The sequence below is a fragment of the Falco punctatus genome, assembly GCF_963210335.1.
Source record: "Falco punctatus genome assembly, chromosome: 9".
NCBI lineage: Eukaryota > Metazoa > Chordata > Aves > Falconiformes > Falconidae > Falco > Falco punctatus.
This window is the reverse complement of record NC_137589.1, coordinates 50,427,418-50,498,048: the sequence shown is the minus strand read 5'-3', so window position 1 is coordinate 50,498,048 and position 70,631 is coordinate 50,427,418. Positions and strand designations below refer to the sequence as shown.

Below are 70,631 nucleotides of genomic sequence, written 5' to 3'. Positions count from 1 at the left end.
CCTCTTTCAAAGAAGAGTTTCATGTTAAAAAAGAAATCATGAGATTACAGATTTGGCGGATAACATTAACCAGAGTTAAGACATGAAGGTCTGGGGGGGGGTGACCTGGGGTTTTTTTCCCCTCTGTGCCAGTGAAAGCAAAGACCAAGGCGCTTAGTGTATGACCCGCATCCTGCTGAGGACACCTATCCCCCCACCTGCAGGGTGTAGCTCCAGCACAGGGACTTGGAGGCACAGGGCTGTGAGCAACCCTGGACACATGCTCAGCTGGGGCTGGTCCTGCAGCTTCAGTGACGCAGCGCCAGGCAGGGCCCCAAGGCACGGAGCAGCACCAGCCAGCTCCCCAAGGACAGCCGGAGGAAAGCTGATGGGGATTGTTCACCCAGGCAGCGCATTTCCCGGGAGGCATGGCTGGAGGAACACAGACCTGTCCTCTGCCCCACAGAACCTGAAGGAAGATGGAGAGGTGGACCTGCCCGCTCTCCCTGGGGCTGAGGCACTAGAGACTGAGCACATGCTTTCACCATGTGCACAACAGAGAAATGGGTGTGGGGATGTGTGTTATTATTATTATTATTTACAGCGGTCCTTGCAAATTTCCACTGAGATAAAGGCTACAACAAAAACCAGAGAGATGATAACCCTTCAGACCTTGGAAAACCAGCCCATGACTCAAGATACTGCCAGGGCTGCGTGCCAAACCTGTGGCACCTCTGCAGACATCTGGTTTTAAGAAGCTAAACATCCAACCCTTGCTTACCTTCAGCCACATTTACAGGGCCTGGTGAGCTCCTTCACTAATTGCTAGTGACTTGTTCACAGCCTAAGAAATCAAAAAGGTAAGAAATAACCAAAGCAGAAGCAAAGCAGATGGTCACAGAATCCATCCACGCCAGAGCTGGATTAGTATTGAGGGCTCATGCCTTGCAGGTTTAGTTTCCAGTGCCAATTTCCACTTTTCAAGCTTTATAACATCCCTCTTGCGCTGCCTTTCTGCATCTAGTCCTGAACTCCATCAACCTCAGCAGTGACCCAAGCTTCCTGAAGCTGATGCCATCATGAAAAAGCAGTGAAAAAGCCACCCAAGAAAACCTGATAGAGATGAGTGAGGGAGAACAGCTTTGACCAGCTTCAGGATACTTTATTGCTTCAGGAACATTGCAAAATATGAGCAACTTTGGCCTGGAACGAAGAGGCAGGGAGTAAGGAAATCACATGTACACATGGAAACTTGACAACCTGTAAAGACACTATCTCTCCCTCAGCAGTGGGGAAAAAACGAACTCAGAAAACAAACACGAATTATTTTCTTGGCTGGGAGAAGCCGAAACGACTCTCCAACAGCCCTCCCAGAACAGTTCGTAACACTGTATTAAACGAGTGACGCAAACCTGCTATTACACTGGCAGCGCTTAGAAGTAAACATGAGGATGCTGGCTGGGGTCTGAAGGGAACAGAGGGACGGTCCGCTCCCTGTCATCTCTTTTGGACACCAATTACTAGTTCAAAATCTTCCCAGAAGAAAACTGAGCCTACCAAAGAGAGCATGAAGTGTCTCTTAACATCGTAGCGTTCGTGCCTTTGACTGGGGCTACTGAAGGATGCCAGAGCCAGGACCACCTGCTCTCCTGTCCCCCAGTCAGAGCCTCTGGATGCAGGGGTATAACAGCCCCCAGCACCTGTTGCCAGCCCATTTCTACCAAGAGGCCTTCTGTCAGGCACAGAACAATGTTTTCAAGGAACCAAGTACTTGGTCAGTCCAATCTGACTCTTAGGGAGCTTGGACTGAGTTCAAATTTCTGGCCATGGAGTTCAGGCTGCCCGAGAAAGCTAACCAAAAGAGCCGTCACCTTCTGTGACACAATAAGAAAACCCTTTTTAGACAGCAAATTGCCTTTCATTTCTCGTAGATGCCATCAAGTGATCAGCAGAGGTTGTGATCAGCAGCCATCAAGAGATCTGGTCAGAGGCCAGAGTGATGGATGATGCCCAGCATTCCCCCATCAGTTCCAGGAGGAGACTGGTTTTCCCTCAAGTGTTCTGTTAAAACTGGATGGAAGTAGGTAACCCAATGTTCTAATTGCTAAGAAACCTAATGCAATTTCTATATTAAATGCCAGAAGAATCAATCGCTTTCCCTCTTGATTCAAAAGCCTCACCTATCTTCAAAATTACCAGCTTGCACAGGCATTTGCTGAGTATTCTCCTCCAGAAACAACATACGTGATTTTGGAAATAAAAAAAAATAATAATAAAAATAGCATCATTTATGCATTGCTTATTTAAATGATCCCACTATAAATACTGCTGTGTAGGTAGCAGCAAGCACACCTTGCCCTGTGGGCCATCCTGTTTCCTCAACAGTATAAACTATTTCAGGCAAATTACACACAGAAACCTTAAAATGAAACATTCCCTATTCCACAGTACAATATTTGCAGTCAATAGATTACATAGCCTCTCCCTTCCTGTTGCAAACAGCATCCCACATAGGGATTAATCATTCCTCAGGCAGAGCACAACCAATTGCAGAGGTATTGGCACCTCTCCCATCTCATCAAAACCAGAGAATGCTTGACAGAGCTTGAGTCATCTTCCTCGTAGCTCTTTTCAAGCCTATACTCATCGGCTTCCAGGTGAGCGGACTCCTGATTTTCAGTTGACATGACTTTGGCCTCTCCAGTTTTGGCCAAACCAAGCAGCCTGCAGAGGAGGAGAACATCTGGCTGCAATTTAGTGCGAGCCTCACCCCACTCCAGCCAGCATGGCTGATCAGGGCACAGCAGAACAAATTGGTTTGCTTTAATAGGACATCTTATATCTTTTCATATTGTCTGGAATTTAGCAGTAATATTCAACTTTTAACAGAAATACTAAAACCAGAACTAGAATAAACAACAACATCAGATCACCAGTTGAACTGACATTCAACTTTTAGCACCAAATCTCCTTTCTGAGAACTTGCCTATGAAATAAAATCATTTTCTGGCCTGTCTGTCTGTTTTGGATGTGTACTTACAAGGAGGGCCATGGCAAAATGCCACAGCTGAAGCAACAGCCCTGTCCTCGTGCTTGACCAGGAGCTGCGCTCCACGCTTCTCAGATCCAAAGTGGGTAAGGTCAAAAATTATTTAATAAATAGGCCATTTAAAATGGAAAGGGCATAATTTCACTGCCTATTTTCTTTTTCCAGATGTGATACTGTGTTTTTACTCGCATCCTAGCAAGATCTGGCTTTACACAAAAGAAAGGAACCTGTAGTTGACTGAACGGGAGGAATAAGAGAATGCAATCGGGTTTCAGCAGCGCATTGAGCCCCCCGACCTCAAACACCCAGCTGATGAAAACACTCCCCTGAGCAGAATCAAGCCAGGAACTGAGATCTAAACCAAGTCTGAACCCAGACAGTAGTGTACTGTTCAAAAAGTACAGATGGATGGACAGACCTTTGCTCAATAACTTACACCCCAGCCCTACACAAGCTAGATATTCCCAACAGCCTTCTGCGGTGAGCTCAATGCCCTTACAAGTGTCCAGGTTAATTCTACTGAAATAAAACACAGGGGACTTTTCCATCAGGGTTAAGTAAAAACAACTACACAGCTGAAATTAGATCCAGAGCATCTGTGAACATGAAGTTGAGGTAAGTATATAAATTTCAATGCTGTTCTCAGTGAAGCTCTACCAATGATTCACCTATGAAAGGCAGTCAAAAGCGTAAAGACCAGAAATAGGTATCCAAGTCAGGGACCCAAAGGCAAGTAAGTTCTGCTCACATCTGTAACCCAAATCAGGATCTATCATAAAGACAGCTCTCACTGGTGCCGTTTTGAATTTCCACGAGAGGTGGTAATTTTAAAAACTACATTGTATAAGCAAAAATTTCTCAAAATAGGTTTGTGTCTACTCATCCCTAGCGTTCACTCACATTAAGTAAGCAGCTTCCCTTGGCTCGGTCTGGCTCTTGCATTACTGCCATTATGTGTGAGGCAACAACTTGAATCACTTCCAGATGAAATTACAGAAAGCTGTGCATAATGACATTTCTACCAACATTAAAGCAAAGGATTTAGTTTTTATTATTCCTGCAGTGACTTGAAGTTCTTTACCGAAACTTAGAGAAGGGAGATAGACTGGCAGAAGAAACTTCTGATCAACTCGAATATGTTTCTACTCAGCGTGGAAAAATGCTTGTGTCCTACTCCAGAACACACCAAATAAAGCTCATCATAATGAAGACTTTTCTTTTAGAGCAAAGGCTACCGTTCGGCATCATATATGATCTCCTCAGGATTTCCATCTATTCTTGCCTGCATGAGGTCCTGTCATTTGCTTGACTCTGCAGTTCCAGCACGGCTCTGCAGCACTGCTTGAGTCTGCCACGTTTTAGGGTGAGGATTCTTCAGACGACCAGTACATGCAGTTTTCCAATCCCAAACTGAGAGGTTTTGTGGTTTGTTTAATGTTAACTGTATTACCAATAACATGGGGTTTTCACACAGGTAATAACAAAAAAAAGGATGCGAGTTCATGGGAGCAGAGGATTTCTACCCTATATATGCCTTTGGGTCTGAGAGCAGATACGCTGCGGTACACATCCCATTTTGGATTCCATGCCAAAGGCACATATTAGATTCATAAGGCTATTCATTACAATTGCATAGACTTAGAACATCCTACAGTGATATAATAGTGGACTACAGCAAATAAGTGATTAAAGTGTACAGCATTGTATATTACAGCCTTAATTGTCCCAGCATTATTAAGGACCAGCACTGTGCTTTTAAAGGGGTAAAATTTTTCCAACGGCAGATGAAAGAACTGAAATAATTCTATACTCTCTTAATAAATTATTGGACTTTGAAAATCCAATGGATTAAGTGCTGATTTAGATTTTTTTTCTTTGTTCAACTTTTGTTACTTTTAAATCTTTCAAATATTAATTCCATCCTGTTGGAGAGTTTCAAAGAAATTTGCTTTTCTTCTGTGGAAATCTGCACATAGCTAGCAGGTTTTCTTTAACAGAAACTAGGAAAATTCTGCATGCAGTAAATGAAACTCACTTAAAAGGAGTCTAACACCCACCCCAGGATGGAGCAGGCAGAGGACCACTGGCTCATGGACTTGCTTCCTTGGGGCACTGCCCTGTGGCTATTCCTCCTCGTGCTGGTTATGGGCTCGAGCTCAGTTCTGCTTTGGCATGAAGGTGGAAAACCACATTTCTTGTACTCCTTAAGGAACTTTTCTGTAATTAAGTGAAAAGAAGCACCAAATAACCAAGCATGTGTCTGGTATCCATTCTTTTGTCATTAAGCTGTTCCTGTTTCAATCCTGTAGTAAAAAGGAAGCCAAGCTCCACTCAGTTATTGTTCTCTAAATGCTTTACAAAGGCCAACAGATGTCAATGAGAATTACAGATCCTGGGGTCCCCTTTGTAAACAGCTTCTAGGAGGAATGATGACATGAGATCAGCAGCACTGGGAATCCCCATATCAAATGAAGTCCAGTGGCTCTTCCCCAGCAGAGCAGAGGCATAGGAAGGGAGGAGGGACTTGTGGCTATGGGCTGATAGGAAGCCAGGTCCACCTTCCGAGAAAAGCTTTCCACAGATGGACACAAGGGGGAAGGAGAGGCAGGGAGACAGGTCCAGGGAGGACAGACACAAAGGGTGAGCAGAGAAGCCTGCATCATCAGGAGAGCTGGCTGTGTTGTAATCACAAAGCTGCCTCACCCTTCACCTTGCCCCAGGACTTCCATACCTGGTGGCATAATTTCCACATTCCTTTCAAATCAAGCAGTGTCTTTGATTCCCAGGGTTGAGTTTGCAGGAGAAAGCTCATGGAAAATTTTAGGTTCTTGCCCATAAATGAAAAAACAGGCTAGCTTAGGGAAGGAGGGTGGGAACCAGATAAGCATGCCCAAAGCAATGACTGATAAGGAGGATAGGCAGCGGCAAATATTTAGAGCTACTCAAACAGGAAAAACACAGGAAAGCCTGAAGGAAAGTGATACATTGAAAATCAGGAGGCTTTCTAGTGTGCCATTTCAATTATTTTCACATGATATATAATGCACTGAAGTGATGCTCTCTGAAGTGATATGATGAGTTAAAATTGTATGTTTTGTTCCTTTTGCCATAAAGAAACTGTATTTGTCAGGGTCTCACCCTCTGTTTGTTGCCACATGGAATCAGGGTCCATTATCAAAAGTGATACAGAGATAAGAAAATGCTGAGAGGATGCAAAATCAGTGCCTTCCAAACCACAATGATTTACAGATGATGTGGAGCTGGGCCAGAGCTACAGCTGCTCTCTCTGGAATAACCTCTTTCCACTCACTGGGGGCACCAACCCCAGATTTCTGTGTGGGATGGGAAGACTTGGCTGAGTGTGACCCCCCCTCAACCACAGCCAGCCACTCCTGCCCCCTTTGCCCCAGTTATATCCGCAGAACAAGCACCACACCACTGGTGTAACAGATGAACTTACTATGGGAAACGAATAGGGGAGATCAAGAACATCTCTAACAACTGTGAATCCCCAAGTGACTTGTGCAGTTCTCTCAGCAAGACCGAGATTTTCAGACCCATCTAGTGCCTTAATCCTCAGCACAACATCCCTCTAGGTACTGACATCTGCAATGATGTTGGATGTGTGACAACAGCTTCCATCACTGATATGGCCAAACGTCCACTGCTACCCGGAGCCTGGGAAGCCAGGGTCTGCAGGCACCACAGCCACAAGCCTGCTGGGCTCTGGGTTCCGCCGGCAGCAGGATGTGAGCTGAGCCTTCCCCGAAGGTGTCTGTCAAAAGGGCGAATGTGCACCCTACAGCTAGCAAAGTCCAGGCTCCTGAGCTGTCCATCAGACCAGAGAATGAAGTATCATGTTATCCTTGAAGGGAACATCATCAAAGTGCTTCCAGTAACCATGCAGTGAATCAGCACTTCCCAACAAAAATGACCAGTTTTCTTCCCCCTTCACTCAAAATAACCGTGTGGCCTCTGGCCTTTTGAACTAGAACATACGTGTGAGCCATTGGTCACAGACCCCTCAGGTTTTCCATGAGCAATCCTGAAGGAAACACAATCTTGGGAGAAGTAGGTGCGCTCCTGGCACAGGAAGGTCATCTGTCCCTGCTGACCACAGAGCAAAGCAAAGTGGGACAGCCAGGAATCTGTGACACAGAGCTAGATCACGGCACGAGCTTATCTGCTCTCCTGTTAATCCTTCTAGCCATGGGCTGGGTTTGGAGCCAGGGTAGGGAGACTTCAACAGGCATCCAGCTACTGCAACATCTCTGAGTAATAAAAGCTGCAATTTTACTTGTCCCAGACAGAACGTCTGGACACTACAGAGGTTTTCCTAAAGAATCTTAGGAAAGGAGGAAGCATGGCATGATAGAAGTGATAATTCTTGTCATGAGGTCATTAACAAGATTACAAAACAATCTGTCTGGTTCTTAACCTTTAATCCTAGCTGAAGGAGGGAGGCAGACCATGATGCTCGTCTGCAGCTGTGTGTGTTCTGGGTTTGCTCTAAGGCCCTGCCATCTGGGAAGACGTGCCAGAAGATGCAACCCCGGCCACAGTCCATTCTCCCTCAGCACAAGAGTTCCCAGGGTGGTATCCAGCTCACAGCACACCCTGGGCTAAGAGGAGGGCGAATTGCTACTGCCTGACACAACTTGCCAGTGGCAGGAGGCTGTCACTTTCTTCTTCATGGGGATGGAAACATAAGGAGATCAGAATGGTCCCCAGCCTTTGGTGTGATTCATTCCCAGAAAGGAGACATCACCTCGTCTTGGCTTGGAAGTCTCATATCAAAAGATTCAGAAGTATCCTGAAGTTTCCAGGTGGTGATTTTGCATATGTGGCAAACCCAGGCAGCCACAGCCATGTTAGCAAGTCATCTCAGACTGGGAAAACCTGAGTGTGTTTAACAGACACCAAGACTTGTAAAACAACTGTTGTTGGACCAAGTCCACAGATTGGCAAGGGGGTGAATTTCCCAGACCTGCTCAGGCATGACGGACAGCAATGCAAGTGAGAAGGTGCTCCGTCACAGGCATCCAGGGTCTGGGGGACACGGTGACACTGGCACTGACCTTGTCACAGGCGTCTCCAAGAGGCATCGGTCAGTCATGCACCATGGGGCTCAGAACCCCTTCAGAATTTGCAAGGGGATGCTTGGTTCCCCTTCTTCTGAATTTCAATCAGTTAACTTTGGTCAGGACCTCGTGAGGCACTATTCAGCCATGTTTACATAGTTCTCTCTGAGATGTCAACATCATCGCTGATATTTCCACTGTTACTAGCCCTCTGAGGCACTGACTTCCCCCACCATTTGGTCACAAATGTCCACAGAGTTTCAAGAAAACTGAAGAGTGTTAAGCTGTGACTGCTGGAAACAACATTCCCTGCTTAGCTGGACTCAGTTGCAACATCCTCCAGGAGAGGAGAACAAAGCAAACAAAAGAAGCATGTAACATTTGCTGCTTTTTCTGATATTGAAGATTAAGAGAGAGCTCCCACTGCAAAAGCTAAAGCAAAGCCCTGGCATTTTAAGGCCAAGACTACGGCACGCTGCAGGTGACTGAAGAATGCAAAAAGAAAAAAGGTGTTTTCAGGATAACATTTTAAAAGCGTAGGGAAGCTGGATGCTTAACTCCTTTCTGTCCCCCTTGAAAATCCTAAGCACACTGTTTCCAACTTACCCTTTGCTGTACCAGCCTGCTCCCAGGACTTCCAGCGTGCGGCACTGGGACTGCTCCCGGGGAAGAAGGTGTCCTCCCAGGCAGGTCTGTGCTCCAGGCACAGCTGAGCTGGTGACCCCTCAGGCCGCCGAGGCGAGTCACGGACTGACACCCTGACACCATGTCATTCTTGCGGTGACAAGAGCCTCGCACGAGGAGCGGTTGGTAACTGCGGGCTGGAAGGAAACTCTGAGCAGGGGACCTGAGATGGCTTAGAGAGTCCCAGGGACAGCTTCCCGTGCCTTCAGCTCTGGAATAAGAGGAGAAAGATGGAATTTGGTTAATTGACGTTGGGATTCGGAGCAGGCAATGTGGAACTTGCTCGAAGCTCCCCTTCCCTGACACCAAAATCGCAGCAGCCCCAAAGAGCTTCAAGACTTCATTTTGAAATGGAGGACACCTTCTAGCAACGCCTACAACCTTATGTAACCCCTCTGCTGAAGGTAGTGGTCCCTTGTGCATCCCACCGGGGAAACACCCTGCAGCCCAGGGCCAGGAATGATTTGTGGACAAGAGCTACAGCATGAATAAAGGCTTACAGACAAGGATGGGTGACAGCCACGCTTGTGGCCAGGCTCGCCCAGCAGCTGTACCTTGTCCCAGTCCGCAGGCGGGAAAGATGAGAAGTAACTGCAACAGCTGTAAGAAGCAGCTGTACGGAGTCAGGGTTGCAAAACCTCTGAAGCAGAACTGCTCACTTCCCAAATGCCTCTGCCAGGCAGTTAGCATGGAAAGGGGAACCTGGCTGCAGAGCACAGACCTGACAAACTCAGAAACGCTGCAGAGAGGGGGAAGAGGTGAAGCTGAGCCAGAGCCATCCTTACCCTGATTGTCTCTGCATGCTGCTAGGGGCTTGCGTGAGGAAGAGTAACACAGCCTGAAAGACTTTGCCAGTCAAGGAGCGGGTTAGTCTGGCCAGGATTGAGCTGAGTTTTACTGGGCTGGTCCAACACGTGATTAAATGTGGGAAACATGGTGCCCTCACAGTTACTCACAGCACAGGGACAGGAGTCCTTACAGAGGGAGAGGTACAGCAGGAGGTGCAACTTGGCCATCCATCAGCTCTAGGGTTAAGAGAAAGGTGATGGAGCCGGATGCTCTGCAGGCTAAGGAAAATTAAATTAAGTCATCTCATTCCTTGCAAAATGATTTCCCCAGCCCTGCAGCACAGGCTGCATGTTCCAGCAGTCTTTGTTTGAACCAGGAGGAGCTGCTAGCAAGAGGAAACTGCTAGGAAAAGGCTGAGTAACACCATCCCCACAGCTAAGTCACAGGTCAGGCATTTTAAGGCAGTAGCTTTTCAGCTGAACTATGAAGTGTTTGAAATGTTAATGGCAAGGGTGTTGCTCAGTACCCTCTTTATTTGTCACACCTAGCCACTGCCACTTGCCTGCGGGTGGGTGACCAAGCACAGAGGCCCTTTTGCTGAGGGCACATCCCAAGGGGAGAGCAAAGCGTCCTCAGACACTGTCTCAAAGAAGCCTCTTCTGCTTAGGTGAAAAGAAAATAGAAAAGCAAACTGCAGTAACCAGCAATGCAAACCCTATTGGTTTTGGACAGTCACCTGATAATATCCAGGCAGAAGAATACTGTGCATTGGGATAAAGTTACAAACTGTTTTTTTCACTCATGTGTCCGTGTAGGACCCTCTAAACAAACAGATGCCTTCTGCTGGAAGGACGGGAGCAAAAGTGACCATTATGTTTGTTTCTTGGCAATCAAATTATAGTGTAATGATTGAGTCCCTTTTGTCTGAAGTCACATTACAGCCTTTTCCTTCAGAGCTTCTTTATGGCACAAAAGAATTGAACAACAGCAGCTCGCTTTCCCTGGCACATCCCCCAGAGCAAAGGTGCGCACTCAGGGGAGACCCTCCCAGCTCAGGGGGCTGCAAAAGGGAAGAGGAACAAGAGGCCAAGCAGAGCAGCTGAAGCAGCACTGACAACATGGCCCTGGCAGGCAGAAGGAGTTTAGGAGGCTGGAAGTGGAGCCAAGAAGCTATCAGGCCTTCTTTGACTCCTCGTAGGCTCAGAAAAACAGATTTTGATGAACAGTCATCTGTTTGTCCTTTTAGGAGAAGGAGGCTGGCCATGCAAGCAGAGCACACGTATCACCCTGCCTGCCACAGCTGTACCCACTGCTGCTGCCATCACCTTCACCTCCCATGGTCCAAGCACCATCCGGCTTTGGGAACCTGCCTGTAATTTCCAGTCAAACACTACAGGGAAAGCCACACTGAAGTATTCTGGATCGTATAAATCCTGGAGGCCTTTATCTATTCCTCCCTCTCCATAGTCACCTGTGATGTTCCAGTCAACCTCACAGCTCGGCATGGGGTACATCCCTCTCAGCTGGTGTAGTACTTGATTTCATTTCTTCACTGACTTAACACCGTCACATTGTCGTGGCTTAACCCCAGCCAGCAACAAAGCCACACAGCTGCTTGCCCACTCCTCCCTGGTGGGATGGAGGAAGAGACCCACAAGAGTAAAAGTGAGAAAACTCATGGATTAAGATAAAGACAGTTCAATAAGCAAAGTAAAAGCTGCACACACTAGTAAAGCAAACCAAGGGATTCCCCCACCGCTCCCCATGGCAGGCAGGGGCTCAGCCATCCCCTGGATGGCTCCATGGCCTAATGGTGACTTGGGAAGGCAAACACCATCACTCCAAACGTCCCCCCTTTCCTTCTCCTTCCCCCAGCTTTACACGCCGAGCATGATGCCACCCAGCATGGCACATCCCTTGGGTCGGCTGTCCCAGCCGTGTCCCCCCCAGCCCCTTGCACCCCAGCCTCCTCGCTGTGGGGTGGGGTGAGGAGCAGAAAGCCCCTGGCTCAGAAAGCACTGCTCAGCAGGAGCTAAACCATCCCTCCGTTACCAACACTATTTCCAGCACAAATCCAAAACGGAGTCCATACTAGCTACTGTGAAGAAAGTTAACTCTATCCCAGCCAAAACCAGCACACACATATCTTAGAAACAACTCAGGCAGCTAAAAAAAAAAAAGTCAGGAGGCTGCAGCAACTCTTTATTTTGTTCCTGTTTCTCACCTCAGCTCATAAATTGGCTGCAATAATATTTTAGTTATAAAAGAATGAAAAGATAACATTGCCATTGATCTCAGTACTATTTTGCTGAGCAACAAACCTACTGCTTGCCACTGAGCAAAGAGGAAAAAGCAATTATAAGAGATGCCTGGATGAATCTCCCGATCTGTCAATATTTCTGATGAAGATAAATTTTGTTGGTAAAAGCAAAGTTCCAGGCCTAAGAAAAAGGAACCCAAGGCCATCAATACCAGTAGAAATCAGCCCACCAGACTCATGCAAGGGAAGACATATTCAGGAGTGGGGAAGGATAGAAGGTGGAGAGGCTGGAAGAGAAGCTCCATAGGCCTGTAGAAGAAATCAAAAGAAAGGGAAGGGGAAAGGAAACTGTTTAAGGGCAGTATTTAGTAGGGCACTCCTCTGGGAATTAACCCCTCATCAGGCACCTGGAAAAGGATGGAGTTAACAAAGACCTGATGTCAGAGTTTGAAAATCAGCCCTTCTTTATGTCAGTAACTGGCATGCAAAGGCTAGGTCTTTCATTAAAGGCTCTGGGCCTGACTGGGAGGTGGATGGCTTCTTTCTGAAGGCCCTTGATAAGTGCAAGTTAGCTCTTGCAGATGTCCTAAACTGGAGACAACCCTGGGTCTCTGCCCTAAATTATTTCTGTAGAGCTGCACATGAATGCTCACCCCCTTTCCAGGTTCCTCCTAGTTCTGCTGCATTAGCCTGCAGAGCTGGCTGGGTTTTCTCCAGTCTGCTGGCAGTGGGATGAGCACAATTAAGAATTTTCTATGAACTAGGTTCTGAGAAGTCCGGTCCATGATGCTTTCTGCAAATATGATGCAGATAGACAGTGATTTCACAGCACAAATGTGCAAAAATTTTGTAAAAAGTACCAGAAGACTAGCAAAACTTTGGAGAGTTTTGTTTGAAGCCGGACTGAAGGCTGTGTGTACCTGCTCATTACTGAGAAGCAATGAAGGTGATTTCTCAGTCCTAACTGTACCAAGGAAAAGAGGATCCATTTGTTTTTCCCCATTTCCCTCCCTGACAAAGCCACTTTGGTGACCTGAACACCACTCTGCTCCCTGCCTTGCAAGTTTGACACTGGATCCATACTGGATCTGCTCCACCTGCTCCAGCAAATGGCTCTTTCCCTCCTGTCCCTGATGGCAGCAGGAGCGGCAGGTCAGCCCTGTCCCTGCAGCAGCCAGACTGTGCCTGGAGCCCCTCCTTTCCCTGCCCCACCACGAGCCCTGGAGGTTTAGCTGGAATTAGAAAAATCCATGAGAAATCTTTGGGTTTGCATCTGACTACTTTATTTTGCAGGTGCAGGGCAGGGATGCAGTGTTACATTATGACTCTGGGAAACAACTGCATTTGTGACTCAGTTAATAAATTTATTTTTTTCTATCTGTTGCAAAATTAAGGTCAAACCCATTATAAACTTATTTTCTTCCTAAACACAGAATAGAAAAATGAAGCAGGAGGCAGGGGTGGGGTGTCAGATTAAATCTTCTCATGGGAATTAAACTCTTTATCTTTTTTTTTAAGCAAAAGGTATCTAAATTGAACATTTAAGCACTATTTTTAAATGTAACATTGAAAGACTTTATACCAAATAGTGTTGAAAGTTAGCACTTTGGTTTCAAAAGAAAAAAAAAATCAATGCAGAATTTGACAGATTGTTTTGTTTGACCTAAATCTGAAATTTCAATGGATAATGGATTCATTAAAAATTCTTTCCCAATTCTAATTAACACTAATTGTTACCATCAGTCAGGTGAAATAATTGCAGTCTTGAGCTTTGAACAAAATGCAAAAGTGAAATAACTGCTAACACAAACAACTTTAAACAGACTCATAGAAGTCTCCTTGCCAGGATGTCACAGTTTCATTAGCTCTCCATCAGTTTTCACATTCCCAGAGTAAAAAAGAAGGCTGCTACAACAGTCAAGGACAATGCAATTTTTTATAAGCCCTTTCAGACCTGATAAAGAAGCAAGGAAGGGCACAAATCCTTAGTCTTTCCCTTGTGTTGGTTTTCTAACATCCTTAGAAATGCTGATGGAATTAGAAAACCACCAATAAGCAATAAAAAACTTAAAAAGAAAAGCCCAGCATTTTAACAAATTGCTTACACAGGCGCATGCAGTCCCATGTAGATCTTCCAGATGGGTATGCAGGTGGAAATGTCACAGCCTATTTGGGTGAGCTGGCTTTGCTGCACCTTGAGGGTACCAGCCTAGGCAAGGGCTCTGCACTGTGGCGCCAGGGATGCTGCGCCCATCAGAGCTGCCTGGGTACCACAGGCGGCGGTGCCCAGGGAGGGATGGGAGCAGGATGCAGGCTGAGGGACAGCCCCAAGCCTCTGGGCTGGAGACCATAGGGAAGGTGGCACTGCTCTCACTTCAGCCTCGGTCATCAGCTGGAAAGTAGTCACAACAGTGAGTGGGGATGCTCTCAGTTCAAATGTAATCAGCCTTATGTTGCTTTCATTTAAGCAAATTTAATTAAGCCTCAACTTAAACAAGCAAACCCAAGCAAGCCATACACCATTTTGAAACAGGAGAAGGAACTGATTCCATTGAAGCAGCTGGAAATGTCAGGTCTCTGGAAAAGTTCAGAGCACCTGTAAAGGTGGCTGTAAGGGCTGGTTTACAAATCATTTAAAGGAAACAAATGCAAGTTCAGGAAGAGAAACCCCATACTAGATGGGCAGGACAGCTACAGGACAGCCCCAAGGGGCAAGGAGGAGATCTTCCTCACCACAGTGAAGCTCTACAGTTTCTATCCTCTCTCTAAACGACTCAATCTAAACACAGATACACCATGATAGATACACGGAGCTATTATTTCCCACAGTACTTTGCACTGGTGTATCTGGTGCTTGCTTCTGGCTTATGTGAGATGAAGTTATTTAGATCAGACCTGTGCCAACCCCAAAAGTCCCTCTGTGTTTCTCCCAAGCCATTGCCAAAGCCCAAGAGCAGTGGGGATGGCTGGGAATGAAAGAGGTGAATCACATGCAGCCCTGGAAATATTTAGGTTCATTCCTGAAATGCCAGAAAATGCATGAACCCATCCCATCCACATTGCAGACTGTTGAGGAGATGTGCGCAGACATGAGGAATGTGTTCAGGTGAAATATTCCTGAATTTATATCAGTTTTACTCTCTGCAAACACGCCAGGGGCAGCTCTTTGGCAAGGCGTGTTCCTGCGCAGGGCAATGTGCCACGTGAAGGAAACCCCCAGCGCTCCTTGCCAACCAGGTACTTCGTTTTTTTTCAAAGTGTTTCCCTGAATGACCCTTTGGGGGAGTCGGCTTTAGATTTTATATTTATTCATAATATAAATTTAATAGATAATACGTCATAAAGGAAAAGAATAACCTCAGATAACTGCCACCTACTTCTGTGAGAGTGAATCCTTGTCCTTGATGATTAAAACTTCCATATTGTTATTAGCAATGGTATCTCTCTAGTCTCAACAGTCCTAGCACCAAATTTAGCTTCCCAGCATGACAGCGAGGTGGGCAGACACCTCTCACAAGCTCACCTTTATTACTATTTGCTCAGCTGTCCAGTTCCTTGGTGGAAGAAAAAAGCCAGTCTGGCTCACAGTCCTTTTTAAACAGTAAAAAATGTAAAAAACAGCCAGAACTTGGGCTATCATTTCCCACAGTATTTTGCACTGGTGTATCTGGTTGCTTCTGGCTTGTGTGAGATCCTCTTGTTCAAGCTGACAAACCCAGACACAGCTTAAAAGTGAAAGAACCAGCACTCACATGTGTTTTGAAACAAAGCAGTTAACTGTACCAATGAGCAGTGGCCTCAGGAGCTGGTGCCCCAGCATCTGCTGCCATGTGATGTCTATGTCCCACACGCGCTCACCACAGAGCAAGAAACCACCATGCAAAGATCTCCTGAGCCTGGCCGAGGACCTTGCTGGGTGTCCTGTCATCACTTCATTCACAGCTGGTTGTGTGAGAAGGTGGTGGGATGCTCCATGAGAAGACAGCTCTGTTTACCAGCCTAGAGGGAGAAATGGAGAAAAACCTCTGAAGGAACACCTCCAGAAAGGAAGGCAAGATGCTGAAGAGTTGATTATAGGAACAGAGATCTCATCCTGGAGAACTTCATTCACTCTACACAGCGCCAGGAGCAACTGTGTGAGGAGGCTGCAGTGGTATTTCTGTTCTCGTTTAACTGGTGGGTTTTGTGGAAGCAAGGCTGGCTAAACTTTTTACTGTCAAGAGCTGAGGCTGGTTTTGCACCGCTGCATGCCCTTTGGAAGAAGACGGTGCATCTGTGCAAACCGGTATCAAATCAGAGCTTTCCACTTCCACCGGTGGGAGTGTTTTGCATGCATGTTCTGCCAGTACCGCTCAGGGCAGACAGGCAAAGTGCTGCAGTCAGGCTTAATTTTCACTTTGGGATCAATAAGTCACCTCCAGATCTGTCTAGGTCTCAGCTAGCCTGCTCCCAACGGAGACCTGCTATCTGTGCGGTGTGGATGGATGTGTGAATACGTGTTTCTACTCCCTGAATGAATGATTGAAACCGTGTAAGAAAGCTACACTGAGATAGATAATAGTTACTTGTGCTAATATTTGTCAAGTTTCCAGTCTGCAGGAATTCGTATGCCCTATCACAGGCAACCGCTGCTTTCATTTCTGACAAGGCAGGTAAAATTTATGCAGCTCAAGATTATTGCATGTTCTTTCTAACCACAAAAAGCAGACTGATGTGGGACCCAAGAAATTCCCTTTGTTATTCTGTGCAGAAAAGTATGTTTCAAGGGCAAGCATCTGCAAACTTTCCTGCCTCCTGTTCCACAGCTTGGACATAGCAAAGTGTAAGCTATCCAGTGTAACTATTCGAAAGAGACATCTTTCCTTCAGAATAAAATTTTAAGATATATTTCTATCTATTCTAGAGATTACAGAGCACCCAGTAACTGGAAACAGAGAGTTGTCTTTTCTTGGATATACATAGATATATCCCAGTAAATGGAAACAATAAAAATAGGGAATCTTGTGAAAGCAGGGCTTTGCAGTTCTATACTTTGCTTACACTGCAAATTGCATTTCCAGCTGCCTGTTCCCACTCAGTAGCTAGAAGCTCATCTGCTCATCTGAGATATTTACATCTCTTGGGGTTCAACCTCGATGGCTTTCCGTGTGCCAACTGGAGAGGAGGATCAGCTGTAGGATGGCAAATCCTTGAGATGAAACATCACCAGAAGCATCCCGAGACAGGGAAAGCTTTGTCAAAGGCACTCACACCTGCTTTTTTGAAGCTAGCACCCTCTGTGTGCACAAGGACTGCCTGCACAGAGCAGCCGTGCCAGCAGCTTGGTATTCAGGTGCCAGGACTGCAGAGAGGTTACCACCAACTGTACTTCTTGGAGTGACTTTGAAGTTGGTTTTATGAAGAAAAGAAGAAGGAAAAAACATAAACCACCAAACCAGCTTCCCTGGGAACAGACAGAGAGAGATCTGACAGTGTGGGAGACCAAGCTAAACCCAGCAGAGCAGGCAGCATCAGCACCACGCAGCTCTCATCGGCACTGGGTTAGTCCAATCACCATGTCACCAAGGGTGACACCAGCAAATAATCTTGGCCTTGTTCTCCAGGCTGGAAGAGACTCTGGCGTCAGCACCTTTTACCCAGGGTCTGCAGAGACCAGCTAAAAGCAGGGCTTGAAGGGGAAGCAGAAATGGTTAAAATATGAGAAGGAAAAGGAGGTAGGGCTAAAGGGCTGAAGTCAGCAATGGCTGGGCTTTACAGCTGAAGGGGAGCAGTCAGAAAAAGTTCAGGTAAAGTTCAGAGCAATGAGGCTGAATGGTGGGCTGGCAGCTTTATCCCAGCGCAACCCCAGTTTCCTTTTGGAAGGCCACCATGGAGGTAGCGCAGGAGCATCACAAGTGACTTCGGAGCTGAGGAGCAAGAAAGCAGCATCTTGCCCTCAGGCAGCTCCACCAGCATGTGCAGGAGGGTGTCCCCAGGACAATCTAGCACAGAGGATGAAATAAGCTGGTACTCTTACAGAGCTGAAAGAGCAGGTATGGAAAAGAAACCATAAGTAGTACAGGTTTGATCCTGCTTCTGTTGGTATTGGTGTAAATCAGGGACAGGTCCGTGGTGCAAAAGCAGAAGACCAACAAACTCTGAATCATGGTGGAGATCTCAAAAAGAAAAGAAGAAAAAAGAAGAAAAATTCAAGAACTTAATAAAAAGAGAGACTTCATGAGACTTTTCCTTTGCATCCTGCTATGTGGTACACCTGGATCATCACAGAAAAAGAGGCAGTGCTTGGCAGGGGTGCTCACTGAAGCAGCAAATGCCCAGGCTAGTCACTGCCAGACATGGTTGCCAACCACCAAAGTCAGCAGAAGACCAAAAGCAGCCTTGCTGCTGCCTACAAACATCATCCCAACTGACACTTTACTGCCTGCAGCCTCTGGGCATCTCAGCTCCAAAATTAAACCTTCCTTAGCGGATGTTTGCAAAGTAGGGCACAGCCACTTGGATTAAGAGAGCTCTGAGTCAAGTGAATGGTGGCTGCATCTTGTAATGGAAAGGATATTTCTCTAATTGAGAGAGTTTCCTGGCTCTGACGTAACTGGGAGAATTATTTCTCAATGTGTCAGCTTTACTGTCAAGCCACAGCCACATGCTCACCATAAAAGCTTGAACTTGTCTCGCTGATGCCATAAGCATGACAGCTATTTATAGCTGGTGTTTACACAGCTGCCACTCCCAGAGCACCTGAGACCTTCCCGATTTGAGGGTGTTCCTGCATCCTCCATCAGGGATGCAGCCAAGGGATGGAGGGACATAGGGGCTCAGACTCAGCCCTTCGCCCAAACTGTGGCAAATTAGTTATTTCCATGCCAACCACCTAAATCCCAAATGACTGCTAGCTTTTCATCTCTGTGTGCTGTGGCTGAAGGTAGACAGAAGTGATGGGAAATGACGAAGAAGTGCAAAGTTCTGGGCCCTTTGCATGTTTACCTGAGCAGCAGAATTTTCTAGAGTTTGCAAAATGAGTCCGGAAATTGCTCAATGACAAAATTTCTCTTGCTTTCTACTTCCAGTCAGGCTAAAAATATAATAAAACCTTGTGCCAGGCTCATTTCTGCTGCAACCACACTCATCTCAGGGTTAAATGCAGGCAAGGATGGGCCTTTACCATGAGCAGCGCAACTTCCAGTCAGCCAGAACAGGGAAATAGAAACCAGTGGTGAGCCAGCCAGCCCCAGCACCGCTTCCCCCTGCTCCTCCCCGGCAGGTGCCCGTGTCCCCAAAACTCACCCATCTCCTCCTGCTCAGCACCAACACCGAGGTGTCTGCAAGGCAGCTTTTAGCAGCTCACGTTTGAAAGTCCCAAGGCAAGACCCAGCTCGATCCCATTCCTACAAATTTCCAGCTTCGTGTTTGGGCAGGGTCTGGATGCAGCTTGAGGTGGTTTGAAGCTGTGTTGGTTTTGCAGGGTTCTGTCCTGCAGCCTTGCCCTTCCTCATCTTCGACAAAAGTGGCATATTATCTTGGTTTTGTTTGCCTGGAGATGATTCATTTCTCCTGGAAGTCCCAGACAGCATGTGCATGTGTGGAAGAAACTGCTGTTTGACAAGGGCAGGAGGCAGTGTTGATCAACCTGCTGGACAAATTGCACGTGTTTCTGCCCCGAGCAGGGTTACAACTATGGGTGTGACAAAGCTGGTGTTATTCATGGTACTCCTGACCATCCTGAGTGTAGTGGTAGGAGCTCAGAACATGGGATGCCACCCAAGATACAGGGCTTCTGGCTGGGTGCTCTTTTTCCCAGCTGTTTCTCCATGCCAATACAGTGAGCTCCTCCAGAGCACTATTTTTGCACCTAGGATACACATCCCTGCAGAGCTCGGAGGAAAGGGTAAGGCCCACAGCACAGGAATGTTCTGCTGTAGCAGACCCCACAGACAGTGATAGGAAGGAGACTTTGAACTCTGGTAGCCCCAGCTTCTGCTGGGAACAAAGCCTGAACAGCACAGAGGAAGGCTGGCTGTCCCACCCAGCAGCTGTGCACATCACAGAAGCCACCAGAATATCCTTAAGTGTCTCCTAAGAGCATCTGCTATGTTGAGAACTGGCTGCATCACTGATATAAGGGGAGAAGGGAACAGGTCCCAACTTGGTGGTTTTAAAAACCAGTGATGGGGCAGCTCAGACAATCGCCTATAGACCTCTCTCTGCTGCCGGAGGCTGCGTGCTGAGCCTTTCCTGAGGCCAAGAGCAAATATCTAATGTGACCTGGTCCAGCAAAAGAAATCAGCTGTTGACAGGTTCTAACCCAGTGGAACCTACTGCTGTAAACCTTAAATAACTTCAGCCTGAATCTTACCTGGCTCGGTGGAGGCACCTGCCTGCTTTCTGCTCTTAAAATAAGGGGAAGCCACAAGCACTCCGGTATTGGAGCTCAGAGCTTCAGCCAAGAGGTTTAATGGTTTGTCTGGTGCCAAAGCCCCACTTAAGCTCAGAAATAAGAGTAGCCCCACTAGACTGTGAACTTTCTGCTTAAAGTTTAGACCAAACAAGAGAAATGTGACTCAAGAGGATTGGACTTTTACTCTTTAACAAGCATTTTTCTGAGAGGTTATTGCTCTGCACTGCATGACAGCAGAGCAAGAACTAAGTCAATTAAGTGACAAGCAAATTTCTAACAAACGGGAACAAGCCTACGTGGGCCGTGTTGTCAGCACACTGGAAGGAGATAAGGCTCAGCTTGCACGGCAGAGATTTCATGAAACTTGATAATTTTAAACCCTTGCCATGTCTAGCAGCAGTAATTATATTTCACACCTCAGCTGAATAGAGAAGATTCTCCAATATCTTACGGTGTCTCTGACAGCATGAGTCCTGAGCTGCACGTACCCCTGGTAAAGAAAATACTGGTTAAGGTTAGAATTACATGCAGATGCTGAAATTTCTCCAACTTCTACTTATTTTTCTAATCAGTTCTGAGCTGGGAAGGAAAAGACATACTCAATCATTTGAAACAACGGGCTAGAAAGCTTTCTAAATCAAAGGAGCTCAACTGGGGCTCCTGCTTGTGCTTTGCTGAGAGCGTTGTGCTGTCAGGATGATTCTGCAGCCCTTGGGAAGTCCCTCCGCCGGCCAGCTGGCAGCAAGGCTGAGATCTCCATCCTTCCCCCAGCTGCACAGGCCCTGCTGCCGCTTTCGCAGCGGTGCCGTTGCTGCTTTGAGACTTGCTGACACCAACAGCAGAGGGTTTGTGCCAGGCCCAGAATTTCTTGCATTTGGTCTCAAACCCGCTTCCCAGCGGACGGCTTTGTGCACATACACTGAGCAAGGCCTTATAGGTGGCACCAGCGGTATCACTGCAAGGACACTGAGTTTATGCATCCAAAACAATAATGTCAGGACCTTGGGAAAGTCACGTAACTGGATAGTTTCTGAGTCTGACGCCTCTTACTTGTTTACCGCAAATGACTTCAGCAGCTACCCATTAAATCTTCTCAGAAAACGCATGGAAATATTAAGCAACACAAAAAATTCCACCCCATCTTTCCATTCAGTCAGATATACATATATAAACATATTTTTGGCTGTAAAAACACAAACAACGAGTTAAAACGTCATTTGTACCTTTGCGGTCCTGGTAAAAGTCCCCCATCCCTTTTTCAGCCCTCTCGGTTGCAAGTTCACAGAGAACAGGTTCAGGGGCTGAAGGTTAATCAGGAAATTAAAAATTAGGTAGCAGGGAAATTCGACAAACAATGCATGATTGTTCTTCTGAGGTTAGGTTCGTCGCCGAGCCTTGGAACCGCTTCCCAGCACATCGCGCCATTGTGACCTTCAAGATAACCACACGAGAAAGGGCTTTTCCGCACTCTGAATCCTGAAATGACTGACTCTGCTTACTCAGGCAGCATCCTCCTGGGCAAATTACTCACTTTGTCACTTGTTCTGGTTTCTTTGCTTTCTCATTCTCTCTGCAGCGTGACACTGGAAGGCACCGCTGGGTCGGGCTCTGCCGTATCTTCATCACCATCGCGCTGCTCTCTGCTCAAAGGGCACGTTAGTCACTTGGGTAGAGAAAGGATTAAGCCCAAGGCTGCAGGACAGGTTTGTGCATCCCAGTCTGTGTTTGCTCATATGGGGATTTCTGTAAAGATGCTTTATTTTCCCAGCTATCCTTAGCAACTCTTACCATTCGTCCTTTCCCAGAAATCCACCTGATCCGGGAAATACACACAGGCCTTGCAATAACGGCTAATGCATTTGTCTCTTCTGTACCTCTGTGAAGCGTGAATCTCTCTGCCATGGAGAAGGAAGAGGAGGTTTTAGTGGCAGAGGACTGGGGTCAAAGAGCAGAAATGAACCCTTCCCAGACATCCCACCCAGTCCATCCTTGGCATTGACCCAAAATCTCTGGGTGGATCTCACCTGGGACCCACCAGGACACGGGGCTGCAGCACAAGTCTGATGGGGAGCAGCTGAGGGAACTGGGGGTGTTCAGCCTAGAGAAGAGGCAGCTCAGAGGGGACCTTCTTGCTTTCTACAACTACCTGAAAGGAGGTTGTAGGCAGGTGGGGGTCAGTCCTTCTCCCAGATAACAAGCGATAGGACAAGAGGAAACAGCCTCAAGTTACACCAGGGGAGGTTTAGATTGGATATTAGGAAAAAAATTCTTCACTGAAAGGGTGGTCAAGCACTGGAACAGGCTGCCCACAGATGTAATGGAATCACCATCCCTGGAGGTATTTTAAAAAATGCATAGATGTGGGTGCTTGGGGACATGGTTTAGAGGTGGGCTTGGCAGTGCTGGGTTAACGGATGGACTTGATGATCTTAAAGATCTTTTCCAACCTAAATGGTTCTGTGATTCTATGATTTTAATGTACTCCCTGGAGAGCTCTGCAGACCCCTCTCCACCAGCCCCCTTGCCTACACAGGGCTGCCTGGAGGAGGCTCCTGCCCCACACCTGGGCAGGGAGGTGAGCTCAGCCCCCCATCACAGGGAAATGCCTATTTCCTAATAGGTAGTTCATCCCTAGTCCATGTTATCAGCATGTTGGGCACTAATATCACATAAAAAACCTACCAGCTCACACCAAACCGATTAAATCTACCATGAACCTTGACTTTGCTCAGGCATCTCTCACCACCAAGGCTGCAGGGAAGGAGCTGCACAAAATCTGCCTGTTCAAAGTCAGCTGCTGCCACAGAAGCCTTGTGCTCTCTTCCCTCTTTTACAGTAGTGCAGTTTTGCAAGTAGAAAGGCCTAGCCGGGATGATCTAATCAGTTTACCTCATCAATCACAAGATTTTCCTAATTTTGCTGAGATTTGGAACTACCCCAAGGAAGCTGATGTATTTTTTTGTTTGGCTTTCAGTGCCGGTTCAGATTCTCTAATCAACCATTTTCTTTAACATGAGCCAGAGGTGTCTGAATATTTACACATGAGATACCTGAAAGGCTGATATACAAGCAATTACTAATCTCATCTGCAAGATGTAAATCATGCCTGTGTGCCTTGTTACTTGACAGTGGCAACTCTATTCATCAGCAGCTCAATTATGCTAAAAATGCTCATAAATAACTTCCCTGTTTATTATAATTAGATATTGGTGTGGGTGTGACTTGTCTAACATGCTGGTGTGCAAGACTATTCATCCGATATGAACTTGAGTAAGGTTCTTAAACCTGATTTTTAACCTTTAGCTGGTATAAATCAGAGATAATTCCCTGATAATTCCACCCAAGAAGATTTGTTTTAATCTATTTGCCTTTATAGTTCTGCATCTGTTGTAAGTTTTGAGGAACTCTATGACTGCCCTTCCTTTCCTGTCCATTTTGGTTGTTTCACCATCCCCAAATGCTGCCATATCGTGTGGGACCCACAGTAACACGCAGGTACCACTTGGCTGCCCCCTGGAAACCTGCTGTTTGAAAAGCACAGCTGGTCTAAAATACTACATCTCACTGAGGACCAGGACTGACCTCCTGCTTTCATCACCGAGTTCCTCTGTGAGCATAAACCAGTCGCTGCTCTTGGTGCGCCCCACTTTAACACATCCCCCCATCCAGATAATCGATAAAGGTACTGAACAGGACTGGCCCCAGCGCTCAGCCCTGGGGAACACCACGTGTGACTGGTGCCAGTTTCTCCAGGAGATGGGGAGTGCTGTGGGAGACAGTGTCAAAGGCTTGAGTACGGTCCAGGTAGACAACATCCACAGCCTTTCCCTCATCCACTAGACATCCATCATCAGCCCAGACAAAAGCAGGACCACATTAATAACATATGGTGGCTAATTGAGGTTGATTGATGGGTGACCAAACAGCACTGTGGAGAAGACAGGCTGAGTTTTAACTTGAGTCAGTATCACCAAAGCAGCCCATGGGAGATATGGTACCCATACAGTGCAGGACCGGGACCCCCATGGGGCACCAGGTGCTCCCAGAAGACCTGAAGCTGTGACAGTACCTCCAGGTAAGAAACTTTTTAGTGCTTGGAGTACATCCTATCAGCTGTACGTAACAAAAAGAAGAAACGACACATCCTCCTTTTGGATTTTAAAGGTGTCAAATGATCTTTTTGGAAGTGGTGGTCTCTCTCCCTACGCCGGCTCTCAGTCATTAAATGAATATCACCAGCACCACCAGGCAGCCCTTGTACTAAAATTCTCAGCTAACCCTCTGGGATGGAGGCAAGTCTCTGCTCTTAACGGTACCCTTGCAGATACACATCTGGGCACTTTGCTAAGAGTGTTTTTCAGCAGCATTCAGACGCTGACTTGCAAAGGTTTGATAGGATCCACTGGCCCCCCGTACCGGTGATATGTGTGACACCTTCACACAGAGCTGACATGCCATTCTCCCACTGCACCGAACGTACTTGGCATTTCCCTGAAACTCCCCCACTCCCCGTCTTTTCCTAAAGAGGCTGATTTTCCATGTACCCAGCTCCCCTGGACAAACACTATCGATTTGTGCGGAGAAGGGCTGTTTCCCTTCTCCAGCCTCCTGACGGTGCAACCTTATCAGCACTGTCTCACAGCAGCCCTGACCTGTATAACACACCTGGACACGAATGCGCCAGCGATGCTCAGTGCACTGACCATAAGGCTAATAATAAACACCTCATGGGCTAAACACACAGGGATGCGTTTATCATCCATTTCCTACAGATAAGGACCTGAAACACAGACCAGCCTGGTGTGCACTGGAAGTCCCCCATGCATCACCCGCCACCACACAAGTGTGGTTTGCCCTGCTTGAGGAGTGACTCTGCAGGGCAACTTTTACTTTTTTAAAAGCATCTGTATGACTCACTGAAAGCATCCCTGAGCATTATGCCCAGTGAAGCATCATCAATCCCTCGGGGCACATTTCTTTTCCAATCATCCCTCAGGGCCAAAGCCTAAGGAAAATAATGTTTAAAAGGATGGCTTTGCCCTTGTCCCCTCTGATGCAGGGCATGCAGCCTGCTTACACCAGCAGATCCTGAACAGGCCTCTGCTCCTGCAGCACTGCCTTCAACCCCTGGCTGCATCGTTAACCTGGGATTTCTGCTAAAGCACAAGAGCTACATGAAACCCTGCTTGTTTGTTTTTCAAACTTAATAAACAAACCCCATTTCCCCAACTGCTGTTTTGATGAGCCAAGTAGAAGCTGCTGTTTGAACAGTAAGGTGCTTATCTGAAAATGTAAAGCTCTTGAATAAGCTATTCTGGAGTGGCGAGCTCAGATCCAGTAACCTGGATGATTTTAAAGTCTGTTTTATTTAATGCAGCTAAATTTTCACACTAGCCCAGGAAATCAGTGCTGGATCTGGGATATAAATAGAAATCAATCTAGCAGGCTGCTAAAATCAACCAGTTGGAGATCCTGGTTCCAGCTATCTGCCTACAGCCCTCTCTTGGCTCCCGGACAAGCAGCCAGTTGGGAGGAAGGACCTCAGCATCACGGCTAATGATACCGCCCATGCTGACGCTTGGCTTTGCTCGCTGTAAGCAAACCAGCTACGGTGAGGTCACCTGTTTAGAAGGAACAAATGTATTACTCAGACCAAGAAGAGGCTTTGAAACTCATCCCCCACACAGCTTGGCAACCTGTTTGGAAAGAAAAGGCCCATGCGTACACCAAACTCTGTTCCATTTCTGCTGCAAGCTTCTTTGGCTCCCAGTATCCCAATGAGAGGGACTGGAAACCTCTGGGTGCTAAAGCTCCCTGCTTCCACTCAGCCAGAGATATACAGAGAAAAGGATGGTGGGAGAAAATCAAATCTGAAAGCCAATGCATGCCAAGCATAGCGAAGAAAATATTCCTTGAGTGTGGGACCAACGAGAACCGCTGAATTTCATCAGCTTCCCAAAAGGCCTGGCTATTTCAACAAGCATGGCTGCTCAGAGGATTTGTTTCGCTTTTCCTAAATGAGAGTAAACAAGGATGTTGCCAGCTGGCAAGCAGGGAGAAATCTCCATGGGGATATATCCACCCAGCAGCATCCTCCAAAAAAGCTGTTTTCCGGAGTGCACCATGGGAAACTGCTGCACTGGGCATGCTCCGGGCACCTCCGACCGGCTGCTGCCACGCATGTCGCCTGCCTGCGCTTCCCCAGGGCTCCCACCCGGCCCCACCAAGGTGCTTGTGGGTGGGTTTGGATCAACGGCAGTCAGGTGCTCCTGGGTCCCCTCCTCCTGCTGCGCCAAGCATCAGAGGTCTGGGGGGCGAAAGCGGCGCTGCTCCCTGCAGAAGGCACACAGCATCCATCACTGGTTTGGGTTTACTCCCCCTGGAACACATTATTTGCGCTTCCCAAGGACCAGCCTCTCCCTGTTCCTTCTTTGAACTGGCACCTCCCAGCCCAGCCAGCTTTTCCAAGGGCTTGCGGAAGGAAGTAGTTAAAAAAGGCCTTAAGTGCTTTAAATGTTTTGCAGGTGGGATACAGTGGGGGAGGCAGCCTGCATGCTCCGTTTCAGAACCAGCAAATGGAGAAGAAGAAAATCTAGCCATGTCCCTGTGGTCAGCACGGGCAGAATACCAAAGCCCCCAGCTCACCCACAGCCCCAAAACACGGGGAGGGTTTTGAAAGCAACTGGTCCATCGTCACAAAGAAAGCCTGGATAAAGCCTGGATGGAGCCCAAATTGCCCAATCCCCTGTAGCCACAGGGCTCTGCACTCCCTGCCATCAGCAGCTTCAGCGAAGGAAACCACACTGATGAGTTGACTCTGCCTTTCAAGCACGTTGCAGTAGCTTCTTGCCACAGTAATTTGTAATACGGATTTTTCTATACGATCTAGGCGTTAATGCAACCCATCTCTAGTGCCAATGGACGTGATACAGCAGAGCTGCTGGAATGGATTAGATATAGAGCTTTTTACCAGCAGAAATATGGATGAATGCAAATTTATAAAAACCCTCTATCTAGCAGCTTATCATAGTAAATGAATTCTAAAGCATCCTCCAGGAAAATACAGTGTTGGCAAAATTCATCAGAGCAATGTTTAATCTCCTTGGTACTCTGTCATTATTTTATCTCATTTCTCAATATTTTTTTTGTTGGGTTCTTACAAAAGAAGAATAAGAACAATAATAGTGTAAGGAAGCCGAGGGAAAATGTGAGCTAGCTGGGGTTATTTCTATGAACAGTTACAGTAATGGGCTTGAATATACAGTGAAAGCAGATGAGACAGTAATTCTTAACAGCTATACATTTAATAATCCAAAGTCTGGAAGGAGATGATTAATTGCCTTTATAGGGAATTATTTATTAAGATTTATACCGAGGAGGAAACAACATTTTCCTGGAATCAATGCATCTTTACTAGTATGTTAACAAAAAGAAATCAATAATTTTGGAGATTCTCTTTTAACAAAACCTCTAACAGCCCTAGCCACATCAGCCACGTCAATCCCAACTGTGCCCCCTTCCCCTCTCCCATCCGAGTCCTGCCACACTCGTTGCCTCTTGCTGGCACCCAGGACCCAGGGAGGGGGCTGCAGGGCTGTGCAGGGAGCAGCAGCAGCACCCCAGAGCCTCCAAGACCCTGGCGCTTGGCATCCCACGTCGGCAGGGATGGAGACCGGCAGCAGGGTTCCTGCCATAGGGCACGGCGAGGCCGTGTGCCACGTGCCCTGGGAGCAAACTCCTTGCACAACTGCCCCAGGCAAAAGCTGCAGCCTGCTGAGGTTTTTTATCCCGTCAGCTTCCTCCAGCCTCTCTCACAGGGGATGCTTTTCCTAAATAAATATATTTATTTATATATATTCTGGTCCCTGCCCAGAAAAATGCCTTAGCTAATCAAATGTGAAGGAAATGGAGAAATGAAGCCTCTTGCACAAGAGCACAGCGCAAGCAGAGCCAGGAGTGGTGCTGGTCTCTCCTGCCCTACCCCAGGCACCTGACAATTGTGCCCATATAGGAAACCTCCCACACAGTTTGTCACATCCTCCATGTCTCGCTTGGCTTATGGTGAAGGAGAAGAGTGAGTATTAAAAAGGAGGGTCGGCTCTGCAGGGGTGCTGCCTGGCTCCACTGAAAAGCTGAGCACCAGGACGGCCCCAGGCTACCTGAAGAGCACCCATCCTGCACCCACTTGTGCATCACCAGACCGTGCCAGGCAGCAGAGGCCTTTTGGCATTTCTTTACCCCAGGAGATATAATCTGTCCCTTACAGGGGTGACTCCTGAACATCTTTTATCCCTGAACTCCCTCACTCCTGTCTGGGGAAGCTGGTTCTGGAGAAATCATCTTTGACATGGAAATCAGATACAGAGAGGAGTGCCTGGATACAAATTGCTGGGGAGGCTGAAGGTGCAGGTAGCGAGAGGAGTTACCCCGTGATGATCAAACACAGACCTGGGACAGACCAAGCACCACCCAGCCTCCAAGAGCACAGCACAGGTGCATCCCAGGGCACTGGCACATCCCAGGGCACTGGCACATCCCAGGGCACAGATCTCAGCCTTTTCACCCACCTTGCCATACTTAACCCCAGTGGTGAGATTTCGACTACGTCTATTGGGCTGTGCGCTGGACTGGACCTGCGGTGACCACCTCTGCTGTGCAGGTGGGAATCTCTGCTGGATTTCTTCTCATTACCCTCAATAGTTATTAATCTGTTTTTCCTAGGAATGCTTTACTTGGGCACACTGGGAATAGATTCCAGGATCAGGCAGAAAGTCCTGGCTCTATCACCCCAGCCCAGAAACTGCTGCAGAGATGGGACAGGCACCATCAACCTCTGTTACCTGCAAAGGAGCTTTTCCTGCCATGCAGTAGGGAGAGCAGGAGCAGGCTGGAGCTGGCCCACACACCAGCAGCTTTGACTCAGCAGCTGCTCCTCAGCGATCTGGAGCAGCAGCACCATGTTCCCTGTACTTGCGACCAAGCGTGACCGATGCATGCCTTGGGGTCTCACTGAATCCCACCTTCCTGCCCTAGCTCCAATAAGCAGAGCATGACTCTTGCTCAGCCCAGCTTTTCTCACCTAACAACAAGAGGTCCTGTTTCCTCAGACACCAGGCTCAGTCTCACACCACCAAGCTCCAGATGAGACAAGCATCACAAGCCATGCTGACCATCCCTTCTGCAAGACACATACTCACCTCCACGGGCAGCATTTCCCTCCGCATTTGCAAAGAGGCAAGTGGCTGCACCCAGCATGGGGTAGGCAAGCATCAGGTCTCCTCTCCATGGTCACACTCAGCATCATCGCTGCTTATCTGGGGTCTACCTGAAATCTGTGCAAAATCTCTGAGTTGTGACTATTTTAGTGAATTTTCAGCACTTCCCGATTCTGGTCAGGCAGAACATCTGACGAGAAGCAGCTTTCCTGCAGTCAGCCTTTTGGTTTCAGGCACCTTGGGATCCCCAGACTGCAGGGCTGAGGCTGCTCCCATGCCCCGGGTCACTCCGTGGTGACGTGCTGGACATGCACGCGGGTGGGAGCAGCTTCTGTCCCACTGCTTTGCTCATGGACCCACCTCCTACTGCCACGTTCCTGTGAGAAAAGGGATGCTGATTTAGCCAATAGAATTTAGAAAGTGGTTTAATCAACTTCACCTCCCTGCGCTAAGGCTGAGTCACTTGAAAGCAGCTTGCTTTATAGGGTTAGTCAGGCTTTGTTTGAGATTTTCAAAGCCTCACAACCCACAACATGAGTCTCGCTGGAAGTCTGTTAGGTGGTTCTGAGAATCCCACTCTCCATCCGCTCTGAGATTTCAGTATTGCAGAAGATTTGGCTGTCTGGGCTTTTTGCAAAGACATTAATTTCACCCTCTAATGGGCACAAAAAAACGACCTTGATTTCAGCCCCACTTGCAATGCTGTAAATCCAGGCTAACCACACCAAAGGCAAGGAAGCTGACGCTGGAGACCTAAAACTACTATGAGTAAAAGTCACATTAGGTCTACGCAGTCAGCAGCCTGACCTACAGCCACGCTGGGCTGATTTGTAAAGCAGCCCAGAGAAGTTTTTCCATAAATGGTCCATTAATACTAACAGCTTAATCCCTGGTCTGGTCTAAAAACCTCACCCCTGTCTAAATTTGTAGCAATTGTTCTTATTTAATTTGCTCCCAACGCTGACAGACCAGACCATCAGTAGCTGAAAGGTGATGTAGTTCCCTTGAAGTCAATCACATTTATTACTGTTACTAGCAGGGGTATAGTTAGTACCGCGGCTGAGGATCAGGTTTTTGCACCATCCCTCTTTCAAGATACTGGATAAAATCTGATCAGAAACTGCCTAAGACCTCAGACTTCTCCCTCAATTTTTCATCTAAACATCACCTAATGGAAAAGTCCCCATGAGCCTGAATTCTAGCGGGTTATTTTCTCCTTCAAGAAATTACTTTTGAGGCTTTCTAGTATTCTCCCACCACTTAAAGAGTTTTAAGTAAAATGCACCCTGAAGCTGATGCATTGGTCCTTGCGTTACACCCAGCACATGGGGTATGCTGGCAATATCCACCGAATGAGGCAGCTTATTAGTAGGGAGAGAGTGGCCAGTGTTTTTTCCCTGAGCTAAAGGCAGCAGCTCAACCAACAGTCCTGGTCCATCCTGCACCTAATAATCCTTTGGCACGGATTTCCCGGCAGCTCCCTGTGATGGTGAAGAAGGGCTCAGCAAGGTGCAGTTCGCCCCACACCACTTCAACCTTCCCCAGTCCCTGACTAACCACATCCCACACCTGACTGCCACCCAAAGCCATGGTTTCAACTCTGATGAGGAGGAGGATTTAAATACCATTTCAGGTAAATGGTATTTACTGACCCAGAGGGAATTTGTTGCCTTGGCAAGAGTGCCCCAGCATTTCTGATTCACAGCCCAGAGGATCTTGGTCTCCTGTTTCGCCTGCCCTGTGAGCTAACCACCAGACTGCATGGCCCTGGGCGTAAAAAAAAACAACCAGGAGCTTCAAATGGCTATCACTGATGGCTCCTGGTGCAGCTTTCTCATTGTTTCAGCCCAGGGAAAAAAAAAATAAAAATCTGTGGTTGAACCACATAACACCACGCAGTGTTTTCAGGCGAGACACTTCCCTTTCCATCCCTGCTGTAGTCTCTCTCTTATTACTGGAAGCTCTGCTGAGCATTGTGAGCCATGGCTTATTATTGGAAATGAACCTGGGGTCACAGAAAACCTAAAGTCAGAATTCGCAGTCATGAGCCAAACTTCCTTTGCTCGTTTGGCTGCCCTACAGCACTGTAGCATGATTTAACCGATTCTTTCCTAATAAAAAACTGCATCACATGAGCCTCGTTGCAAACACGGTGGTAACAGCCAAGGATTGTGGATAAGACGTTCTGCTTGAATATTTAAGGATCCCAATACTACTTTTGGCTTCAGTCAAAACCAGTTCATCTCTTGAAGTCAGCAGCTCTTGTTCTTGGTGATAGGTGCACCTGGATGCCAGCAGGGAGGGAGGAAGAATCCTGCTGGGCACCCTGCCATGGGGTGCTCCAGGCAGCCTGCCCACCCAGCCAGCGGAGGGACCAGGTCTCCCTTGGTCTCCCACATCCCACTAAATCCAGCCTGGACCCTGCCATGTGCTGCTGTGCTTGCACGGATGCCCATGATGAGGGAAAAACACAGCCACAGCTTTTAGAGAGCAGGGAAATGTACATTTCTAAATTGTTGCAGATCATGCGAACAGTCAGGTTTAGTTTTAGTGCACAACATGAACCGAGTGAAACCAGAAAGTGATCAAAGAGAAGCAGAAGAGCAGGCAGCTCAAAACAGAAAAATAAAGGCACAATAGGAAACTGCCCCATGCTGAAAAATAGAAAGTGTCACGAAGAACCAGCACAGCTGCAACAAGTCTTTCAGAAAGTCAGAATGAACAATACATTCCATTACTAATATTTCTAATACTAGAAATGAGAGCTACCCATGAGCGGCACAAGTATTTAGTGGTAAACTCAAATGCTGACATGCAAACTGAGGAGTAGATAGAAAGGGCTAAGAGACACACAAAAAAAAAAAAAAAAGTTTTCTGCTTTCATCACAATGAAGAGGAAAAGAAAAGGGAACAGCGAGAGCCACAGGGAAAGCTACGGTATTATGCACCCTTATTGTTTCAGTCATCGGAGAATAAAAACAAGTCTAATTTTCACCGGCCCAGCAATGAGGCAGGAATACAGCACAAAATAAAGACTGTATAGATTTTTTTAAAAAATACATCAAATATTTTGTAGTATTGAAAACTCTGGTATTTAATGGGCAAAAGACTCTGAAGTGGTAACAGACATCCCAAAATCTCCTTGAAGACAGTGGCGACCTGGGGCCAGAGGAAGGGGAGAGACGAGCCAGTCACTCAGCAAGGCAAAGCAGAGCGTGGATGGTCAGAAGATGCAACATCAGAGGGCTGAAAAGGCTCTGTGTGAGCCCTCTGGGGACGCCACAATGGCAAGAGACAACCAAACAGTGTTTCTCGAGAGCAAACTGTGTCACGTAACAGCCTTCCTGACGTGTGTGGGTAAGATGGAGACAGATAGGTGCAGTTTCAGCAGGGCTTTGAAGCACTGTTTTACCTGCGTGCCTTTTTTGTATGGGTTTTTAAGGCTGCCCTGCATGCCAGCAGGCTGCTGAAGGAGATACACACCAGTCCTGGCAGCTCTGACTTGCATGTTCACTCATTTATGTTCATCCAGAGAAGATGCAGGGGACAGTGATCTCTATCCTTGCTTTGTGGGCAAATTATCTCAAAACACTGTTTCTTCAGAGGTTGCCAGTAATTGCTAGAAACGCCCAGCCAAGAATGATAACCACAGCAAGGCCAGGCCAGGTGATGGCTCCCGTGTCATTAAAACAATTAGCAAACAGCAGGAGATGAAAGACACCCCGAGGGATCTTCTTCGTTGGCTCAGCTGCCAGTATTTGCTCAGAGTGCCTGGGGACGAGCCAAGCCAGGTGGGCATTGCTACCACCTGTCTGCCCTTTGCCTGAGGGACAAAACAAACCACCACCTCTCCCCGGGGCTCTTACAACCCACCCCCCCACCCCACCCCCCATCCTCCTGAGTCCCTCCCCACAATGGCTGGGCACTTTGCATGTCATGGTTATTGATTTCTGAGTTGCCTTGGTGTCCTTCTTCCTTCCCAGCAAGGATGTCACCTTGCCAAGGGCTGGGAAAGGCACAGGCAAACAATGTTGGGAGTGTTTTGCTGTGAAAGGCTTGCATTCACCTTCATCTCTCCTCAGACTTGCAAATGCCAGGACCAGTTATTCAGAAATATGCTTTTTGCAACGGCTGTATCCAGGCTGGAGAGGAAGCGCTGGGCTGGGCCAGTGGCACGGGCCCACCAGCAGACATGAGCACCATGCCACAGCAAAGAGGTCACCAAGGTGCCAGTCCCACCTGAAGAATGTTTGAACAAACAGGAATTCCCCACCATTGCTGCCAAGAACAAAGCATCCGGAAAAACACAATGCTAACTTTGGCTCCAAAAGCTTTTCCCCATCTTGTTATCCATTGTCACAAATAATTGCCATCGCAGGGGTCTCACCTGCTCCTGCACACCAAGACCCCTCTCTCCCTGCATGCCAGATCTCTGGAGGAAAGCCTTGTTTGGACTTGCTGGCATTTTGCTTATGCCTTGGCTCCTCCTGATGCCACTGAGGTTTTCGGACAGAGCATGTCAAGGTTTCAGCACTAAAGTGAACCGCAGGAGCACCGTGTTTACAGATGCCCATGGAGCTTCTCTGGAGCAGCGGCCACGACACTCAGCCCATCTGCAGCGACCCATTCCCCTGGGTGCTAAATGTCACCTTCCTTCCTTCTGAACTGGACCAAATCCCTAAATTCGTCTCACACAGTTTATTTCCTCCTAAGCAAGCAGGTGTTCAAGGAAAGGTGCAACTGCGTAGCTACACTGAGCTACTGGAAGAAGGGCAGGTGTAGCAATGCTGAGGGTAAAATCCACCAACAAAACTGGGAAAATAGCGGGCATTTAGCTGTGGCTGCATCGCTCCCTGTAACCGCTCGTTTCATTCACACTAAAGGTATTTTCAGGTCTTTCTGCAGAACCCACAGGTCACAGAAGTGGCTGCAGCCGAGGTGCTCTGCAACAGTTGGACTGATGGCTGGAGATGAGGTGTCTCATTAATTTCATGAGTTAATGTTCTGTGGTCATGGGCAAATCAGAGGTTTTCATGAATGACAGGCTGCCTGCAGCCCATGGATTAATTTGACAACTAATTGCTTAGAGGGGCATGAACATTTTGAGAAGGAAAATCAAGAGTGAGGATTCTCATCTTCAGAAAAGCTCAGCTTTCATGTCAGCACTTGGATAATTGCCCTGTTTTTCCCAAAATCCTGAAGTGCTGAGTATTGAGCTTTACAGAAAACGTAGCCTCAAGTAGCCCAATATAAACTGCCAAGTGCTGAGCACTTATGACCATAATTTGCTGCTTACAAGGGGACTGAGCTGTTCTGAAAGCCCAGCCCAGATTACGGGCTTCAAATACTAGAAAATCTGTCCCTGAGCTCTTAATCCAGTTTATGGGCTCATCATGAATGGAGCTGAGCCATTCTTGGAAGGGAAACTTGGCAAAAGCAGCCATTCTCCGCTGTATCAATAGAAACCACGCTCAAAGCTCAGGCCAGCAAATCTAGATTGGGGAGTAATTAAAACCTGTAAGAGCCTTTCTCCACGAAGGAGGGAAGCGGTAATATTGGGGCAGCAGCCAGAGCTAATTGCACAGGAACAGGACCGACACCAGAACTCACTTCTCAGGTTGCTCTCTAGGCCACACACCTAGACGGGAGCTGGACACTCCTCGGCTCTGGACGAGCAAAGCTTGCTTGTGTCAAAGAGCCATCTTCTGCAGCCCTACCGAGCACAGCAGGCTGTGCCTTGATCCCATCAGTGCCCACAAACATCTTTTCCCTGTGCAGAACTAGGCACAGGGAGAGAAGAACTGAGCTCGATCCCCGTCTCCCAGCAGCGGTGCCACCAGTACAGTGCTATTGAGGTTAACAGAATTGTTCTTTCCCTAGTTATACCTAGTGGGAAGAAAAACAGACCTGAATGTGGATAGTCTTTTTTAAAAGTCTTTTCTAACAATAGCTCTCTTTGAATAGCTTATTTACCACCCATCTGTGACTCCAAAGTAAAATCTGTTCAGCTGTTGATCTAAAAGACTTCCCCTTCACAGCTAATCCTCAATGATCCTTGCTGTTCTCCGGCAGTCAGGCTGAATTCTCTCCCAGCTGCCCACATCAATAAATCATACATTATCTATGCTTGAATTTGGTTAAGATTCTGGCTAATGATGCAAGGACACAGCTGATGTAGTCGTAGTTGCCTTGCTCAATAGAACTGGTTGAAGTGGAAAAAATTGCTAAGATGAATTTTTGCTGTTAAAAACCAACTTGTCTGATTTAGTGCATGGATAGGAGCAGCTGCACTGATTAAAATCATGATGCATTTATGGAGTCCTGTACATCAGCAAGGAAAATACCAAGTGGAAGAAGGGCCTGAGAAGTATTTGCTGCAAACACTGAGCACCATAGGAGAGCACCCGTACGAATGCATGGGTGCGTTGCTGGGAACAAGCAGAGCGGAGATGTTCTCCCAGCCCAGGCAGGAGACCTCAGGCAGAGCCAGGCGTGCAGAGGCAGTGCACCGCAGGACAACCTTTTCTCCAAAGCCTCTTGCCACCCACCTTTTCTCTTTAGCTTAGCACCATCTAGAGGGACCCATCTGCAAACCCAAGGTGTCAGCTCCACAGCGCACGTTTGGCAAAGGATAAGGTTTGCAAAACCTGGGGGGAACCAAACAATTGAGAGCAAAGACTCAAAAGAGTCGTTTACTCCTCCAGCTGCCTTCACTATTTGTTAAAGCACACAGCTGTGGTGCAATCACTCCCCTTGTCCTGGTGAGTTCTGCAGTGAAATGGGGAGGTGGGTCCTCCAGAGAGGATTGGAGCTTGGGGAGGGGGTTGGGATTGGAGCATTTTCCCCCCTGGAGGGGGATGCTCAGGAGGTGGGGGGGGTTCTTGAATTATATTTTTTTTTAAACACAAATCTTGCATCTTACATAAATCTTACATCTTACATCTTGCATAAATACAGATCTTGCATCACATACTCCTTCACGCTCCAATGACATCCATCTGATGATGTGACGGGCAGTCCTCTATAGTTTAGAGCAGAGGTCATTCTTCATGTCTGCTCAAGCCTTTGCCTTTCGCTCACACCACACAGCAGCATGACAGGACACCAGCTGAGCTAAAGGTTTGTACGCCGCGTTTATGCAATCCAGTGCATCAGAGCTTAATCAAATCTCCTGACACAGAGCACCAGAACAAGACCAAGGGTGGGGTAGGGCGACATTAGCTCCCCTCTGTCTCACACACTGACCTTGCACTTTCTCCTGCAGCAGCCCAGGCTGCTGACTTGCAGGTGCCGTGAGATGCAGAACCTGCAGTCCATCAACCGCACGTCTGGCCGACCGTATATAATGCCAAGGCAAGGACATCGAACCAAAGTCCGACCTGCATGAACCGGCGAGTGCTTGGTTTGGAGATAAGAAGTACATTGCCCTGGTCAAAGAGCTTTCAGAATTCACCTGACTGAGATTAAGGAATACATACCACGCATAAACAGCAGCAAGGTTTTGCAAAAGATGTACAAAACCTGCGTTTCTGTAGTAACTGGTTGCAGTGACCCTGAGGACAAAAATCAGGCAGTGGTCTGGAGGCGGGCAAGGACTCCAGAGAAACCAAGGCCAGTGCTCCTGCCTACACGTTGTCTGCTGGGGATGTCACCCTGACCTTCCCCCGCATACAACGGGATGTGGTATAAGAGGATTTGAAGGTCTGGCTGGGGGTGGGGAAGGACGTTCTCATGCCTGCAGCATTCAGACAGCAGCAGGAAAGGAGGTGCTTCTTCACCCTTGCTCCATACAAAGTGCACGCCGCAGCGACCCTCTCCAGCTCAGCTTGGAGATCACAGTGCCAAGTTTACCTCCCCACATCTCAAACCCACGTCCTTCATCAGCCACACAGCACCAAGAGCAGCTCCTCCAGCCACGACCAAGCCACCTTTCCGGCACGGTAGGCTCACCCCTCAGTGCCACTGCCCGAAGCCAGTGCCCGGAGCGCTTTCTCCCTCCAGGGAGGCACAGGGATGCCGTGCCTGGCTTGGCACAGCCCTGCCCGAAGGCAGCGCCAGGCTGAGCCTACCTCCCCGCACGTGACCCCGTGCAACTGGAGCAACATCCCCGCGGGAGGGAAGGAAGGAGGCGGCCGGGCTGTTAAGAAATAAAACCACTGCAGAGCTGACTGCGAGAGGACGGAGACGAAGAGACAAGCTGGCTGGAAAGGACAGCTTTGCTGAGCCAGGGAGAAAATGGTTTGAGTAATTATCAACGGTAAGGAAACCTCCCATTTGAGGCAAGAGAGCTTAGAGGGATTTCTGCGTGGTAAATACTCTGCATATTTTATGGCCTTTGCTTGTAGGGGGAGAAACACTGGTGCTGGGGTGGTTTGAAACACAGCCAGGACACCAGACACAGTAACTCCCTTTCAGCCTGTTAATTCCATTCCCCTCCATTTCCACTGCTACTTTTGGCTGTAACCTGCTACAGGTCCAACGCAGCCCCCAGCCGATCCTCCTCCGTGAGGGTCCCCAGCTCACAAAGCAGCCCCAGAGCTCTGGGCTCTCTGGGGATGGTTTTTTAGGGTAGCTGGTGTTTTGCTTTGCTGCAGCAAGCAGACAGGTCTCCCCTTTCCCCCCAGCCTGCCGCTACGTGGCCAGGAAGGTGAGGACCCTGTGCAGCCGGGAGCACCAAGAGCCACCACCCCGCCCGGCGCAGGCAGCCCCCCGCCGCCCCCACCAAAGTAAGTGTGCGGCTCGCTGGGGACGGGGGCGTTCACACACCTCGGCCACGCTGGGGGTAGAGGGGCCAGGACTTGCCTGGGCTGCCAGGCTGGTGGCGGGGGGCACCCCCCGTTGCTGCCCGCTGCCTTGGGCGGGCTGCTGCCCTGCCCGCGGGGGAGGTGTGCCGAGTCCCCATCCCTCCCTGCCGGTGCTCCAGAGACCATAGTCTTCCTCAGAGCTGGGTGCTTTGTCTGAGGAAGAACCGTAACAGGTAGAAGTTGCAAAAGTTTATTTTCTTTCCTGTTTTATCTTCCCTCGCTGGGTTTTGTCTCTAAATGCAATGGCTGCATCCCAGCCCCTGGCAGAGGGTGAGCAAACAGCAGCCCAGGGAAGGGAGGACAGGATTGCTCTGGGGGTAATCAGAGGCATGAGTGGATGCAACCCGCTGAAGCACTGATCTCTGTTCCCCAGAGTTACATCTCCCTGGGGCTATCCTTGTTGTTTCAGGCACCCTGCTAAACACCAAAACACATCCCCACGCTCCCCAGCTGGCGGTAAGAGATTTCTGTCCTTACTGCCAACCTCCCCCAGCCCCTTCCTGGCCCATTTGAAACACACAAATCACTATGACTCTGCAAGTCACTCATGCAATGCCCTTGAGAGCAGCTGTTTCTCCTGGCCGCCCCGACGCGGCACGGTGGGTACGGCATGCAGAACATGGTGGGATCCTGGCTCCTGGCCCCATCCCAGCCCTGGTGCTCCCGGGGCTCACCGGGGAGCTGCTCCCGCATCACCCAGCGGTGCCGCTCAGGTGTTAAAGCATGCTGCCAGAACGCAAACATTTTGAACAGCAGACAGAGTAATCACAGCATAGGAAAGATCTGTTCCACCATTACCAGTTTCACTGGTTTGGCTGAGTCACTCCTGGTTGCTCTTGTGCAACCGTGCCCAGAGCTGCACCCAGGCATGAGCACGTTCCCGGGCAGCTTCCAGGGTGGTCAGGTCATGCCCTGTGGTCTCCTACCTCTCCCAGGAGCTGGGGGCTGTCACCAGAGACTGACAGCAAAGATGTAAAGCTGAGCCCTTCCCTTTCTGCTGCTCCTGCCTGCTGCGTGTGAGGGGGGGAAAGAAACTGCATGCCTAGGGGGTCCTATAAAATCTCCAGAATATCACCTTTCCCCTAAAATAACATCTGGATCCTTAATGGGAGAATGAGGGGAGGGAAAGGGGTTGTTTCCCTTCACTAATGCCTTAATTAAGTACACATGAAGGAAAAGCAGGGTGTTAAGTCATCTGGCCTGCAATGGGAGCCTGGGCTTTGCAGAGAAGAATCAAGCTCCTCCTCTGAGCAAAGAAGTTCAACTCCTTCTCTGCAGCTAATTGCTGGGTGTTTAATTACAATCAGGGAAGCTGCCCAGCTGGCACTAGCAGAGGATCTGGCCCCATGCCTTTCTGGACGGTTGGGCACACCAGGCCCATAGATGCTGTGGATACAGGGGGCTGCACCAGTGCAAACTGGGGCTGGGGGGGATCTGCACCTCTCTTTAGCTGGGAGCAGCCCACAGCTGGGCACCCTGCTGCACCCCAGGGAAGGCTGGCCCAGGACAGGGCACGAGGAGTGTACAACAGATCTGGACAGATCTGGCTGGGAAATGTGGATAACCTGGTGGCACCGGTGGTGTCCAGGTCACAGCTGAGAAACTGTAACGCTTTATCCCCTGCTTGCAGCAAGGTGGGCTCTGCTGGATAGCTCTGTGTCGTACACCTGGCCTGACTCCCTCACACTTAATCTAATGTTGCTTATGGTCCCCATCAGGAGGTTTTCTGAGCACCTTGCCTGTTCACACCCCAGCCTTATCCCTGCAGCAATAATCTCTCCCCTTGGCTAAACCTGAATCCCACTCTTTTCTCCGATGCTTGTGCATTTGCAGATGTAAAGGCAGAAGTAGCAGCAGCCCCCCAAGCAAGAGCCTCGCTTCCCAGGAACAGCAACCCCATCCAAGACCAGCCCTGCAGGTCCTGAGGATAAAAGCCCTCATGGTCCCCCCCGGAAGGCCATGAGTTTTCTTCCCACCGATTTCCCCAGGGAATCCCTTTGCTGGTAATCCCGCAGCCCAGGGATTGGAAAATACCAGCAAATCTCTCCTGTATCTGCTCTCAACACACAAGCACAGCAATAGAAAATGTCCCAATCGGTCTCTCATTACCAGAATGTTATAGCTGGTAGGAAAAAATAGGTTGCCAATGTGTATCAGATGCTCTGGGCACTTTTGGGCCCTAGAGTGCCAGGGGAAGAGCATGAGCCATTGCACCCCAGCAGCAAATTGGATTTTTATACTGTGAAATGGAATTGTGCTCCCAATGATATCGGTATGCGTTCAGACTAAAATCAGTTACTGAGCTGTAGTAAGGGATCTTAGAGCTTAAGTCTGCAGAAATCCCATGGTTTTGTAGAACCCCCTTCTCTGTGCCCAGTAAGCTGTCCTTACTGGGCAGCCTGCATCGCGGCATGATGCGCAGCACCTCCAGAGCAGAGCACTGCAGGGACCACAGTGGGATCCCCCTCCAGTGAACCCCACCCTGTCACAGAGAGCAATGACAGCAGGATCACAAACTCCGCATTTGCGGGGAGGAATCTGCCCGACCCCTTCCTGTGACTGCCCAAGCTGAACCAACAATAAAGATGGATGAAAAGCGGCTGGTTGGGAGCGTGGTGGTTTTTGTCGTGGAAGGGGTTTGCTGGCATTGCAGTGTTTGAACAGGCTGGTGCTTTGGCTGGTTCAGTGGCAGCACCGGGGCTCCCCTTGCTGCTCACGTGGGAAGAGATGAATCTTGTCTCACCATTGCTTGTGACAGAAACAAAATGGGAGGGAGCAGAGGCATCCTGCACCCTGGGGAGAGCTGGTTGTAAGTTCCTGGGTCCCCAGGGCTCAGCCTCTTGCTGCTGCCCTGAGCGATGGTTTGATCTTTGGTACCAGAACTTTTCTGGTACGATATTACGTGAAGGGGGGATGCTCAGTGGTAGGATGGGATACACACAATGGAAGGATGTGCACAAACTAGTGACCTTAATTTTCAAACCCTCCTGGATTTGTGCAGGGCAGGTGTCCCATGCTGAGCTTTGTTGAGCTGGGAACGGCAGAAGCTCTGCCCAGGGGGCTGCAGGGTTCTGCAGGATATGGGGAGGGAGGGAGAGCAGGCGGGCTGGAGGGCTGAGAGTGGAGCCACATCTCCCAAGCACGCTCAGCCACAGCAAGGCTGGAAAACACAGCCCTTAGGAGGCCTTCTTCTGACCCCTGCCACTTCCTAGGACAGCTGTCACAGCCACACCGTGTGGTTAGGTTGTCAGGTGAACATCAGCGCATGTATTCCCCTGGATTTCATGGAAATGCCTGGCTCTGGTGCCAGAGGACGCCAGCAGCGCCGGGGCCGTACAGCAGCGTACGGTGCATGGGCACCACCTGAGCACACAACGCCCTGCAGGCTGAGAGCACTTCATTTCCCATTCCCGCACAGACTCCATCAAAAGCTGAGGTCTCCTGCTCACCACTGGCTCCTCTTCCATGCTGTGTGCAAACACCGTGAGAAGAAAGGAGGAAAGGGGGGGGGGGAAGGAAATTAGCTTGTCCCAAAATGGAGCAGAAAGGGGAGTCTGAAAGAAGCCGTGGTCCTGCATGCCCTACTCGGTGCCTTCTTCAAACTTTAATCACATGGGTCATCACGATATCTATCACCATCCTCCCAGGGAAGGCAGCAGAAGCAGCAGGTACCAAGCACCAGCCTGAGCTAGTTTTTCCATGGAAAGCTTGCCAAGTCATCGGCTGAGAGATGGTCCATGTCTGTCACAGGACAAAGCTGACTGTCACTGACAACTACATGACAAAAACATAATCCAGCGCAAACAGCCCATTTGCAACACTGCTATGTACAGGTTTTCCCTGTCTTCCTTGTACTAAAAAACCCCGTGTACTTGATTTCGAAGGCATGGGGCTGGCACCTACAGGTTATTCCCCATGGGTCTCCAAGGCCCCCAAGTAAGAACAGTGGGAAATTTCCCAAGGGAGCTCCAGGCTGCCCCTGGATTGTTTCTCATCCCCAAAGCAGCTCCTTCCCACCAAGCCAGTGGGCAAGCAGAAGGTCTCAAAGGTCAGCAGCTTTCTGGTGAGTGTCTTGCATGTTTTATTAGTCATATTTCCACTCATTCACCCAGATGAACGATTACAGGCCTCTCCTCTGCCCCACAGCTTCTTCACACTGTTGTGTATGGACATCTGATTTTAGTGCTTGCCAGGCCCCTCTGGTCACCTGCCTGTGAACCAGCTCTGTTGTGTGTTGAGCGCGGTGGTCCTGATGAACTGGCAGAGACAGGGCACACTGCCGTGCCCCAGGTGCCCCCCTGCCATGGCTCGAGGGAGCCGGCCCGTGACCAGGAGCCGGACGTAGCATCCGCTGAAGATCACCAGGAGCTGCTGGGCCATCACCTGGAAGAAGCAAGAGACATGTCAGAGCAGAGCATCTCCCTGCAGGCAACGTGGGTGATACACTAAATACCATTCGCTCCCTCATTCAAGGACTGTCCTTGTCTGAAAGAAACAGGACAGAAGCCAATGGCATATATAACTGTCCCAGATCCCCTTCTGGTCAGCAGTGCTGGCACGCTGTCCCCACAGGGGAGTGACATGAAATGACTGCTCGCCGGTGGGTGGCTGGGGAGCCAGGCTGCTCGGGGACCTGCCCGCTCTGTCCCCATCTCCTGTTGCTTTTTCTTTTGCCTGTAGATGCCAAAGAGCTTCAGTCTGCAGGGATGTCAGCTGCACTGAATTCACTTGGTAACAGTGAGCAGAAAAACGTAAAATAAATCAAAATCATCCCTTTGAAGCTTCTTGCTGAGCAGGAATGAGAGCACATTTGTTACGCAGCATGGCACAAGTCTTTGAAGGCACACCCCATGGAGGAGACAAAGGCTGGGCATGTCTATGCCCCAGCCCCAGCCCAGACAGAGGTGCCAGGTTCCTGCACAGACCCTGGGTAGAGGTTGGCTTCCAAGCAGGGACCCCTGGCCACCAGCAAGAAAGAGCCCAATCCATGAATCCCTCAAGGGTTAAGCACTAGCTGCTCAGTAAGTGTTAACTGCTTTCAGTGTCAGGGCTGGAGAAAGCATGTGTGGACCTCCAGGCTTCCAGGAGCTTCTACTGGTGAAAAAGGAGGTGGCTGGCAGCTGCTGGGATGAGTTCTGGAGTCAAGGTGCCTGGGGGGGCGATTCGGTGCCTCTACCCGTCAGGGAGGAGTATTTCTCATTACCTCTGGTGGGCCCTCGGGAATGAGGCGGAGCAGCTTGTTGCATGTCACCGGTTTTTTATTCACCCCACTGGATAGAAGAGGGGAGTCTTCATGCAAAGCGTCCTCCTTCGTCCCCAGGCTGGGCTGAACCACTGCCTCCATGACCACACAGAGTTCATCCAGGCTGTGTCGCAAGCACGACTGGAAGAGAAAGAGATTTTGGGGGTCTCCAAAGGCAGGTAGCAGTGGTGTCCTGAGGTCAGCCTTTAAAGGACACAATGCCCTCCTGCATGTTTTTACTTCTGGGAATTATCATCCCAAGAGTAAAAAACGGCATTGGCTCAGAGTCGTGCCCAGCACTTGAAGCTCAGTGTCCTCATCCCCCAGCCCGGCGGCCTCGTCCTCGGCTGCCTTTTGTGCCGGCAAGTGCTCCCAGCATGATGGTCACACCTGGCATGGAGAACCTGGTCTTTAAAAACTGCAAGAGTTATATCAGCCAATATGTGAATTGGTGCGTGAGTGTCCACCCCCCGATCTGCATCTGTCGGTTCATCCACAAAGAGGAGCAGCCTTGAGATTTTTCAGGGGGTTGGACCCCCTTCACCTCTCATCCTGCGGCTGTGGTCAGCCAGGGCGATTCGGCACAGAAGAGCGCAGTGCCCATATAGTTATACACTCGTATAGAGGAAAACATTTTCTGAAGGCCAAGAGGACAAAAATTTTATACAGTTAACCCAGTATAGTGTTTACTTATTCCTCAGGCTATCCCATTTAATTCAGGAGGACAGCTCAAGGTGTCAGCTATTTCAAATTGTGACACATGCTTTCAAAATTTGCCCTTGATTCTTGATGACTTCCCTTTATTAAAGTTGTACACTTAATTATCCAGACATGCACCCACCACAGGGCCTAAACAAATTCCTGATGAACTGGGCACCAACAGATGCAGTTTATCCACCTCCCAGTCCATCCAGGTCCCAGTTCACAGCAGGGGATGCCCAGGAGGACACCCAAACACTCAGTTCTCCTTGCCCACCACCATCCCACCAAATCCGGGGTGTAGGGGAGGACCTGCACATGTCACTGCGGGAGCTCGGGCTGTGCCTACTGTCATTTACCTCTCGTGTCCTCTGCAGGTCCGTGATGTGGGCTGACAAGGAGTGGAGGCAGCACTCCGGGCTGAAGTGCACGAACCATAGCTGGGACAGCGGGGTTAAGGAAGGAGTCTATCCATGTTTCCCCCTCCGCAGCCCTCTGCCTCCACGTGGATCATGGTACAGACCTTGCAAGAAGCAGAGCTAAAGCGACTGGTGCTCACTAGATGCTCAGGGCAGTCAGGAACCAAGTAACACATCACAGGGGTAATTTTAAACCAAGAGGGTCTGGGCTAAGACAAAATCTCAAGCTAATGGGGAAAAGAAGAGGGGTGGCAAGGAAGGTGGACATTGCCTCAGAGAGCAGCCAGTCCTCCTCGCACACCTCCTGCAGCCTGGTGGAGTGACAACTGGGATAACCCAGGGCCATTGCCCATCACTCACCTCAGTGGCCTTACATCAAAATAATAAACTGGTGGGTCACATTGACTTAGCTCCCCTAAACCCCTTCCTGCTTGCTTTCCTTTATTTCTAGGCATTCATCCCATTTAATTTTTACAGAATTGACTGTACTCGGTGCTTGTCTGCAGGACAGAGGCACTGTCTGTGAAAAGTCTACCAACAGCAATGTGCTGGGGATGTGTCCTGCCAGCTTTGAGAGCAGCAGCCCCCCAGAAGGCAGCCAAAGGTCTGCCCTTGTGTATCTGCTCAAGCTGCCATCATCTAGGGGATTCAGGAGCAGCGTAAAAGCCAGAGGGTTTAAACAGACCTGACACTAGAGCAGACAGAGGAAAGTGGAAATCCTTGGGTTATTTTCTGCTCTCAGACAGTTCTGGCATACGTAGGTAAAGGCAAAGGCTCGTCCCATTAGTCCTCACTTACCGAGATGTAAAACTATGCTGGTCTGAACACACGTGTAATTCAGGTTCTGGAATGTTTCCTTCTTGTTCTGCAGGGCTTCTCCCCTGCCTGCCCCCTGCTGTATTCCCTGACCCCTTCTCCGACCCTGCGTTTCAGCCTTGCTTCCCTCTGCATTTCTATTTCACACCTCTCTGTATATATGGGGTGGTGTGAGGTCCATCAGCAAACCTCAGATACCATCTCTCTCACCTTCCTTCAACAATTCCAAGCTGTCTTAAAACTCTTTTTCCCCTAAATCTTTGTCTAGTCCAGAAAAGGTATCTCTGAAAAGCAGCAAATGAGCCCAGGGATGGGGACTCTGGTTTACTCTGTGTTGTTTTTGGGGGTTCTGTGCTTGGTTGTTGTTGGGGTTTTTTTGCCATAGACACGTTCTTGTTATGAGTGGAGTGACAGCAATCATCACTGTTGTGTAAGTATAATACACTTTCAGGAATAATTGTCTGCACAACGCACTAATCCCACTTCAACCTCTTAGATTCTATTTCCAATTGCCTTTGGACATATCTCAGTCCCCATTTATAGGAGAAGAAAACACACCCAATCCCTTATGCCATCCAATAGGAAAAAAAAACAAATTCTAGAAATGCCACCCTCTGGAAATCCTCATGGATCATAACATCAATAAATACCTCCACATCATTAGCTACCCAGGAGGGATACAAATTATTCCCTACGGAAAGGATACTTGTAGGATGCTGCGTGGCCCATCCAGGACATCTGTAATCCCCAGAATTAAACTGTGTTTAATAAAGATTTCATTGACAGCTGCCAGCCTCACATCTGTATTCATATTTATCTATTAAAGAACGCAAGAAAAATTAACATGCTCTACAGCAAAACCTGGGCCAACCTACAGCTACAAACTGCAGCTGGGCAATCCCAAACGCTGCATCTCTGAAAGGAAAACCATGGCAAGAGCAGCCTGCAGCCAGGGCAGGATTGTCACCAGCCATCGGTACCAGCCTGGCCACCACTAGCAGACATCTGTGCAGACAGAAATCTCACTAAGGATTGCTTCTTTTATAGACAAGGCGTCTGAAGTGGAATTGACTTCCAGTTTCTCTCTTTTGTCCCCCAGCAGCCCCTGAGTGAGGGGGCTCCTTTCCTGAACCTCTGGGTACCCACACATTTGCCAGGTTTCCCCTTGGAAGAACCATTGCACAGCTGTCATTAGAGGCTTGCTCCACAATCCATTAAAATCAGTGCAAAGATCCCTCTGGATTTTGCAATCAAGCCTTTCCAATATTATTCTTCAGATCACTCCTTAGAAATTTCCATGCTCCTGTGATTCCTTCAAATAAAAGTTGACAACAACAAAGCAGTGGATGCTGCAGGCTGGTTGACTCTCACACCAACATCATCTCCCTGCTTCCTTCTACTGCCCAGTCAACCTTGGTTTTATAATTTTATTGCAACTTCCATCAGTTAGGAGCTGCCTTTTTGCTCAGGACCTGTTGCAAGGCAGGCAGAGCGGGGCCTGGACCATGACTGCAGAGCACCACAGTGACACAAGTAAACGATGCTGTTCATGGCAACAAGCAGCTGATACCGCAAGGGACTGTCGTCAGAAGCAGGGCAGGAGCCGGCTCTGCTGGAGAGCCCCTGTGGCTTCCCACCAGCCGTGGGAGCATGAACCACGCTCTGCAAGTGTTGTCCTATCTCCAGTGACAGCAGGCAATTTGAGCCAGCCAGCTGCGCTCCAACACCAACATTTTAGGCATTACAACACCTAAGTCGGCGGTATAACATCCCTTGCCTGAACTTGATCCCCGAGTCCACTGGATATCCTTCCTGGATAATTCTGTTCTTCGTATGCATTTAGGAGATGACCTGCATCCCAGCACTTTGGTGGGAGGGAGTCCTGTGTGCTCCCACACACCTCTTACCTTCCTCTGGCGACGATCGATAACCAGTATCACAACTACGGTGACTGCTACGGCAGCCAGGGTCACCAGCACACTGGCCTCCCAGTAGCGTCCGAAGGAACACAGCTGCACTGTGAAGTAAATATTTGTCCAGAGAGACACGTACAAAACCTGTAAAAACCCGGAGAGACTGATGATCTTCACAAAACTATGAAAGTGAGAAAGTCACGGAAGAACAAAACTACCGGTCCCTTCTCCCAGGGTAATACCTTACCATAAATTAAGTCACATGAGATCTTCAGAGTGTGATAAAGGACAGAAGTTCTTTCCAGTAATAAATAGGGAAAAGACTAGAAGGGTTGAGTGAGCCCTAGTTTATTGTAAAAAATTACCAGTCATCAAAGACAGAGAGTGAATTATTAATGACGATTCATACCTGGGAAGGATTTCAACCTAGTTCTTCAATTTAGATAAGAAATGCACTCACCGAGGCATATTGATAATACTTCTAATAGTCCCTGTATTTAGAAAGCTCCTCTGTCAAAGAGCTCAAGGTCGTGCAGAGGGTACTCAGTTACAATAATGCTTAAATGGTGGACACTGACCTGGGCTCAAGGACTATGTTAAGAACTGACAAACTTGGCCTTTGCGTAAAGCCAGGCAAAACAGAATTCCTTTGGCATTTAGTTCAGCTAGCCTGCATTTGGGCAGGAGATTGCCCAGAAGCAAATATGACATGTACAGCACAGCATGTCAGAGCATCAATCTTGCAATAATATAATTCATTTGCACTAAACAGGCACCAAAATCCTCAAAATACTGAGCACCAATTGCTACAACATTAGTGAAAGGAGAAGACAACACGTATAACAGCTATCCAAAAAAATAAATGCAACTAAAACAGAGGAGTCAGACTTTATCACATCCTCAGCACACTGCAAAGTATCAGCCTTACCGTAGATGCTAATGGGGTCTTTGAAGGAGCTGCTCTCACCAAAAGATGACAAGCAAGGCTAGACAATCGTCTCATTAACCAAAGCTGACTGACCCATTGGTCTAAATTAGCATCAAGGTGAGAATATTGACAGACTTTTAAAATCAAGTTAAAAAAAGAAGTCTGATGTAGGTACTACAACCTCAGCATACACTGGTTATCCAACCACGGGCAGCCCACTTTGGTGGGACTACCAGCAAGGGGTTGGAAAAGGTGCCTTGCCTTCCATCTGCAGAAATTCTGTGAACTGGGATTTCAAAGGAGCCAACTAGGATGTGTGAAAAGCAGTGTCTCCTCCCCACCCAAACCCCTCTCTCTCCCTGGGCACAAGAACCCCAGGTGTAGGCCCTGATGCATCTCAGCAAGTGCATGTCTATGGCAAGCCTGCGGAAGACCCCACTGTCCTTACCACGGCGAGGGCTATCTGGAACACCCTGGAGTTGTAGAACATGTACCGTCTCACTTCAGGCTTCAGGATCGCATCCTGGATTAACCTTCTCCACTGATCTGTGGCCACCTGCTAAGGGAGAAAACAGAAAACTAGAGCCACTCTCCAGTTTTAGGCTCCTAGTCCCATCAGAACTAGCTTGGGCAGCCACCATGGGGGTGGGCTGGCACTGAAAGCTGTGTCCCTGAGCACCCCCTCACAGAGTGCACCTCCAGTCTCATCCATACAGCTGTCACACACCAAAAACTAGTGTTCTTGCCTCATTTGCAATGAGTAATATCTCCCCGGGAAGTGCACGGAAAGTCACAAAAGAAAACCACCTTTTTATGACAAAAGGACAAGACAAGACAGATTGTCCCAGGGATGCTCCATCCCATCAGAGTGACTTTCAAGCAATTCAAAAGAACCTACATCGAATGGGTATCTTCATGGAGGTTTAGGCCAAGATCGCTACAATTGACTTGCTGTCCATGGGGAATAGACTGATGCTGAACTGAAACAAGCAACTCTCAAACCAATAAAAACCCAGAAACTGTCTCTGATGTCAGTGCAAATGCAAATGATGCTAATCCAGCTAGCACTCACTCCTACAGGGTGCCCAGGGGAGATAACGCATGAGGAGCTTACCTGAACCCCAAGGGACTTCAGCTTCTCTGCACAAAGCTCCATGTCTAAGGAGGTGGCTGAGCAACTGCTGTCCATGCTGAGCACCATGAGCACCTGGCCATTGAAGGGTTCTGCAAGAGCCCAAAGGAGTCATGAGCACGGCTCTGGAATGGGTTTTTTTTCCAAGCAGCTAAGGAGCACATGGCAAAGGGAAAGCTGAGGAACGCAGACCACCCTGACGTGTTTTAAATGGATCCAGAATTCCCCCCTGGACATTTCTAAGAACACCACAAGGAGCTTTGGAAGCAACTTGATGTCCCCTGTAAGGAAACAACCTACAAGAAGGGAGGAAACCCCATACACATTCCAGGAATGAGCAGTCAGAGATAACATGATGCTCTAATCTTCCCCAGGATAACGCCTTGCCTCACTGATCCTTGACTGAAAGGACAATAGACTGAAGCTGTTTGGTGTTTCTGAAGATATCTACCTCTCAGAGAGATCCTCCATTGCCTACCCACCCCACCCACCACAAGCAAAAGTTTGAGCAATCAAATTAAAGTGCTTTCCAATAACCACGTTGTCAGGGATGTGGCAGGGCTGCCCTGCAGCGTGACTCCGTAGGTCCTGCAGTGTCCAGTTCCCTACTCCAGCAGTGCTCCTGGGCTCTGCTCAAGGCTCTCAGCTTCCCAGTTTCAGCTAGGACTAGGATCAGAGATGTAATCTAGAGATCCAGGTTGCAGCCTAGCAAGCGAGAGGACAGCCTGGCCTAGATTTGAGGAGCCGGCTGCTCGGAGCTAAGGCAGAGCAGCCGTGGAGCAGCACAGGAGAGCTGTGATCTCCTGGCAGCCCATCTGGCATTCATCTAGAGTTTACACAAGCTGTGCTACGTCAGGAGGAAGCGAGTGGGTCTAAGGGAGGTTTCACCCAGCTGTCCTTCCCCTTTGCAGATCCGGGGTCAGCCAGACGTCCCCTGGGGCTGCTCCTGCTGGCACTGTCACTCAGTGCTCTCCCAGACCGCTGTGCTGGCTGAAATGCAGCGTGCACTCACCTTACCCTTCCCTCCCACTTATGTCCTCCACCCTCATCACTTCTTCACTGCTCAGGAACAGGCGATGCTAAGCGAAATGAGGCAATTACTTTAAAACAGGGCATGACTGCATCAAGTAAAAAAGGGGAGAGTAGATGCATCTGAAACCTCCGGGGTAACATGGTCCTGAATTGTTTGCTGAGGTTTACCTCCTCCTGGCACAGAGCGTGGAGGCAGCAAGTACAAAGCAAGAATGAAAACAAATGGCCTCAGCCTTGGGCTCAGCTATCCCATTCATGGCCTTGGCTAAGCTGCTTGGCACAAAGTCGGGTGCCAAGCTGAGATACCCGAGATTTGCAGAGAGGCTCAGCTCCTTGACCTCTGCTGGAGTGACAAAAGCTGCTTCGCCCCTGCAAAAACCGAGCACTAAGGAGGTGCCATGAACAGAGCAAGCGAAAAGGGTGCCCTGCTGAATGGTGCGTGGAGGTCTCGGTGAGAACAGCCATCCATGGCGCTGCCTTCTGTCTCTGCACAGCACCTCAGGAGGTTTTGGAGGCAGTGCTGCAGAGGGGGAGCAAATTGTTACCAGGGAAGGGAGTCACTTAGAAAGCACAGGTCAAGTTTCCCAAAGATTTCTTGACTTTTAAAGGCCAAGAGAAGAGGACTTGCAGGGTCCTGCTTTGCAACAAGTGGATGCCCATTCATTCCTATATATCAGGCTTTCCAAAAAGTTAAAATGTCTCCATCGCCACCCCAGAATGCTGAAACACCTATGTTTCAGCATAAAACCTAAAAAAACTAAAAAAATACATTCTTTATTTATTATTTACATATTCCTCCAAAATAAAATAAATAAATAAAAATCTAAAAATCTAAAAAACAGAAAACTAAACATGAAACATGGTTAGTTACATGAGATGCTGTTAATAAGCATCTTTGAAAAATTTGTCTTCTGTGATTTTAAGGGCACTGTACTCAGTACTGCCTTTCTCCTTAGCACCAGGTTGCTTGCTTACCTTTCACCCACTGCAGGGATCCTTCCTTTAAATCACTCTTACAGTAGAAGACGGAGGGAAGTGACCTGTTTTTCTCAATTCCACCAGCTCGGCTTTTATGGGCCATACTGAAAGTGCCTCTCCTTGACGGACTTTATGCTGTATCGTCAGAAATTCAGTGCTTTGTGGGTTTGCCTTATCTTTCACTGCTAAGAAACAGCGATTCCACCCCAAGGCAGCAGGCAGCTGGCTTGCTCTCCTCCTTGAGGAGCAGGTTGTAAAATCCTCATTCACACTCCCACTGAGGACTTCCTGGAGACCCTGCTTTCCGTGAGCAAGGAGACATTCTCTAGCCCTGAAAAGAGGAAAAGACAATCCCACCTCTTGCAGAGACAGCAAATACAGGGTAACAGCACAGACCACCCGGGTGTACCCTGCTCTTGGGACCCTGCTCCCTGTGGATGTTACCACCAGGTAGGTGTTAGCAGCCATGAGAGCAGCACGCACAGGCTCGCCCTCCGCCGCAATTACTTTTTACTTCTTGTTTTGTTAATAGGTGGAAAAGTTATCCTTAAATATTCCTTAAGTTATCCCAGCAGTCTTAAATATTCACATTTTGTAAACAATTAGCCAAGGAATAGTCAGGATTTCTCCTTGCAAAGCCAACTGGCTTTTTGCTATTGCTCTCAGCGGGCACTTTCAGAAGAAAGTGGGGGCAATGTAAATGCCCCCCCAGGAAGCAGGGCACCCCGCACACTGCCGCGATGGGGGATTCCCCACCACACGAAGGAAGCAGTGTAGATCAGGAAGAAAAATGCATCCACAGAAGGCAGAGACGAGCAGGAGCTCTCACCCAGCAGCAGTGAAGAGTTTCTGTTTTCCCTTCCCCTCTCCCCTCCACCGCGGGCAGTGCCAAAAGTCAAAGGGGCACGGCCCCACAGCAGGCACCATGCCCGCGGGTTTTACAGGCAAACACTGCTGACATAAGTCTTTAGCCTACTGCCAGGACCTGTGGGTGGTTATTAAAGCAGATGCTTGGGAGACTGAAGTTTACTTTTCAATTATCTTCCACTCACATGGCTCAGGCGCACCTGCGCTGCCTCTCCAAGGCTATTATTTACTTTCCAACCTCCATTCAGTCTTACTTTCTCACCAGGAGCCTGTTGCTGTAAGGTGCTCTTGGTGTAAGGGTGCCTCACGGAGCTCACCCGCTCCCCTTTCAAAGCAGGACTGCTTTATTTTTGACCCGTGGTTGTTGCTGCAGTTACGCCCTTGCACAAAGGCAGGATAGTCACTGGTTGAAGAACTGCTGGAAAGGAAATTGAGGCAAGAGAAACAACAGGAAAGTTTCTTCTGATTGCAGAAAAAAACCTGCAGACGGCTGGAAACTCACACTTTAGAGAAAGAAGCCACAGCAGACATTGCACAAGAGGTGTGCAGTGTGCGCGTGTACACGGAGTGGGCACAGCACCCACTTTGCCAGTGCAGGTGGAGTGGTATTGCCGTACGTTGAGCGCAGCTCTCCGGTGCTACTTCCCTGAAGAGCACAGCCAGCCACGTGTAACAGAGCACATCTCCCAGCACAAAAAAGTTGGAGAAGAACAGTGAATTTTCTCACTCCTTTCCCCCTTTTGCCTTCAATCCCTTCAGGCTACCATCAAACAGAAGGGAAAATGGAAAACAAGACAGAAAACCCACACAAAACAGCAGCAAAGCAAAGAGTGAAAAACCAGAAACAAAAGGAAAAGCAAATTAAAAGCTACCACCCTGTTGTTGCTGCTGTCATGTTAAGTTAGAGATGAATGAAGACTCTCTGGGTTAGATATTGTGAATTTTGAGTCTCTGGAGGACAGTGCCCAGGAAGCAACAGCAAAGGGTGCAGCAGGATCAGGGCAGCTCAGCCTTCCACAGCGCCTCAGGAGGCAAACTGCCTTCCCCGGCCACAAGCAGCTCATTGGCAAAAGCAGCTTTGCTTTTATCTCTTTGTGCAGCATAGACCTCAGCTGGCTCCATCGCCTTTTACTGCAGAACAACTGCCTGGGTTTGGAGATGGGGTCCCAACGAATCTTCCTCTGCCACCTCCTGTGCTAACATGAGGGGCATCCACTCATCTCCTGCACTCCCTGGGCTCAGTGTCTCTCTAATCTCTTATTCTTTATGCAACACCAACGTCTCTCTGATGACTTTGCCTCTTTCAGGCTATGGACCTCCTTCGTAGGACACCTCCAAGCCCTAGCTAAACAGCAGAGAAACATTTAGCAAATCTTTCTGCTTCATTTCCAGAGCAGCCAGCAGAGGCTTACCTGGTCCAGCTCACCTTCTGGTCCTGGGGAGCCAGCTCAGCTTCCCCCTCCTCCTCCTCACTGTCCTTTACCTGCCATCATCCCACTCTGCACTGCCCAGGTGTCACACTGTCCCACTGCAGAGTGGGGAGGTCTCTGGTCCCGCAGCCCCAACCTGTGCCAGGGAAGGTCACCCTCTTTCCCACATCTCCCAGGGACCACGGACTAACCAGGCACAGCTCACCCAAGGCAAGAAGCCCGTGCCCCTGAGCTCCCTCTCATTACCCCGAGCTGCAAGCACCTACTTGCAAAATCTCCCTTGTGCATGTGACTTTTCCCCTAGGCTGGTTTCAGAAATGTGGTTTTAACCCTCTAGAGTTCCTCAAAAGTGCTTCCCCACCCAAGACACAGCCATGGAAGATCCTGCCATGCAGTTATCCTCACCTTTTGCAGGGTGGAGGTCCAGAGCTGGAGCTGGATCCTAAAGGCTGCAAAGCAGAAGAGTGGCACAGACAGAAGCTCTCCTCCCCCTCCTCCTCCTCCTCCTCCCTGATGAGCCAGGCAGGACTTACGAAGTACAAATCCCAACGTTGCATCAGATTGCCGCAAATACATTAGTCAAAACCAAGCATCAATGATAGGGCTGGAGAAATCAGAAGAGGTGAACGAAGATCTCAAGGCTGAGAACAGGCCACTGTATTTTTAGCAAAAGATCATATTAAAGCACAGCAAAACAGGGATAACACGCAGGTTAGGGACCGTAGCCCCCCTCGAAACAGGAGGTTGAGCTGATAGGGAGGGCAGGCGAGAGTTTCCTCTCCAGTTGCTGAACTCAGAAGAAAAGCAGTGGGCTTGGATACACGGTCAGACAGAGCCCCCAGAACAGGTTCACGTGCTGGAGAAGTCATTCGCTTTCATGCAAAGAGGCAACACTAAGAGATGACTTGGGAAAGAAGAGTCCTTAGCCTGGGAATCGTCGTTTCATGGCTCACCAAAACCTAGAAAATCCATGGAGGCCAGGAACAAAGTCAATCAAGTATCTTAGTGACTGTTCGTCATAGTGAATGGCTTAAAAAAAAAAAAAAAAAAAAAAAAAAAAGAGGCAGAAAAAAAACCCCAGCTTCATTGCAGTGCCTGTGTACACTTCCTGGAGAAAATGCCGTTCTTCTCTTGGAGAGTTGAATTAATGCAGCCCTGTTTGCTCCAGACAATGCTGAGCAATGTGTTCATTACATCACATGGTGCATGGGCAACAGAACTGACTCCAAAGCCGCTTACCCACACGGGATCTTGTTACACTGGGAACTGGCAACTCACCTCGGAACATCATCCAGGTATTGAGAAAAATCAGATAAAACTCCTTGCTGTTGTCACTAGCTCAAGGCCCAGCTCTAATCCCCACGCAAGATAGGGCCATGCAAAGCTTCAGGTTCTTTTGCACACCTCAAAAGCTTTGGCTTCGTTTCCTCCTCTTCTCGCCCACGCAAAGATCCTGGGAGAGAGAGAATATGCCGACCGAAGTGCTTAGAATGAGCACTGTCAGCTCACTGCAAAAAAAATGCCTGAGGCAAAACTCTGCGGGGGCAATAAACTCGAAAGCAACATCCATAATTATGTGCAGCGCATACATCATACACCTCTTGTTTAGCAAGACCTGCGTGTATGGGCTGAACTTGGCATCAGCACCTCATCCCACCCGCACAAGCAGAAAAATCCTGCTCATTTGGGAGGGGAGGGGAGTGGGGTAGAGGGGAACAAAGAAAAATTGAAAAAAAACTAATTCCAAGTTCCAAGTTTAAAGCAATCCCAGTTTTACTGCTCTGAAGTAGCAAAAGAGGCACACATTATTAAATCTTTAGAAACTTTTAGACTGACAGGCTTTCTCTCTGAAGGTTTTCAAAACATCTGTTTCACAGCTGTCTAAGGAACTGAGGAGAAAGCTCCACAGCAGTTCAAACCAACCGAAATGGAAAGGAAGGTTTTCCAGTTGCTTTTCTGAGATAGTTTTCTACCCAGCCACCTCCCTGAACTTGCAGCTCTGGCCCAAAGGAGATGATGGATCTGTGGGCTGGGTTGTAAGGAGTCAAGGTCTCCCTGCTCGACTCTTCCCAACTTCAGCAGTCATCAAGCCACACGCTGAGAAACACTTGGCAGGTGTTAGTTTTTCTGACCATCTTATTTGGCGCATAATTTTTATCCTACCAAGTATCTTCAAAATCCAAGCAGGTATCCTATAGCCACAGGTCCCACAGAATAGTCTAAAAAATATTCAGTGCTTAATATCTTCCAATAAACAACACATTTTAGATTCTAGCTGGACAACAAACCGCTATTGTATTTGTACATATGCCTTTATATCTGGGCTTCCGAAACGCAAAGCTACGTCTATAACGTTCCTATCCCACCTATAAATGGCCCTACCAAAACTTTAAGCATTAGAAATTTAACCATCTTAAAGCCAAGAGGAAGAATTGTAACTGGCAGCAACTACAAAGTCAGTCAGTAATCTAGAAAGGAATGTGGAGAGCCATGCAAAGGCTTACAAGAATTGGGGAACTATTTGACTGTAAAACCAGAGAGAGGATGCTGGCAGGATCCCAGCACAGACCGGAGCTGCTTCTGTTTCGTGGAAGCCCAGCTGACATCCTCTGAAACTGGTCCTGTTTAAAAATGAAGGTTTGCAAATGAAGATCTTCCAAAAATTGAAATGAGAATGAATGAAATGAAAATGAATGAAAACGCAGGTTTCTCCGCTCGAGAAAGCATCGTGTCCGCTGTACATTCGGCTTGTGCTGGCTGGCCAGAGATTTCGGGATTTGTGTTATACAAATCAGAGTTAAGGCAGCTTGAGGTTTGTCTTCAGCTTAACTCGCTGGTATCTATGAAGGAACATGTCCTGACTTACCTTAACCCATGGCAAAGCTATTTGCAGTCTCCCTATCTTTCTTCACTTGCTCTTTTCCTATTTTCTGCTTCCCGGTCTCAACTTTCCACTAATTAAGTGATGAGCTCCCACCGCAGCCTTCTCACCAAGGGATACTTTCACCCTACTGTCAAATGAGACCTCACCCTTCCCTCCGGTGCCACTGAAACCAGGGCCAGCAGGGACTAGGGGACAAAACCCAGCCACACAGCCCTGGCAGATGGGGACAGCAGGACTCCGGCAGGGGTGATGCTGGAGCCTCCACAGCCATCCACCCCGCAGCCCCTCAACCTTCCTGGAAAAAAGCACTTCTAAACAAAATCTTCAAATGAAGCTGATCACTTCTAGCCTCAATGAATCTGGGGGGGCGGGGCGGGAAATCAAATGTCTGCCTGCTTTGAAACCACCTCTAATTTACTTCAGGACTTCACTCTGCGCTGTCACGAGTCTCTAGCCTAAATAACCCCTTTCCTCCCCATCACCATCGCTCTGAGGTGCCTTTGCCAAACCTCCCCGGGCCCTTCAATGCTCTATTCAAAGAGCAATTATTTTCAGCTCTCTCAAGGCTCAGCATCTGAACAGGACACAGAGACCTCATCACATTCACGAGTGTAACAGCTCGCTCTCTCACCTCCATCTTACACAGGACACTTGTATCTCTGCGCTGTACAGTGGCGACTTCATTTCAAAAACAAAACATTGGCTAAGTCCAGGGAGTTCACCCTCACCTTCACAGTCTCTGCAGTGCTGTGCAGCTGGTTATTGATTGCCTGGGTTTTGTGGATTTGATTTCAACTTTCTTAGTTCAGAGTTACACTTCTCTTCGGGGAATCTCTTGCTCTTGGTTTCAGATCATTTCTCCCACTTATCAAGACAATTTTGAATTGTAATTCAGTCCTCTGTACTGTTTGTATCTCTTCCCAGCTTGGTGCCCTGGACATATAACTGTACTCCCTATTCCATCATGCTGCATTGATGATTATATTAGAGAACCTGATTCCAGACAAAAAATAAACTAAAAAAAAAAAATCAGCCATTTGAAGTGCTTGCCCAGACTGACTGTAACCACCAATACCTCCTGTCCTCAGGGACAACCTCATCCTCTACACATTCTTAACATCATTTCTGAGACAACTCTTACCTACTTCAAGTCTCACTGCCTGAAATACTGAAACATATACTCTTTAATCCACTTTTTCCTATTCTGACTCCTAAAACTATATCCTGTCTATATTTACTACATGGTTTGATAAACTTTACATTTTGCAATATCCAAAAGGCTGATGACGCATCACTGTTACTCTGCTTTATTTGCCACAGTCTGCGGGCGATGGCAGTTTCTCCCTACATAAGTCTTGTGGCTGCACGCACTGCAGCCATGAGCGGCAGCCAACACAGGCAGATCTCATTTTCTTTTGATGAAATTGCATTTTCAGTGGGTAACTGTTCCATCTTTTTTTCTTTTTTTTTTTCTTTCAGTGAGCCTTAATTAGGAGAACAAAGTTGTTGAAAGCCTTGTCTTGCCCTTCCCCTCTCTCCCTGCACACAGCCTTCTTTCACAGACTCTGGGTTGAGTTTGTTTGAGCTTGGGTTTTTTTTGTCTAACAACTCAGCAAAGCTGACAGATTGACAGTCATTAAATATAAAAACTGTATCAGGCAATATCCCTAAATTACGTTTCAAATGAAAAGTGACACTTGATTAAGTCATAAAATGTGGTTCTTGGGTTTTTTGCCCTACTTCTGCCTTTTTCCTATGAAGAGTTAAAATATTATCCTTTTTATTATGCTAATGTAAACTCCTCTTTCTTGCATCTCAAAAGAGAGAAAGCTTGGTATGTGTCTTGGATAATGATTCAGCTATTGATCCAGAAGATGCTTTATTAGATTATTTTGAGACAACTGAATGTAATTTAATACCTATTTATTTTCTATTCCTATGCCAGTCCAAGATAGAATCTTTTCTGCATGAAATTAGTACTTTCTCCTTTCAACCTCAAAGAAAGATTAAACTATGCTCTTTTCTTGGATTAGTTTGGGGAACTTTTTCAACAAAACATTGATCTTGAGGGTTCTTGATAGTCTTTTAATACTTTGAAGCCAAAACCTCAGCTGGGATCAGTGGGTTCTAGGCTTGTCTTTCTTATTGTGCATTAATGCAAGAACTAGTGATGTCAGATAAAAAGAAGAAAGATCCTAGATGAGGAAAATAGAAAGAAAGAGGAAAACCAAGCAGTGTTCGTGCACAGAGAAGGAAGAGGAATGGCAGTCTTTTGAAATAGCTGTCTGTAACCTACAGAAGGGACTGTGTGATGGTAGACCAGAATGGCAAGAGGGCACAAGAGCATTTAGGCGTGTCAAAATTGGGGTGTGTTTTTATAAAAGTGCACCCAGCTACTCTACATGCAGCTATTGCTGGGACTCACCATCTTGCTGCTCGCATCCCCCACGAGCTGCCTCGCACGCCGGGAACTGCTGACTTTTCTGTAGGGTTTACTTATTGTCAGCTCATTCTGTTGCTCCAGGGTCAGAAGGGCACCAGCGTGGGAGAAAACAGCAGGACCCCAAAGCTGTGGATAGAAGGGAGGGGACAGGGACTGCCAACAGCTTGATGGTCATATATCTAGCATTAAAAAAGCCTCCTCAATTAATAAGCCTGCTTAATAAAGACTATCAGGAATTGTGTAGGGACCTCACAAAAGCAGAAAAATGAGGAATTTCAGGTTGCCAGATTTGGATTTACACACTGGAATACCTTGAACATTTCATTTATGTTACTATCTAGCAGCCAGCCTGACATCACAATGCAGAATGAGGAACAGCTCGCTGACCTTCAGCAGTAGCCACCGCACCAGGAAAATTTAGGGTCCTCTCTAGTGGTTCTGCAAGTGGCCAAATCAAGCTGCCAGGGGAGTTTCTGATAAAGCACTGGCAGTCAAAACTGCTCCCTGCTGAATGAAAGTTCCCTCAGACTCCTGGACTCCAGATATGGAGTTGTGGGTGATTTCCCTCCTTTATTTCTTGTTTGGACCCTGGAAAGGGAAGAAGGAAAAGGGGCAGGGAGGCTTTTTAGAGGGGAAAATTGCTTTCTCTGAAACAAACGAAACAAATTACACGTTAAGTATCACACAGAATGCTCCTATCAAAATAATTAAATGATCACTGTTATGTCACGGGAAGCACCATGAACCAAAGGCAGAGAGAAGCACACTCCCCGCCATTCCACACCCTGGGTCTGGATGACCCTTCCAGCAGCAGAACCGCCTTGCCCTTCGCCCGCTCTCTGCTCTCTGCAGCCTGGTGCGGGATCCCCCAGGCTGCGAATGACTGGGGAGGGACCTCCCTGCCACCACCGCGCTCACTGTTTCATTCCTCCTGTTCATTACTAGACCTTTCCCTCATGTTCTTGGATTTCACCCCAACAGACACACAGGGGATCAAACCCAGACGGGCTCTGAACAGACCAAACAAACATCAAGCATCATTAGACAGAGCAGAGGTGGTGGACCTGACTGGGATGGGGGGCTGTGGCTTCCCCCCTGCTTCCCCTCCCAGAGTGGTGCTGAGCTCTTTCACTGCTCTTGAACTCCGTGCTTAAACAGGTGACAGTGAGGAGACACTGACCTTCAGGCCGAACAGCACGAGCCGAGCGGGCAGCAAGCTCTGTCGACACAGACGTGCCTTAAAAATTGAACTCTGGCTTCAAGCAGCACAAACTCATGTCCTAATTGCACCTTGTACTGCATGTTAAGCCGTCTAGATGACACTCGTATTCTGGTGTTAATAAGCCATTTGCCCACCTGGCGCTTGTACAGATGACACACCTTCTCAATGGTATCTCAAAAGCAAAAAGTATTAGCTCTATAAATACATAGATCGTGTCTGAACAGAAATTCCACAAAAATCAACTCCAAACCGTTGCTGATGAACATGGTTGTGGCTGGAGCCAAACTGCACTGTGTAACTCCTAACATGCCCACGCCGATCCCAGGAAAGTGCATATTTGCAAGCCGTTTTAACCCGGAGAAATCAACAGCCGCAGCCACTCACTCACTTGACTGTGCACACACAAAACAAGACACGAGCGCTGACCACTTCATACCGCCACACAGTACCAGGACTCAGACCATCCTGGCAGCTGGCTGGCATTTCCAAGGGTGAGAGCTCAAATTAAGGGACTCAGACAGCAGCATGTGTACCCATAGCACCTCCTGACCTTTTTCTCCTGGTACAAGAGCAAGCCATGGCTCATACACACGGAGCCACATCTGTGAGGGATTACAGAGGCAGATCAGCAACAGGGAGAATTTGGAGACAGGCTTGTACTAGCAGCTGGGGTGTTTTACTAATCAAACTTACTGCAGAAAGTACAGAAAATCAGATCTCAGAGGCAAGAAGCCACATGTCCAACTCCATACCTCTGTCAGAAGGTTGGCGGTTTCCTGCAGAGTATTTTTCTGGCACAGCCTAGCTTAGGCAGGAAGGTAGCAGTAGGTCCCCCCCTTCTCAGAGCATCACAGTGCAAAATGGAAGAATCTCAGTATAAATTCAAACACCTACACCGCAAACAAAGCCAGCCTTCCTGGAGAGCAGTAATGGGAAATACTTTCTTCTGTTCAAAGTTATAGAGTAAGGTAACTCTCAGCAGTTAAGTTCCAGGGAAGTAGTACAGAAAACTGATATTCTTGCAACATATTGCAATTTCTGCACAGTCTAAAGGGAGCATCTTCATACCACCTTCTGCCAAGAATAAGCAGGGAAGGGTTTTTTTCCTTTTCTCCTGCCTCTTCCTCTTCTAAACAGTAAGGATAGAAAGACCTCATTAACAAAGGGAAACTTATGAACCAATATGAGAAAGTGGGGCGCACACTATATTTTTTCTGGACAGAGCAGCAGTCTTTCACTGATAAACTAATGGGATGAAATTGCTAATTACAGCCTGGAGCTAGGACAACTTTTATGAGGAATATCATGCTGCAGTCTGAGCACCTGTTCTCAACAGGAAGAAATGTTTCATCTCCGAAGGACAGAGTAGAATTAGCATGGCTGCAACCTTTTATGAGGCCATAGCACCTCTCCAGTCATTAGACCAGACTGATTAAAACTGCTTTGATCATGTTCTCTTTGTACCAACCTGGCTTTTTCCCCAGCCTGGCACATTTGACTTTGCAGGAGGCTTTTGTTTTAATTTTACAACCCATTTAATACCTTGAATTCCTAAAGAGATCCTTTCAGAGCTACAGTACACTACCACAAAAATATTACCCATCTACTCTTTCATTGCCCTGTGTGACTGCAGGCAGACGTTAGTTCCTTTGTTATGACTTCCCATCCATCCCACTCTCCTCCCTCCCAATCGCACTCCAGCTCTAGAAGTCTGAGAGGCTTTTCAATGCTATGCTGAGGGCCTGTGGAAATGCAGGATGTTCTGCCCGAGGAACAGCATCAATAAGGTTTCTTGCATAGATCCTGAACTGAATGATTCTTGGGTTACATCAGGTACATGCTGATCTAAGTCTCTTTTCTGCTAAAAGCCTTGAATTGAACTCAACAAAAAAGCAAAGCCACATTTCGTATTCTGGTGACAAGGAGAGGAAGAAACTGCTGAAAGATGAAACCCCCTGATGTATTCATGTGTATTTCTGATTAGAGCTAGAAAGCATTGCACAGACAACCACAACACACTTATTTCACGCTGTTCCCAGGTATAGCGGGATGCTGCAGGGTACAGTGTGACCTTGGTATAAACAAGCAGTGACCAGTACTTGACTAAAGGAAGGATAATTACTGCACAGTGCCTGGCTATCAAACTATTCTAGTGAACTGGCAACATTTTATTTCCCCTAATGGCACAAGAACATTTGTTCCTGAAGGTTTTCAGAATGATCTGGCAGGTAACACATCAGATTGAAGCCAAGAGGAGGAGCTCTGTAATGGGTTTTTAACTTACCTGCAACGACCTTCAGACACTTGCTGTATCTCTTTTAAAAAAAAATGAAGAATGACTATTAAGTACTGATTTTTTTATGAGTCCAAACTCCCATGCAACACAGAAACCTGACAGCACTCAGAACAAGTTAGCAGGAACAACAAGAGTGACTGCAGACTTTGGAGTTAAATAAGTGTTTTTACTTTCAAGTGTCATAGTGCCAGACTTGTAACTCAAGCTAACAGCAGAATATACAGAGGATATTCCATACAGAGAAACTCAGGCACCTGAAAATTATCAGTGAGCACTGTACAGCCACAGAATTCTTCTTACAAGGCTTAACCCCTGTACAAAGTTTAACAACACACCAAAAAAATGCATTTTGGTCAACAAGAATACAGTTATATGGATCTAATAATTACTGACACAGACTCTCCATTTAAACCTGGCCAGGATCTCTCTCCTTTCTACTTCACAGAGAAAAGCCTCTCACTGAATATCACCCAGATAAAAAGGGAGAGTAGATGTGCCAACTTGAATGTATATTTAATAACTTAGCACAGATTTGAGACATGGCCATTTAATGTTTGAATAAGCTCTGAATCAGCGTCAAGAGAGAAACTAACAGAACTCCAGTAAGATACTGATGACCTACAACTCACTGAAATAATTTAACACATTTACAGGAGGAACAGTTAAGGTATGGCTGAGAGCTGTACATTCCACCTCAAGCTCAAGATGTTACTACCAGCATTTCCAGTATGCTTATTCCTTCTTCCACTACTACCCATTGATGCGGTAATTCACATGGATCTCAGGTTTGATGTCACACACTAGTGACAACAGCTGGGAAAGGACCACCTCACGGTTCTTCTGGAAGTTCTGCTGGATTACGCTCATCTTTTCCTGGGTCTCTTTCTCAACTTCAGTGGTGCAGCTGCCATGAGATCCAAGTGCCTACAAATAACAAAGGAAAGAGAAAGCTCACATGCTTTCTTTTTGACAAAGGAAACACTATGCCCAGCTCTGAATTTTGGTATTCTGGACTGCCTCAGTGCATCTCAACCATTAACATTTGCTGGGGAAAGAACTGAACTTAAAAAAACCTAAAAATAGTAGTATTTCTGGATTCTCTGCTCAAGATTTCCCCACTAAACTCTCCCAGGCTTGCCTTTCATCCACAGCCCATGCGTTTTATCCTCTTTTATCCATTATCTAGCACCTTAAAGCAAGAGCTTATAAAGAATGCCTGCAGTAAAGGTCCTGCTGCACTGGCAACTGCAACCAGGAACCCCTGGGCACTACTGTACTATACAGTGTAAGAAAAGGAACACTTGTGTTTAAACACAGTCTTCACATCATCCTACTGCTTTTACCATTGGAGAATATACAAAAATCTCTGCCTTCCTAAAAGGACTGTGGGCCACGTGATACACACAGCAAGAGTCTCTCACAGCTTACAATGCCTTCTTGACCCATAAGCAAGGGCAGAGAGAGGAAACCCCCATAAGATGGGGGGGGGGGGGCAAAAAGGCACTGAAAAAACATGCTGAAAGAGACTGGTACCCTAGGACTGAAATTCAAAGAGCTTCTCTCTCTGGAGAAGGATAAATAAAACAAACCCAGCTGACAGGCAGTGAAGTTCACTTTATTAGCCTGGAAGCACATGATACCATATGCCTAGTGAACTAAGCTAACAAGCAATTATAAAAAATTAATCCTGACCTACTGACATAAAGCCTATTATGCAGAAGAACAGAGGAGGTGGTACTGTGCTAACCGGAAGATGGACAGAGGGGAGGCTTGCCAGGTCATTTTCTGACGATTTCAGAACTGACAGAGGCCCACAGGCAGCTGGTGAACCTCAGCTGGTGAAGGGCCTCAGTTCTGCACCTTTTGGGAACACCTCCTCTTGCTCAGAAGGAAAGGCAAACACACCCCTTGGGACACAGCAGGCAACACTGCTAAGCAGGATACAAGCCTTACAACTGCTTCAGCAACAGCAAAGCATCTATGAGGCAAGTGGTCTCTACCACATTAGCATCACAAAAAACAGCTTGTCACGGGGGAATAAGCCTGGTATATTTTTGATGCTGCTACATACAGCAGGTTTTGGGAGGCTGCCACCCATCAGGGCACTAGCCAACACATGAGCTCATTAAGCTAATTCCCTACCAGTCAATAGTTCTGGCTGCTGAGATGCAACACACCATGTTCTGATTCACTTCCACTGTTTTTTTGTCGTGACACGTGGCTGTGCATCAGAGGAAGGCAGTTAGGGAAGTACTCTGCTGGCAACACGTTCCATTCCGAGGGCTGCTCTCAGGGCCAGTAACCCTAAACACAAGGCTAAGGGGTTGGGTAGGTAACAGAATGATCTAGAAAACAAACCGCTGCTTCCTTGGCTTTGAACTCTTTCTCCCTCTGCAGACGGTACTGCTCAATCTCTGCCTGGGCTTCTTCTTTTGCCTGCTTCAGCCTCCGATTCTTTCCTATTTTCAAAGAACATACCAAATGAAACAAAGAGAAAGTACTGAAAGCATATTCCCCCACACCTCTCCAGCTACCCAATGCACAAGAGCCACTACAGCGTTTGCTACTGCGGCAGCCCCTTCTATAGGATGCATCAGGAGGGCATCGCACACCCTCGGAGCCCCTCCAGCTTTGAGGTGTTAGCCAACCTCCGCAGCACGAGGTCACCCTGTGTGCCACCAAACGACCACCAAGCTCGCCACACAGTGAGCTTCCACCAGTGAGAAATGAAGAGGTTCTCTGAGCCAGCGGATGCATTAGGCAACCTGCAGGTCTGGCCTTGCTGATGGGAGCGTGCAGCCCGTCTGAGTGATCCCAAAGAGCACAGAACAACATGAGGGCTCAGTTCTGCAGCAGGCCAACTGTGCAAGCAATAGAAAAACTGGCTATGGCATCAACTTCCCCTCTTGGACTTTCCACCATATTCTCCCCTCTGAGGTTATCATCATTAGAGTGAACTACAGCAGCCTACTTCTTGCAACACTGTCACGGGGTAGAACCACTAGACAAGGCAGCTTCATTTAAAAAATTAGTAAATGTATATATTCTTGAAGCAGGACATTTGTAAAGGTGGGGGGATCTTTGTAACCACGATTTCTGTCGCTTAACAGGAAAAGCTAACGTGGATCCCCAAGAAGTAGCTCTTTCTGCTCTATAAAATGTCTAACCATTGACGGGCAATTACACTGTTTTCATCCAGAAGGAAAAAAAAACAAGTTAAAGATAGGAAAGAAATAGATAAGCACCAGCATCTCCCAGCTGAAGACCCTGCTGCCATGAAGGGTGCTGACAGGGATCCCCTCCTAGAGAGCCGCCCCACCGGGCCAGGAGCCACCAGCCCCTCCGGGGCCTGTGCGGGCCCCTCCAGCCACCGGCCCGCACCGCTGCCCGGGCACATCCCACTGCGGTTGGACACCTGGGCGCCCCGCGGCGCTTCCCGCCACCCCGACCCCCCTCCGGGCGGGGAGGGGTCCCCCAGGGGCACGGAGGGCTCCGGCGGCCCCCGCTTCCCCGCGGCCGGGGGGCTCCGGGAGACCGACCGCACTCCCGCACCCCGCGGCGGGGCCGCGCCGGCAGCCCCCCGAGGCGGCCAGGCCTGAGAGGCCTAAGGCGGCCGCGCCGGACTAGGCCAGGCCGGGGACCCCCGCCGCTGCAGGCCCCCCAGCGCCCCGCGGTGGGGCGGGGCGGGGCCGGGCCGGGCGCTGCCGTACTCACGCTTGCGGGCCTCGGCCACCTTCTCGGCGGCGCGTTTCTCGGCCTGCAGCAGCTGCTGGATGCCCTGCGACTGGCTCGCCATGGCGGCGCCCTCCCGGCCCTTCGCCGCCGCCAGCGTCACCGCGGCCTGGGCCCCGCCCCGCCACGGGCACCGCCCACCGGGGCCCGCGCGGCGCCGCCCCTGCCCCCGCCCGCGAGAGAGCAGGCGGGAAAGCGCCCCCAGAGCCCCGCAGGGCGGCGGCGGGGCCGTCGGGCTTTGTTTGTGTCGTGGCTTTTACCCAGCGGCCCGCCTCCTCCCGGGCACCCCCGGCAGCGCGGGCCGAGGGGCCGCAGCCCCCCGCGGAGCCATCGGGGCGAGGGGGATCAAGGCATAACGATCCAGGGCCACCTTCCCTCAGGGAGCCAGGCCCCGCCAGACACCCCCCGCCTCACCCCAACCCTGGGCCATCACATCCCGGGGGTGATTTAAAGCCCTGAACGCGGCTCCCCTGCCACTTCCAGAGCATAAATTACAATTATTGCCGAATAATCCTGCTCTGAGGAGGCACCAGAGCTGCAGCCCTCACATCATTGCGGCGGGGAACGGGGGGCCGTCGTGGTATGCTGCGTCAGTTCCCTGTCATGCAAGGGACGGAGGCAGTGAATCAAATGCATATTTATAGTGCGGAATAGGAATTACGAGTGTCTAGCAAGGTGACCTTCATCTCCCAGCAATTAAATGGGTTTAGTGGGCCTGTCCATCGAGTGTTAGATTTGCTTCAGTAAAAAAAGATGAAAGGTGGGGAGAAGAGCTCTGATGACAAATTGGGGGGTTGAAGCAAGGCTGGGAGCCGGCAGTCAGCGCGGGGGCAGCTGCGGGGGGCAGAGGGACAAGTGGGTGTCTGCGTGGCACCCGCTGTGCTGATGGGGCACGGGGAGACCCAGCAAACCCGGTCCCACATCATCTGCCACAAGTGGGGCAGGCTCAGCCGAGGGGATGCAACCTGGGTGCCGGGCAGGTGATAGGTGAGCTCAGAAAGGGCGGAAAATGTGGCTTTTTCAAAACATGCCACAGCCAAAACACCTGGTGGGGTTCAGCTGGGCCAGAGCCAGGCTCCTTCGCAACAGAAACAGCCTAGATCCGAGTCTCCTCATCCGACTCCAAACCTGAGGAGCCCCTGTCCTCCTGTCTCCTCACCTGCAAAAGCCACACAATCATTAAACTCTCCCGCAGCCCTCAGATGATGCCCATCAGTCCCCTTCCCAGCTAGGTACTCACCATCCTCATTAGCTGCCTCTGGATTTTCAAGAGATGTTCTGCTGCTGCTAATTAGAGCCCTTGAGCTGAACCCACAGACTGCGCCTCCAGCAGGGTGCTCTGAAGGGGACACGGTGAATCCAGCAGGTTTGCAGCAGAGGGGCCCAAACCGGCCCAGCTCTCCCCTGAAGTCACAGTGGGCATCAGGGTGTTATTTCCCTCCAGGGCGATTGTGATTTTCAGACCTGCTGCTTCTGTCTGTAATGTGACGAGGATAACGCTGCCCTTTTCTGCCCCCCAAAATACCCCAGCTATGATGGCACTAAGTTTCCAGACAAAAATTCCTCTCAAAGCACGGCTTTGGATTGACGAAAAAACATTTAACAAGTTTTCAGCAGTTTCATTTTGGTTAACAAACAAGGAGGTAATTATTTCTATTTAAAACAATATTTTGTTTGTTGTGTTGCTTTTTGGTTTGAGATGTCTCAAAAGCTAATAGAAACCTCATGATGTGTGTCACATGAAGCACATGTGAATCTAAAAGCTGGTCAACTTTTCAGTTCACTTCAAATTTTGAAAAATCACTTCTCACTTGTTGCAAAAAAAAAAAAAAAGTTTCCAATCCTCAGATCTACATTTGCATGAATAAAAAAAAAGCTGCTTGTATGGCTTTAATTCTATCAGAAATGGATTTATAATTAATTAGTATCACAAGTACTTAAGTACTTCTGAACTTGGCTTTTTTCGTTGTACATGAGCTTGTCACTCGCTCTTACAGAGAAAGCAGCTACTGCTCAAACTGATACAAGCATCCCATTATTTGTCCAGCACTGATTTCTTAATACCATAAACTTGACTAATCCTAAATTTCACGTGCCTCACAATCAACAAAGACTGGAGGAAAAATATCTTCAGAAGGCTGAGGCTAGTCCCTCTCTCTAGCATGGGGAAAATAAATTGCTAAAATCTTTCTGGCACAAAGCTGCTTCCTCTGGTGCTGCCCTGCCTGGACTAGGCCAGCCAACACGTGAATCCTCACCGCTCGCCCTGCTGTGCCGGGGCTCCAGCCTTTTGGCTAAACATAGACTAAGATATTTAAGCAACATGGAAAGGTTAATATTTTAGAAACACCACCTCTATATCTGGAGTCTGTCAGGATCTGAAATGTCCTGATGCCCAAGGAGAAAGGAGGCGCGCAGGGCCAGAGGGGGACTTTGGCCTCACAGCTCTTTCCAGAAAGGGAATACTGTCCTGCAGAATTTGAAGGAAATAAAAACATTTCCACTGGCTGTTTCCACAGGTCTCATTAATGAAAATGAAGTTAAGCACATTTCTTAATGAATTTTCTTTCTCTTTCCAAAAGCTTTTTTATTTTCTTGCAAACATTGAAGACTGATTTCCATTTTGGATTGGTGTCTTTCGTTTTTCTGCTTTCATTCTACACTGGGTCATAACTCCAAGCATATGTTACACTGGTTGCTGAAATAAGAGAAGATGTTTCTAGAATTACGAATAAAAAAAATAAATACAGATTTTCCTTTGCCTTTGTTTCTCTTTTAGTTTCCAACCACAGAAAACATGTGCTATATCTTATGATCCTGCAGTCATTAAGGATTCCAAGACACATTTCATAAGAATGAGATTTTCAACATTGTGCCTGGCTTCTTTCCAGATCAAGTAATTACATTTTTCCTCTCTAAATTCCCCTGCACTTTCAATTTGATATGTTATTATTCTCCATTCCCTGACTTAAACTGTTACGCTGTGCAATTGCCTACTCTTTAAAAGGTTTGTGTTGAACGCCTGGTAGCTGAACTGGTTTCTCTCTTCTGAGGTTTAACTCATTAACACAAATCACTTTGAGGCACTGAGAGGATGCAGCTGGTGGTTGTTGATAAATGATCATTGGCTGATCATTAAATGACTACCAATGAATAATTATCAATTAGAATTCAGAGTTCGGAGGGGTATTTTAAATTTATTATCTGAGTATTAGAAATCTAAGTACAACATAGCAATAGAATTTACATAGAAAAATCAACCAAACCCCAAAGTGCTAAGTCAGTACTGCTTGGCTGTACCTGACCTACACCAAGAATTTGCCCCAAATATCCCAAAATAAGAGAGAATGCTTCATGTTTAATTTGGAGTGTCTTTGTGATAAAGGACAATTGAAAGCCAGGAGTAACCCAGTGATGGAATTGCACCAGAAGAATGGACTTTATTTATATATTTCTTGTTTATATTGTAAGAACAGTGTATATTGTTTATATTGTAAGAACTCATTTTTTTAAAGGCAGTTCAAGAAGCCATACTTCTGGTATCAACTCTTCCCTTTGGGAAAAGCAGCTTTGGGGTGCTACTAGGCTTGTTTCAATGGTTTGCCAGGCACCCTGGAGGCTCCCTGAGCTTCGTCCACCAAGCAAGGTACTCCTCACAGGATTGCTTTCTCCCAGAGCCACATCTTCTTGCACTGAGCTGCACTGCAGCCCTTTCTGCTGGGCTCCCACAGTCCGACCCAGCTGAGGAACACGGTCCCTCAACACTAACCAGCTGCTGTCAGAGCATGGTACCAAGGACCAACCAGGTCATGGCAGTGCCCTGCTGCAAGGCACCTTCTGTAGGGCCCCATCCCCGGGCATCACAAACCCACCCTCGCCTCACCACCTGTAGCAACAAACTGAGGTCTCAGTTGCATACAAATCAGAATCTTTTCATAAAAGTCAGGGAAGCTGGCAACTTTGTTTCTGTATTCTTCTGTTGTGATGAAATATCAGTAGACCTTACTAATTCCTTGTGTACCAAAAGAAATCTCCATTCCTATTTCCTTGACATCTGCTGGTGCCCATTCTTAATCAGAGGTCAAGCGTCCTTCACAAGGGACATGTCTGGGAAGTTTAATCCATGGTTTGATGAGTGACTGAATGCTCCCCATGAGGCTGTTGCCTCAGGGTTATGAGATGATGGTGTGTCCAATGTCTGTGAAGCCTTTGGAGATGCCTGCATTAGGGAGCACAACTGTGCTAGCTGTCATGGACTCAGCCACATCCATACAGCGTACAAGCTGTCTGGACCAGGATTTTTAGATATGACAGCAAAACACAGCAGGTCCTGTTACACACT

The 70,631-nt window shown here is 48.2% G+C and overlaps 2 protein-coding genes and 1 long non-coding RNA gene across 4 annotated transcripts; 1 reads left to right on the top strand and 2 right to left on the bottom strand.

The window, feature by feature from the left end:
- Nucleotides 1-36,556: 36,556 nt before the first annotated feature.
- Nucleotides 36,557-40,855, top strand: LOC308069646. Its single transcript, XR_013930468.1, has 4 exons — nucleotides 36,557-36,571; nucleotides 36,720-37,709; nucleotides 38,077-38,178; nucleotides 40,090-40,855. It is a non-coding gene; the product is annotated as an uncharacterized lncRNA (long non-coding RNA).
- Nucleotides 40,856-40,989: 134 nt separating this feature from the next.
- Nucleotides 40,990-62,551, bottom strand: TMEM268 (transmembrane protein 268). Of its 2 annotated transcripts, none has more exons than XM_080402306.1 (8): nucleotides 51,413-62,551; nucleotides 49,388-49,497; nucleotides 48,722-48,832; nucleotides 47,340-47,489; nucleotides 46,139-46,249; nucleotides 44,557-44,637; nucleotides 43,460-43,639; nucleotides 40,990-42,639 (listed from the first exon to the last, which is right to left on the bottom strand). In XM_080402306.1, exons 1-8 carry the CDS (start codon nucleotides 51,516-51,518, stop codon nucleotides 42,460-42,462), a joined length of 1,029 nt encoding a protein of 342 aa, XP_080258432.1. In that variant the 5' UTR covers nucleotides 51,519-62,551; the 3' UTR covers nucleotides 40,990-42,459. The 2 variants fall into 2 exon arrangements, with proteins under 2 accessions (XP_080258432.1, XP_080258433.1); XM_080402307.1 differs by having other exon boundaries at nucleotides 48,722-48,829.
- A 151-nt stretch (nucleotides 62,552-62,702) lies between these two features.
- On the bottom strand, nucleotides 62,703-66,429 carry ATP6V1G1 (ATPase H+ transporting V1 subunit G1). The gene is made up of 3 exons (XM_080402310.1): nucleotides 66,272-66,429; nucleotides 64,916-65,016; nucleotides 62,703-63,481 (listed from the first exon to the last, which is right to left on the bottom strand). Exons 1-3 carry the CDS (start codon nucleotides 66,351-66,353, stop codon nucleotides 63,308-63,310), a joined length of 357 nt encoding a protein of 118 aa, XP_080258436.1. The 5' UTR covers nucleotides 66,354-66,429; the 3' UTR covers nucleotides 62,703-63,307.
- Between the last annotated feature and the right edge of the window lie 4,202 nt (nucleotides 66,430-70,631).

Excerpts from the sequence above, each read along its gene's own strand:
- ATP6V1G1 (XM_080402310.1), bottom strand. The coding sequence starts at position 66,353 with ATGGCGAGCCAGTCGCAGGGCATCCAGCAGCTGCTGCAGGCCGAGAAA. Across the intron at positions 65,017-66,271 it reads GGTGGCCGAGGCCCGCAAGC|GAAAGAATCGGAGGCTGAAG; the intron begins GTGAGTACGGCA and ends CTTTGAAAATAG. Across the intron at positions 63,482-64,915 it reads TCAAAGCCAAGGAAGCAGCG|GCACTTGGATCTCATGGCAG; the intron begins GTTTGTTTTCTA and ends TGTTATTTGTAG.
- TMEM268 (XM_080402306.1), bottom strand. The coding sequence starts at position 51,518 with ATGGCCCATAAAAGCCGAGCTGGTGGAATTGAGAAAAACAGGTCACTT. Across the intron at positions 46,250-47,339 it reads TCGATCGTCGCCAGAGGAAG|ATAAATATGAATACAGATGT; the intron begins GTAAGAGGTGTG and ends GTTCTTTAATAG. Across the intron at positions 44,638-46,138 it reads GGCCACGCAGCATCCTACAA|CTATGGTTCGTGCACTTCAG; the intron begins GTATCCTTTCCG and ends CCGCTGTCCCAG.